The 72,089-nt window shown below is 43.4% G+C and overlaps 1 long non-coding RNA gene and 1 other non-coding gene across 2 annotated transcripts; both read left to right on the forward strand.

Annotated features, from left to right (window-relative positions):
- Positions 1–18,260: 18,260 nt before the first annotated feature.
- Positions 18,261–52,160, forward strand: LOC114811275. The gene is made up of 4 exons (XR_003758935.2): positions 18,261–18,469; positions 30,084–30,167; positions 31,276–31,280; positions 51,925–52,160. It is a non-coding gene; the product is annotated as an uncharacterized LOC114811275 (long non-coding RNA).
- Positions 52,161–58,860: 6,700 nt separating this feature from the next.
- On the forward strand, positions 58,861–58,998 carry LOC114811765. The gene has a single exon (XR_003759461.1). It is a non-coding gene; the product is annotated as a small nucleolar RNA SNORA7 (small nucleolar RNA).
- Positions 58,999–72,089: the final 13,091 nt, after the last annotated feature.

Here is a 72,089-nt window from a genome sequence, read left to right on the forward strand (position 1 = left end):
TAGTTAACCTCCATGGCCTCCATCATAAACTGGCTATCCTCCGTGCTATCCCCATGACTTCTGAGCCATCATTTCTATGTTGGGAACATATCTATCAAATCTGTAATACTGTACTCTCCCAAGCACTTAGTATCATGCTCTCTTTTCAGTAAGCACTCAGTAAATACAATTGATTGATTGATTCTACTCTTTCCATGTGGGCGATAATCATGTCTACCAACTCTAATGTATTCTCCCAGTTAAAGCAGCCTATCTTAGTGGAAAGAGCATAGGCCTGGGATTCGGAGGTTATGGGTTCTAATCCCGACTCCGCCACTTATCAGCTGTGTGATTTTGGGAAAGTCACTTGACTTTTCTGGGCCTCAGTTACCTCATCTGTAAAATGGGGATTAAGACTGTGAGCCCAACGTGGGACAACCTGATTAGTCTGTATCTACTCCAGCGCTTAGAACAGTGCTTGGCACATAGTAAGTGCTTAATAAATACCATCATTATTATTATTAATGATCTCAGACTCATCAAAATCCTTCCATAACCCTCTGCATTGGTACCACTCTGGGGCCACAGAGAGGCGAAAAGGAGCTGCAGCATTCATTCATTCATTCATTCATTCATTCATCTGTATTTATTGAGCACTTACTGTGTGCAGAGCACTGTACTAAGCACTTGGGAGAGTACAACAATAAACAGACACATTTCCTGCCCAAAACAAGCTTACAGTCTAGAGGGGGCAGAGATATACATTAATATAAAAATATAAATTCCAGATATGTACATAAATACTGTGGAGCTGAGAGAGAGGGAGAAAAAAAGGGAGAAAGTCAGGAGATGCCAAAGGGAGTGGAAGAAGAGGAAAAGAGGAGCTTAGTCAGGCAAGACCTTGGAGGAGATTTGCCTTTAATGAGGCTTTGAAAGTGGGGAGAGTAATTTTCTGTCAGATTTGAGGAAAGAGGGAGAGCCAGGCCAGAGGCCTGATTTGGGTGAGGGGTTGGTGGCTAAATAGATGAGATGGAGGCACAGTGAGAAGGTTAGTATTAGAGGAGCAAAGTGTGTGGGCTGGATTGTAGTAGGAGAGTAGCGAGGTGAGGTAGGAAGGAACAAGGTGATTGAGTGCTTTGAAGACAACAGTGAGGCATTTTTGTTTGATGCGGAGGTGGATGGGCAACCACTGGAGTTTGTTGAGGAGTGGGGAAACAGATCCTGAACATTTCTGTAAAAAATGCCCCAGGCTGCAGAGTGAGGTATGGCCTGGAGTGGGGAGAAACAGAAGGCTGGGAGGTCAGCAAAGGAGGCGGATGCAGTAGTCCATGTGGGATAGGATGACTGATTGTATTACATGGAAGCAGTTTGGATGAAGAGGAAAGGGTGGATTTTATTGATGTTGTGAAGGTGAGACCAATAGGATTTAGTGATGGACTGAATATGTGGGTTGAATGAGAAAGAGGAGTCAAGGATAACCCCGAGGTTACGGGCTTGTGAGACAAGAAGGATGATGGTGCTGTCGACGGTGATGGGAAAGTCAGGGCAGGACAGGGTGGGAAGATAAGGAATTCTGTCACATATTAAGCTTGAGGTGATGGGAGGACAGCCGAGTAGAGATGTCTTGGAAACAGGAGGAAATGGGAGACTGCAGAGAGGGAGAGACATCAGAACTAGAGATGTGGATTTGGTAATCATCCTCATAGAGGTGGTAGCTGAAGCCATGGGAGAGAATAAGCTCTCCAAGGGAGTGGGTGTAGATGGAGAATAGAGGAGACTCAGAACTGGACTTTGAGGGAACCTCACAGTTAGGGGGTGGGAGGCAGAGGGGGACCCCACTAAGGAGACTGAGAAAGAGAATGCAGTAGGCAAAAGAAACAGCAACTTCCGCTTTTCAGTTGACTCACTCGCACAGCTTGCAGTGGATCAGCTGGCAGATTGGGCTCTGGACTAATAATAATAATAATAATAAATAATAACCATAGTAAATGTTAATAATTATGGTATTTGTTAAGCCCTTACTATGTACTAGGCACTGTTCATTCATTCCATCTTATTTATTGAGCACTTACTGTGTGCAGAGCACTGTACTAAGAACTTGGAATGTACAATTCAGCAACAGATAGAGACAATCCCTGCCCAACAACGGGCTCACAGTCTAAAAGGGGGAGACAGAAAGAAAAACAACATAAATACCGGAGTAGAGGCAAGATAATTGGGTCGGACATGGTCCACGTCCCACATGGGGATAACAGTCTTAATCCTCATTTTACAGATGAGTGAACTGAGGCACAGAGAAGTTGAGTGACTTGCCCAAGATCACAGAGCAGACAAGTGGCAGTGCTGGGAGTAGAACGCAGGTCCTTCTGACTCCCAGGCCTGTGGTCTACCCACTAGACCACACTGGGTTGTGGCCTATATGTTGCCAACTCTGCTCTAGAGTCTGCCCTGATAGTTAAACCAGACTGGAACACAAGAATGAGAGTCAAAGACAGCAACTGCCAACACTGAAGAACACAGGACTTTCTTTTCTGAGTCCTGCCCCATCCCCTTGCAACTGATCTTTAACTATTATTTAAAAGTGTCTATAGCTAACAAACTGTCACTGAACAACTTGAGGGAAAAATCAATCAATCGGGGGTAATTATCAAGACTTACTGGGTGCAGAGCACTGTTTCTAGTAAGTGCTTGGGAAAGTACAATATAACAGCATTGGTTGACACATTTCTTGCCAACACTGAGCTTATAGCTTAGAGGGGGAGACAGACACTAATATAAATAAATCAATTACAGATACGTACATAAGTCCTGTAAGGATAACGAGACAATCTAACTGCAAATGGGAGTGCAGAAGGGAGAAGGAGTAGAGGAAATTAGGGCTTAATCAGGAAAGACATGATGGAAAAATGTGATTTTAATTACGCTTTGAAGATGGGGAGAGTGATTGCCGGATATGAAGGGGGAGGGAGGCAAGATGTAGGCAAGAGGTTGTTGGTGAGATAGACCAAATTGAGGTTCAGTGAGTAGATTGGCTTTAGAGGAGCGAAGTCAGCATGCTCTGTTGTAGTAGGAAATCACCAACCTAAGATAGGTGGAGCAAGGTGATTGAGTGCTTCAAAGTTAATGGTAGGAGTTTCTGTTTGATGTAGAGGTGGACAGCCAACCACTGGAAGTTCTTGAGAAGTGGACAGACATGGGCAGAGCATTTTTTTTAGAAAAATGAGCTGGGCAGCAGAGTGAAGTATAGTCTGGAGTGTGGAGAGACAGGAAGCAGGGAGGTCAGCATGGAGTCTGATTTATTACTCAAGGTAGGATAGGATAAATGCTTGGATTAACATGATAGCAATTTGGATAGAGAAGAGAGGGTGCATTTTAGCGAAGTTGTAAAGGTTGAACAGACAGGATTTGGTGACCGATTGAATATGTGGGTTGAATGAGAAAGATAAGTCAAGAATAATGTTAAGGCTATGGACTTGTGAGGCTGGAAAGGATGATGCTGTCTACAATGATGGGAAAGACAGTGGGAGGACAGGGTTTGGGTGGAAAGATGAGGAGTTCCGTTTTGGACATGCTAAGTGTGAGGCGCCGGGAGTATAGCCAAGTGGAGAAGAAGCGTTCAGGTTCTGCCTCTCAGAGTCTGGGGGAAGGCGATTATCCGACTGTGATAGATGGCTGGATCACACACCAATCTGGCCTGGTTGAAAACTGGCAAGGGAATTACAGGGGAGGAGAAGAAAAGAAAAGAAAAAACAACAACACAAAGAACTTCACATCCCAGAAAGCAAAGGCGCTGATTGGCTACATTTCCCAGCCACCACTGCAGTTTTCTGGAAGATGTTTGATTCTAAGTGCTGCCTCTCTACATCCTTAAATGAAAAGATTTTAGCCTTTCCTTGTTAATTTATCATCTAAAAATTAACATCAGAGCCACTCTTCAATTGAAATTGAGCCTGGTCCTTTTCATACCATTAAACGTGAATTCTGAGTTTTTCTTCCAAACACACCTTTGTTTTACCTTAGGCAAATGCCCCAGTGGGTCGAGATCACCCACCGGATGTGCCCATTTTAAGCCAGGCTGCTATGGGTTTGCCAACATCTAATCCCAGTGTCATCCTGGAGAGCCTCAGGACGGCACCAGGAAAAAGGCAGGATAAGCAGTAGCAGGAAAGGAGCAGCAGGTAACTTCCACTAAACCCAGAAGAAGACTGTAAATTGGGAGTGTTCCCTGGCCTATCAAAATTATTGTCTGAGGATACAATCTCACAGCCCCAACCTAAAAGCCTTTCAGTTTTTGGATGCCATACTGTGAAGAAAAGTCTATCAGTCAGTGAATCAATAATATTTATTGATTGGTTACTCTGTGCAGAGCGCTGTACTAAGCACTTGAAAGAATATATTGGAGTAAGTAGTACTAATGGAAAACTTAGAGCTTAGTACAGTGCTTTGCACATAGTAAGGGCTCAATAAGTACCACTAATTAGTTGATTGAAATAGCTTTGAATGAGCTAGATAGTGAGGGGATTTTATTCCAGTCCTGAAGAAAAGTATATTCAGCCATATTTCTTTAAAAATCACTGAAGAGTTGTCTTATGCAGTCTCAGCAATGACTGAAAGTCCGTCATTGGGCAAGGATTATCTCTATCTGTTGCTGAATTGTATATTTCAAGTGCTTAGTACAGTGCTCTGCACATAGTAAGCGCTCAATAAATACTATTGAATGAATTGAATGAATGAATACTAGGCATCAACCTTACATCAGCTGATATAGCTGATAAGCGACCTGCCTAATATCAGAAATTAGACCAAATTTTCTCTGCATTTATCAATGGAATGGTTCTGCATACGCTGAATGATCTTTTCTTTCCTAAAATCATATCTATCAACTCTATTATTCTTCCCCAGTGCTTAGTACAGGCTTCTGCACACAGTAAGAACTGAGGAAAAAAAAATACTGATTGATTGTTGTCTTCCTTTTCTATCTCCTATTCTCCACATCACCTTTTTTTGTTTGTTTTCATAGTATTGGTTGGGCACTTACTATTTGCGAGGCACTGTACTAAGCAATGAAGTAAGTGCAAGCTAATCATTTTGGACACAGTTCATGCCCTGCATGAGTTTCCAGTCTTAATCCCTATTTTACAGATGAGATGACTGAGGCACAGAGAACCTAAGTGACTTTCCCAAGGTCATACAGCAGAGAAGTGTCAGCACCCATGTCCTTTTGATTCCCCGGCCTGTGCTCTATCCACTAGGCCATGCTGCTTCTCAAAGACAGCAGAAACCTCTACCTAAAGGAAACACACTCAGGCTCACACAAAAATGTCCTTGAAAATTTATCAACATAGATGAATCAATCAGTGGTATCTATTGAGTGTTGAGTGTTTATTGGGGAAACTGAGGCACAGAAAATTTAAGTGACTTGCCCAAGATAACATAGCAAGTAAGTGGTAGAGTCAGGATTAAAACCCAGGTCTCGTAATCCCCAGTCCAGTGTTCTTTCTACTAGGTCACTGTTTTCAAACATGTTCATGACTCCCTTATCCTAACCGCCCCCCCGCCTTGACCCCACAGCTCCCTCCAGTTATCGCCCCATCTCCCTCCTACCATTTCTCTCCCAGATCCTTGAGTGAATATTCTAAACCTGCTGTCTCAAGTTCTTCTCCTCCAATTCTCTCCATCTAACTGCCCTCTCAAAGGTCACCAGTGACCTCCTTCTTGCCAAATCCAACAGCCTCTACTTTATCCTAATCCTCCTTGACCTTTCAACTGACTTCAACACTGTCAACCACCCCCTTCTCCTGGAATCTTTATCCATCCTGGGCTTCTCTGACACTGTCCTCTCCGGGCTCTCCTCCTATCTCCCTGGTGGTTCATTCTCAGGCTCTTTGGTGGACTCCTCCTTTGCCTCCCACGCCTTAACTAAAGGTCCTTCAAGGTTCAGTTTTGGGTCTTCTTTTATTCTCTTTCTACACCCACTGCCTTGGAGAACTCATTCGCTCCCATGGTTCAACTACCATCTCTATGTCAACTGCTTGCTGACCTTCCTGCATCCTGTCTCTCCCAACTCCAGTCTATACTTCACTCCGCTGCCCGGATCATTTTTCTAAAAAAAGGTTCAGTCCATGTTTCCCCACTTCTCAAGAACCTTCAGCAGTTGCCCGTCCATCTGCCCATCAAATAGAAACTCCTTACCGTTAGCTTTAAAGCACTCCAGCACCTTCCTCCCTCCTATCTCACCTCACTGTTCTACTATAACCTAGCCTGCCCACTTCACTTCTCTGGTGCCAACTTGCTCATTGTACCTCAGTCTCATATATCTCGCCACTTGTTGAAGCCTCTTGTTCACATCCTGCCTCCGGCCTGGAATGCTCTCCCTCTTCATATTCAACAGAACGTTACTCTCCCCACCTTCAAAGCCTTATTGAAGGCACATCTTTTCCAAGAGGCCTAAGCCCTCATTTCCTTTTCACCCACTCCCCTCTCCCATGGCCTTTATTCACAGTACTTGTGTACACAAACATAATTGATTTTAATGTCTGTTTTCCCCTCTAGAGGGTAATCTCCTTGTAGTCAGGGAACATGTCTACCAACTCTGTAATACTGTACTCTCCCAAACGCCTGTATAGTGCTCTGCACAGAGTATGCACTAAATAAATATCACTGATTGGCAGGAGGTGGAGAGACATTTAAAATACAATGGAGATAGGTAATTAAGCCTTCCTTAACACTCGGCTCAATTTATTTATTTCAACCACTCCGGTTTTAAATATTTTTGGTTTTGTCTCCCTACTAAGAGTGTAATCATCTTTCGGAACCAGAAATTGTCGCTTCATCACTGTGTACTTCCCAAGCCCCCATTATAGTGTTCCATATGAAGCAGACACTCAATAAATGTCACTAGTATCTCAGATCAGTCGTATTCAATGAGCACTTACTGTGTGGAGAGCATCGTACTAAGGCTTGGGACAGTACGATATAAGAGAATGAGCAAAGACAGGTCCCCTGAACACAAGGAGCTTACAGTTTAGAGGAGGACCTTACAGTCTAGAACACTATTCCCTCTCCAGACGTTAGACAGACCACAGCTCTCCCCACATTCAAAGGCCTCTTAAAACCTCACTTCTTCTTAGCTTGCCCAGATGAACCTTCTAGCACCCTGCACCGTATCATCCCTGAAGCCAATTCTAGCTCTTTCGAATTTATGTATATCCTCCTTAGCACTCATCTACTCATTCATTCATTCAGTTGTGAAAATTTTCACTTCTCTTTTTATCTCCCTCAGTGGAGTGTAAGCGTCTTGCAGGCGAGGAACGTGGCACGTCTCTCTTCACTCCCAAGTGCCTAGTACAGAGCTTTGCCCCAAGTGGATTTTCAACAAACAGGAGTAGCAGTGATATCATAGTGCGAGTAGTACTATTTACTGAGTACCCACCTGATGCAGCACACTATATTAAACACAGTGGAAGCACAGAATAAAGAAGTCATATTGTCTCTCCCCACAAGGAATTTACACTCTATTACAACCACCTTAAAGGTGGTTTCTCAATCCATATTTTATCTATCTGCTTGGTGCCAGACCATTTCTACAAGTGAATTTAGTTTGGAGGCCTGGGCCTTTACAGTTTTTTCTACTACTCAAGTTCTATGGTTTCAACAAGCAAATGAATAATTCTTACTTTTCAGATATTTCATTTTTCATTTGTAATACTCCTTGAATCTCATCATTTGTCACAATTTTACCTTCTTTGAAGTTTGAAATGATTATGAATCTTTGCTAATGTGAATCTCTGTCTTCTTACCCTAAAGTCATTAAATGTAAATTAAAGTCTTTGCCTCTATCTTTTCCATCTTTCTCTAAGATTGTATGGCAACTGAAGGGATCAGGAGACATTCATAATCATTGAAATAGAAAGGATTAAGTGGTTCCTGTGTGCAGGGCACTGTACTAATTGCTGGGAGGGACTGTGTCCAACCTGATTTGTGTCTATCCCCCCCAGAGCTTAGAACAGTGCTTGGCACAATAACAGAATTATTCTCCCCCTCTAGACTGTGAGCTCACTGTGGGCAGGGAATGTCACCGTTTATTGTTGTAGTGTACTTTCCCAAGTGCTTAGTACAGTGTTCTGCACACAGTATGTGCTTAATAAATACTACTGAATGAATGAATACACAGGTGGGAATTGGGCATGGCCCCTGTGAGTGCAACAATAAGTCAATGTAATAATAATGATAATAATATTTCTTAATCACTTACACTGTGTCAAGAACTGTTCTAAGCACTGGGGTACACACAGGATAATCAGATTGGATGCAGTCCCTGTCCCATATGGGGCTCACGGTCTAACTAGAAGGAAGAACAGTTATTGAATTCCATTTTACAGATGAGGAAACTGAGGCACAGAGAAGCTAAGTGACTTGCCCAAGGTCATACAGCAGGCAATTGATAGAGCCAGAAGTAGAACCCAGGCTAAGCCCCACTTTTCCTCATCTCCCACTCCCTTCTGCATCCCCCTGACTTACTCCCTTTGCTCTTCCCCCCTCCCAGCCCCATAGGACTTACGTATATACCTGTAATTTTATTTATTGTATTGATGTCTCTTTATGTGTAGTGATGTCTGTCTCCCCCTTTCTAGTCTGAGAGCTCACTGTGGGCAGGGATTGTCATTGTTTATTGTCGTATTGTACTTTCCGAAGAGCTAAGTACAGTGCCCTGCACACAGTAAGCATTCAATAAATATGATCAAATGAATTGAATAAATGAAAGAACCCAGGTCCGCTGACTCCCAGACCAGGGTTCTTTCCACTAGCTGCTTCTCAACTTCTTCTTATCCTTCCTCTTATTCAGATTGTTGGTTTTTGACCAAAGCACGTTTGGGATTCTTTTTCTTCTCTCCCTATACTGCCCTCCAGACTTTTATTCTACAGTTTCCTTTAAAGAGGCCACATTCACTATCTCTCCTCTTATCTTTCCTTATCTCTCCTTTATGTGATGATCTTAGGGCTCGGCTATGACATTCAAATATGAATGAAAAGTATCAAACTTGCATGTAGAAATACAAGTACATTTTTGAAAATAAAAAGTGCTATACAAATTGAAGGTATTGATTTTATAGAAATGGGCTTGTTTATTATTTTTTTTTAGAAGTACATATATTCTGAAGTGTATTCCATTACAGGACAATTAAAATTCATGTTCAAGTTAGGGATGGCTTTTAATTCCCATTTTTTAAATATATTCCTATGCAAATATATCTTTCTACAAAGAGCTAAGCAAAGCAAGGCATGTTGAATTTCTTTTTCTTTTAGACTGTCTGATTTCCTTTGCGCGCAGTTCATTTTCTTTAAGACCTCAAGCAATAGGACACAACAGGCAGGAGTCACATAACTAGATTATACTGGTGGCTCTTTCAGTTATTCAGAAGCTTTCTTCTCATTTCCTTTAACAACAAACATTTTGATTGCAGTTCACCTTACTATTAGAAACTTGAATGGAAAAATATTTCAAATAATCCTTTTATGTTAGGGATAAGAATGTTGGCTTTTTTGCTCTCAGTTCTATAAGTGATCCCGTGAGGTTTTGTCTACTTACAAAAAGAGCCCGATTAAAAAGGTCACGAAAATTGATGGAAACTGTCTATTGCAGCCAGTCACAAAAAAAAGGCCCTTAATCCTTAAAAACTCAGCACTTTACTGTGCACAAGGAATATTCACAACTTTCTAAATTCAATAATTCAAGACCTTGCAATTTAGCCTAGTAGACCTTTTCCTTTGAAGCCCAGTAACTGCCTTCTTAACTTCATTTTTAAATTTTTATTGAAAACATAAAAAGTTGGGCATTGCTTCAAAGCACAGTCTGTTTGCAGTTGAGATGCCTTTCTTGGTTTACACTGTGCTTACTTAACAATAACAGGCGGAGTGCAACTTGGGAAAAAAGCTCACTATTCTTAATGGAGTTTCAGGGTCTAATATTCCTATACTAAGATGAAACACATAAACCCCTGAAGCGTTCATCTCCACATTTCTTTCTGTTCCTTAAACCCTCTACTTTCAAAGTCATGCCCCAAAGGCAAATATTTTGGTAATGCCCAAATTGAAAAATCAACCACATCTAAGCTCTAGACTCTACATCAGAAGAGTTGTCGTTGGCAGAAACCTCAAATCTAGCCTTATGGCAAGGAGCATAACCTATTGGATAGAGCATGGGTCTAGGAGTCAGAAGGTCCTGGGTTCTAATCCTCACCCACATGGTGATTCAAGTGGCATTTCAGCTGGCTCAGCAAAAACAAGCACTAAAGCAGAGTGGTAGAGTACGGGCCTGGAGTCTGAAGGACCTGGGTTCTAATCCCAGGCCCCACCACCTGTCTGCTGTGTGACCTTGACTAAGTCACTTCACTTCTTTGGGCCTCAGTTACCTCAGCTGTAAAATGGTGTTGAAGACTGTGGTCATCACGTGGGACGGGGATTGTGTCCGACCCAAATTGCACTGAGTACAGTGCCTGGTACATAGTAAGCGCTTAACAAATATCACAATTTTCATTGTCATTATTTTGGAGGGTGCCATTGTTCTGGCTTGAATCCAGACGGGCCAGTTTTCAGCCGGTCCGTCCCATGTCTGGTATAACTAACCTTCCGGAGGGCTTTGCATCCAAGTCCTCTCTGCCTCAGCTCCTGCACCTGAGTCTTGTGACTCAGAAATGGCCTCTCTGCTCAGAGGTAGCTGATAGGATGTGGAGATTTACCCTACTGGAGCAAAGGCTACAAAACATGGAGGGAGCCAAGGGACTCTCTCATAAAGAAAAGAGAAGCAGTGTGGGCTAGTGGATAGAGCATGGGCTTGGGAGTCAGAAGGCCATGATCTAATCCCAGATCTGCCACTTGTCTGCTGTGTGACCCCGGGCAACTCACTTTACTTCTCTGTGTCTGTTATCTGTGAAATGGGGAGAAAGATTATGAGTCCCATGTGAGACTTGGACTTGTGTTCAACTTGATTAGCTTGTGTAATAATAATAACGATGGTATTTGTAAAGTGCTTACTATGTGCCAAGCACTGTTCTAAGCACTGGGGTAGATACAAAATAACCAGGTTATCCCACGTGGGGCTCACAGTCTTAATCCCCATTTTCCAGATGAGGTAACTGAGTCACAGAGAAGTGAAGTGACTTGCCCAAAGTCACACAGCTGATAAGTGGGAGAGCCAGGATTAGAACCTACGACTTCTGACTTCCAAACCGTTCTCTTTCCACTAAGCAACGCTGCTGGCCCAGTGTATCTACCCCCAGTGCTTAGAACAGAACCTGGCACACAGAAAGCGCTTAACAAATAGCATTGAAAAAAATGCTCGAGGTGTGAGCAGACCTCTGCAAATGTTCCATATGATATCATTACATCATGTTACCAGCTTGACATAACACACATACCATCACACGTGTCTGAGTATCGGCAAATACCATCCCTGGTCCCTCAGGTAGGAAGCTGACTGCTCCAGAAGCAGTGGGGCTTAGTGGTTTAGTCTGGGAGTCAGAAGGTCCTGGGTTCTAATCCTGGCTCTACCACATGTCTGCTGTGTGACCTGTGTGACTTCACCGAGCCCCAGTTACCTCATCTTTAAAAATGGGGATTAAGAGTGTGAGCCCCAGGTGGGACAGGGACTGTGACCAACCTGATTAACTTGTGTCTACTCAGTACTTAGAACAATGTCTGGCACATAGTAAGCACTTAACAAGTACCATAAGCATTATTACTATTAAACCGTCACAGGAACGAACAACCGAGAAAAGGTGTGACAGATCTCTGAAATATTTGCCCGCACAGACCACATCCCTTGGGAAGTGTTTATATAAAGTGAGTGTGAAAAGCACAATGGAAAGCAAAATTCTACTCTGTTCTATAATTATGCCTAAAGAGAAAAAAGTCATCTGGAGGGCTTCTTGGGGCTCGAAGCCAACTTGCTCACCAAAACTTTGTTTCCACTGCTCAACAAGGGATCCTATTTTTACCTCACAAAGAGAAGAATTAGTATCCGCCCTACCCTCTGTGCAGACAGTCTGTTTAGTTTGTTCCCAGGACTCAAATCCAGTACAGCCATAACACAGCTGTGTCCGCTGTAAAAGCATTCTGGGCACAAAGCTTTATTACCAGTATACCATGAGGTATGGCATTCTTTGACTTTGTATTCAGGATGCCTGTTCAAAGACATATTTGAATAAAAAATTGGCCTGTTTTTGTGGCTCCCTGATAATTTTGTGTTAACTCAATACACTTATGTTCTATCCATTTCACCTGTGCTGGTGAAGGAGAAATCTAGTTACCTTACGGGGTAATGTAGTCTCTGGAGTCATCCCCTTGATTCTATTTATCATCCCCTTGATTCTATTTATTGTTATTGTTCTTGTCTGTCCGCCTTCCCAGATTAGACTGTAAACCCGCCAAAGGGCAGGACTGTCTCTGTTACCCATTTGTACATTCCTAGCACTTAGTACAGTGCTCTGCACATAGTAAGTGCTCAATAAATACTATTGAATGAATGAATGAATAAATATTCTAGCTTCAGATACTATCCTTTCCTGCAGCCTGACTGGAAAGATGATCAGAGGATTTGGGGATTTGAACTTGACACTTGCCCATTGTGTAACCTTGGGCAAGTCACTTCACTCCTCTGGGTCTCAGTCCCTTCATCAGTAGAATGGGAGTTCAAACCCTATCCTCCCTCCTACTTAGACTGTGAACCCCATATGGGACTTGATTATCCTGTATCTACCCCAGTGCTTAACATATACAGTGCTTGACATATAGTAAGTGCTTAACAAATACCACAATTATTATTAATATGAATGTCACTTCTATTCATTTTAAAGCGCATCTGATAGGTATAATCAATGCAGAATCAAATCAGATAGGGAAAAATCCATTGAGGAGGGAACTTTTCTCTGAATTATAGTTTGGAACATTCCTCAGGGGACCATGGAGTCCAAATCCCTGTCATGGACATGGCAGCCTTCTTATTTTGGGGGTCTGGTCCAAGGAAAAGTTCTTCCTCTGTTGATTAAACTTTCAAGGTCAGAATTTCTTCCCCCAAACTGAAATCCCTCAGGTTGCTATTAAATCCCATTGTCATTTGCCTCGGTCACCTGAACTTGAAGACCATTTAGCCATGATCCTTCCCCTTGAACCACATAATACCAATTCCATTAACCCTTCCTCAAAGGTCTCATTTCCTAAGCCTCTATTCATTGGTGTAGCTCTTCTCTGAACCTCTTAATGCACCTCTTGAAGCACAGAGCCTAGATTCTGTCTACTCAGCTCAACTGAATAATTGCACAAGAAACTCTAGATGGATTTCTAACAGAAAATCCTGGTAGATGTGAATTCTAATAAGTGAGTCCTCAGCAGAGAGAGACAAGATCTAAGAACAAGGATGAAATAAAAATATTGGTAGAGTGGGAAAGTAGCCATAATCATCTCTCTGCCCTTTAACAATACTGGGGACTCTGGCCCACTAATTCCTGAAAGTTGCTAGCACATAGGCAGGGAATGTGTCAGTTAATTTCTCTTGAACTATACTATTTCTCTTGAACTGTTCTAAGATCCCAAGATCTTAGAACAGTGCTCTGCACATGATAAACACTCAAGAAATAGCACTGATTGATATGGACTACTTAATTTGCTTGGACATTGCAGGTTTTAGATAAAACAGAACTCATCTTCCCACCCAAAACCCATCCTTCCTTTGCGTTTCCCATCACTGTATCATCATCATCATCATCGTATTCAGTGGTACTTACTATGTGCACAGCATTAGACTAAGCACTCGGAAGGCTAATAATTGTGGTATTTGTTAAGTACTTATTGTGTGCCAGACACTGTACTAAGCGCTGGGGTGGAGACAAGCAGATGGGGTTGGACGCAGTCCCTGTCCCACGTGGGGCTCACAGTCTCAATCTCCATTTTACAGATGTGGTAACTGAAGCCCGGAGAAGTTAAGTGACTTGCCCAAGGTCACACTGCAGACAACTGGCAGTTAGAGCTCATGACCTTCTGACTCCCAGGCCTATGCTCTATCCACTATGCCATGCTGCTTCACCAAGTTGACAGGCACGCTCCCTGCCCACAGTGAGCTTGTAGTATGGAGGGGGAGACAGACATTAATGTAAAGAAATGATTTATAATATATAATTTAAAGCTATGTACTTAAGTGCTGTGGGGTCGACAATACAACTATGCTTCCGGTTTCCCAAACCTATTACCTTGGCATTATTCTCATCTCATCTCTGTCATTCACTGAACATATTCATTCTGTCATTAAATCCTGTCTTTTCAACCTTCATAACACAGCTAAAATCTGTGCTTTCTTCTCCATCCAAACCGCCACTATGCTGAACCAAGGACTTTTCTTATCCCTCCTTTACTGCAGCCTTCTCACTCACCTCCCTGCCTCCTTTCTTTCCCCAGTCTAGTCCATACTTCATTTTGCTGCCAGGATCTTTTTTTCTAAAAATACCTTCAGTCCACATCTCCCCACACCTCAAGATTCTCCAGGGGTTGCCCATCCACCTCTAATCAATCAGAAGCTCCTTACCTTAAGCTTTAAAACATCTGATGTGCTCAGCTCCTCCTACCTTACCTCACTGACTTCCTCACTGATCACACCTGGAGAATTTCCAGTACTCTACCTAAATCGGCTATGGGAGGGAGAGTCAAGCAGAGGCCTACCCATTTCATTCCTATCTTGGGCAGTGGCTAGTGAGTGGAGGGCAATTTGCTTCAAGTCAAAACTCACTTGTGCTGGGAAGCAGCTACATGGGAGAGAGTCGAGGGCAGAGACTCAAGTTTACTGTGCAGAAGGAGGCAATGATAAACCACCTCTGTATTTTTACCAAGAAAACTCTTTGGGTACACTACCAGAACAATTATAGATAGAGGTGGGGCGTTCTAGAAGAGATGTGTCCGTGGAGTCGCTATGGTTGGAGACGACTAGACAGCATAAGATCAGACAAAACCTCCAAGAGACTCTCCCTGATTAAGCCCTCTTTCTCTTTCTTCCCCTTCTTTCTGCGTCACCTTTACTCCCTTTCCTCCTCCCACATCCCCAACCCCACAGCACTTATTTACATATCCATCATTTATTTATTGATATTAATGTCTGTCACCCTCTCTAAACTGTAACCTCACTGTGGAAAGGGAATGTGCCTGTTATATTGTAACCTGCCAAATGCTTAGGAAGTGCTCTTCACACAATAAGTGCTCAATAAATGATTGATTGATTAAAAAAAAAGTAATCCAAATACCCATCTGGATTGTTTGAGAATGGTTATGGAGAATGGAAAATAGGATAATTAAATTAGTGAGTTAATTATGCTGGAGGGGGGCAAATCCTCTGAAATTAAGAAGTCTGTAAAAAATGCTCTTATGTTAAAGAGTACACATTTTCTGTCCTCTAGAACTTTTTAATCTAATAAGGAAACTAGAAAAACACAGAACCATGGTAAAGAGACAGTTTAAATAGTTGTAATAATAGTGATTTTTTTAAGCTCTGAATGGTGTAGATACAGGTGATCAGGACAGGCACAGTTTCTGTCCACACAGGACTCATAATCTAAGTGGGAGGGAGAAAAGGTACTGATTCCTCATTTAACAATGAGGGAACTGAATCATAAAGTTAGGTGACTTGACCAAGGTAACACAAAAGGCAAGCGGCAGAGCTGGTATTAAAACTCATGTCCTCTGGCTTCCAACTCGGTGCATTTTACGTTAGGCCATGCAGATGAAAGATTCATGACTTATGCTGGAAAATCTGTGTATTTAATGAGGGCATGCCTTTGGAAAAAAACTTGACATTTGAGAAGCATCAAGACCTAGTGGGTACAGCACAGGCCAGAGAGTCAGAAGGACGTGGGTTCTAATCCCAGATCTGTCACTTGCTGCTGTGTCACCTTGGGGAAGTCACTTCATTTTTCTGGGCCTCAGTTACCTCATCTGTAAAGTGGGGATTAATACCAGGAGCCCCATTTGGAACAAGGATTGGGTCCAACCTGATTAGCTTGTATCTACCCCAAGGCTTAGTGCAGTGTCTGGCACATAAGTGCTTAACAAATACCATGAAGAATGTGATCAATCAGTGGTATTTAATGATTGTGTACAGCACACTCTACTAAGGTCTTGGGAAAGTATAATGCAACAGAGTTGGTAAGCAAATTCCCGACCCACAAAGAGCTCTCAGTCTAAAGGATAGTAGATTTAGAAGGCTATCAGAAATAAAATCTTCTTCTCTACCAGACAGCATCACCATTCCGTCGGGCAGGCTGCCTCGATGCTGTTTTCCCCAGACATACACTGAAAAAATGTTCTTGGAAAATAGATGAGTCCCAAAACATTTGGCTTGTTAAAAGAATTTAACAAGGCCTTCCATTAATAATAATTATTATTATGTTTTTATTAAGAGCTTACTCTGTGCCAGGCACTGTTCTAAGTGCTGGAGTAGAAACTAGATAATTGGTTTGAAAGCAGTACTTGTCCCATATAGGGCTCTCAATAGGGGTCATGGTCTTAATCCCTAATAATAATGTTGGTTGGTATTTGTTAAGCACTTACTATGTGCAGAACACTGTTCTAAGTGCTGGGGTAGACAAAGGGGAATCAGGTTGTCCCACGTGGGGCTCACAGTCTTCATCCTCATTTTACAGATGAGGTAACTGAGGCACAGAGAAGTTAAGTGACTTGCCCACAGTCACACAGCTGACAGGTGGCAGAGTTGGGATTCGAACTCATGAGCTCTGACTCCAAAGCCCAGGCTCTTTCCACTGAGCCACGCTGCTTCTCAGAGCCACGCTGCTTCTCAGCTAATCATTCAGAGCACTGTACTAAGCACTTGGAATGTCCAATTCGGCAACTGATAGAGACAATCTCTGCCCAATGATGGGTTCACAGATAGATGAGGAAACTGTGGCCCAGAGAAGTGAAGTGACTTGCCCAAGGTCACACAGAAGACAAGTAGCAGAACCAGGTTTAGAACCCATGACCTTCTGACTCCCAGGCCCATGTTCTATCCACTAAGCCATACTGCTTCTCCATGGTCCTCAAAATAGTGTATAGCTGGAAATATTTGCCGTAGAGTCAAAGCCTGTATAACTTTGCCTTTTTATTGCAAATGAACGGCTCAGATTGTTGAGAAGCTGCTTTTACTTACAGATCTATCATTGGTTCCTTTTATTCTACCGAATTAGGCTGTGGCTTTTCGTCCATATCTCGTCCTTCCTTTCTGTAATCATCTTTACAGATTTGCACAGATATTGCTTTGACCTTGTAACATCATCTCCTGAGGTATAAATAACTTGGTTGTGAGGGTTTCCTGGTTGCCACAGATCACACAGTAACAGTTGGCAGGCAACAATGATTGTAAATTCAGACTGTGAAGAGGGTTATAAAATTACATTATTACAAGCAAAAAAAGGAAAAAAAAGACAACATGAAAGCAAAAATTCACCAAGGACTTTCCTCTTGTCTAGAAGTGTTTTTAGACTTGAACTCAGCTATTGCAAAACATTTGGCTTCATTATGGACCAAATTCTCTGTAATAATTCCTTTTTTTTTTTTTTACACTATGGAGGCATATTTTGGTTTCACTGTTGCACAAAAAAGATGTGAAAGAAGTCATTCATTTCATTTTCAGAGGTGCCCATGAATGCTGAACTCTCTCATCTTGCTGAGAAAACCCATCCCATTCTGGCTGACACTGTATTTGCAGAACTTTATCCCAGCTCAGTTTGAAACAGCTAGAAACTGGAAAATCAGAGTTTATAATGGAAAACACCAGTCCTAATTTATCTCTTGCACAACGATGTGATTGGGGCCTTGAGAATTCTGCTAAAATGACAATTTAAGAAATAATCGCCTGGTTTGAATAAGAAGGCAGGTCAGATTAGTTGATTCTCTGAAATGTGGTTGCTTAATCATATGATTATTTTCCTGTCCTAGACTGTAGTCTGCAGACTTGGGGGGCTGGAGGAAATGGGGCTTGTAAAGAGTCTGTTGAAAGTTGACAGTAAAATTCTTTTGCTATTAAAATATTATTTGCAAAATATGTGTTCTGATCACTTCCAGAATTGAAATATAGAAGGGTAGAAACAGTAATACAGCTTCCTCCTCTTAGGTTGGCCTGTAAACAGTGCACCAGCTGTACATATGTCTGGCAGCTGGGAGGTGGATCCGTGCCTGAAAGATGTTCTTTCAAGCACCGGTTTTCTCAGAAAGCTCAGTAAAAGTTACTACGACTTTGGAAGAGATAAAGGAGGTGGGGAAAGAATGTTCCTTCTAGTTGGGTTCCAGTGAATACAGATTTTAAAATCGCCCATCACGAACTGGGCGAATGACAGAGCCTGAGAGTTCAAAATGTCAGGTTTGGGGCTTAAAAGTCATTTGGGTCTTTTACATTTATTTTCATTTGGAATCCTGAACAGTGCTCCTTGTGGTGACCTGGTTTCTGTTGTTCCCTGAGGTGAGGAGAAACGGAGGGTGGGAAGCGGTGGGGTGTGTTTGGGGGCAAAGGGGAGGAAATGAGGGGAGGGAGGAGGCAGGCAAAGGTGTGGCTGAGTTTCCACATTTAAGGGGAGGAGAAGGATTTTGAGTTGCTTCTGGAAGATTTTCACTTCAGAACTGCCACCCCAGGGAAAATCCGTGGGAGAAATAACTTTAAAACTTTCGAAAACATTGTGGAAGGACTCAGCCCCACCCTCCTCCAAGACTGCTGTAGCTGCCGACGGCAGAATATAGATTACTGTTTCTTAGAGACCAATTTGGTCTGCCTATCTATTGAATTTTTGTGTCCACTGTGTGTAGAGCTCTGTACTGAGCAGCTGGTATGGTACAATAGAGTTAGTAGACATGATCCCCAGCCTCAAGAAGCTTACATTCATTTTCTCCTTTCTAAGTGCATTCGCTCCCCAAAAAATAACTGTGCAAGTTCTAATAATATTGGTAATTGTTAAGCGCTTACTATGTGCAGAGCACTGTTCTAAGCACTGGGGTAGATACAGGGTAATCAGGTTGTCCCACGTGAGATTCACAGTCTTCACCACCATTTTACAGATGAGGTAACTGAGGCACAGAGAAGTTAAGTGACTTGCCCACAGTCACACAGCTGACAAGTGGCAGAGCTGGGATTCGAACCCACGACCTCTGACTCCCAAGCCCGGGCTCTTTCCACTGAGCCATGCTGTTCTAGTCAGGAGAAGCATCGTGGCCCAGTGGGACTGGGATTAAGAAGGATCTGAGTTCTAATACCGGCTCTGCCACTCTTCTGATGTGTGACTTTGCCAAGTCTCTTCACTTCTCCGTGCTTCAATTTCCTCATCTCTAAAATGGGGATTAAGACTGTGAGCCCCACATGGGACTAGGACTGTGACCAACCTGATTAACTTGTATCTATCCCAGCGCTTAGTACAGTGCCTGGCACATAGTAAGGACTTAACTAATACCATTAAATAAAAAGAGACACTTGTCACGATGGGCTCAGCTGAGATACAATAATAATAATGTTGGTATTTGTTAAGCACTTACTATGTGCAGAGCACTGTTCTAAGCGCTGGGGTAGACACAGGGGAATCAGGTTGTCCCACGTGGGGCTCACAGTCTTCATCTCCATTTTACAGATGAGGTAACTGAGGCACAGAGAAGTGAAGTGACTTGCCCACAGTCACACAGCTGACAAGTGGCAGAGCTGGGATTCGAACCCATGACCTCTGACTCCAAAGCCCGTGTTCTTTCCACTGAGCCACGCTGCTTCTCTGTAACATATACATTGACTTCCATGCCCTTTTTTGAGTCTCTGGTTCAGTAGTTAAAGAAATTGGATAAATGGTCAGTGAAACTTCAAGGAGGTCTAGGTTAATGATGGTTTCGAATAGACCCCATAGGCAGGGCCCGCCTCAGATGCTGAAAGAGTCATGCAATTGTTGTAGGGTGGACTATTGGGGGATGGTGACTGAGGCTTGGCAGCTGTTCAAAATTCAACAGCACCCCCTTTTTGCTCTGCAAGTAGTCTCTGAGCCAACGAGGATCTGGGAAGGGAATTCAGTGACTCTGGAGCAAGGGGGAATGGGTCAGAGTTCCCTCTGGAGAAATGCTTTAAGTTTGGAGGCTCAAATGAACTTCCACATGATCGCATTCCACCACTGATACGGTGTATACATTCAGCGCAATGAATGGAAGCCATTTGGAATGGGAGTGGGTGGACAGTTTTTCCCTTCCTTGAAGTGGCCCAAAATAAATACGATTGAATGAATCAATCAGTCAAAATCCAACTCTGCCAACCAGGCAAAATTCCCCCTTCCTTTGTCTTTACCTCCCTCCCTTAAAAATAAATGATGGTATTTCTTAAGTGCTTACTATGTGCCAGGCATTGTACTAAGCACTGGGGTAGATACAAGCAAATCAAATTGACACAGTCCCCGTTCCATGTGGGGCTCACAGTCTCAATCCCCATTTTCCAGATGAGGTAACTGAGGCACAGAGAAGTGAAGTGACTTACCCAAGGTCACACAGCACACAAATGGTGGAGCCAGGATTAGAACCCACGACCTTCAGACTCCCAGGTCCATGCTCTATCCACTATGCAGTGCTGCTTCTCACTATGCCATGCCGCTACTCCCTTGAGGGCACACATACCTCTAGTTCACCTTACAAACTCTCGTCGTCAACACTGCTGGGTCTATTTTTAATGCAGAAGAGCAGTGAAGAAAAGCTAGTTGTGGGGGGTCATGGGGCCAGGGTGCTGCAGAGAAAACTCCAATAGGCACAGGAATCTCGCCCTGTAATTTAAGGCCTCCTTTGATTCAATGATCTTTTGACCTTCGGTTGTAAGGATCACAAGGTGATTCTCAATAAAAGACTGTGGCCAAACCGCCCACACACAACATATACCCTCTCTTGATTCCTATTTTCCGGACTGGCCCTCCCAGCCTCCAATCCATCCACATTGCAGAGTAATCCCTTAATACTGCCACCAAGTCAGAAAATCTATCACATGGGGTTTTCCTTTTATAGCATTCTTAATCCTTAAACGGATGAAAAGAATAAATTCTAAAAATGGATGAGTTTTTTCTACATATGGCATTCTTACCATCTCCCATTTCTCTGCTTTTTAGCATGAACATGTTTTCAAGTTTCTTTTGTCTACACTGGTTTCCAATTGTGGTTTTAGTAGCCAATTAATAGCATTTTGATTATTCCAGTATACCTCAGGTTTTGAACATCTCACGATAAGTTCAACCTGGTAATACATGCTATATCCTTTGCTGATAAGTAAATTATGTCTCTAATATGATATTATTATTATTAGTAGTAGTAGCAGTAGTAATACTATCATGGTGCTGGTTAAGCCCTTACGTGTCAAGCCTTATTCTGAGGTCTGGGGTAGAAACAGTTCCTCTCCCTCATAGTCTAAGTAGGAGGAAGTAGGATTTAATCTCTATTTTAGAGTTGTGGAAACTAAGGCACCAAAAGTGAAGTGACTTACCCAAGGTCATATAACAAACAGATGGCAGAGTCAGGATTAGAACCCAGGTCCTCTGACTCCCAGGCCCCTATTCTTTCCTCTAAGCCATACTGCTTCTCAATCACAGTGGCAATGTCCTCCCTGGTCCCAGCTTTTTTCTGTCTCAGACCCTGAACTCTCCCCTTCCATGTCCTCTCCTGTTCTAGAATCTTAAAAAACAAACAAACCCAAAACTAGTAGTGCATGCTATCATTGCCAGCCATGCATGCATCTCTCATTTAATCACTGCTATTTACTGAACAAGGAAATGGTGTGATGTTGTGAGATTCACAATCCCACCCCATCCCTGCCAGTTGAGAGGGATCATGTCAAGGCTATGTTAGGGATGGAACTTAACTATGGTAAATAAGTCATGGGAAAACACCCCACAATTCACTTAGTCTTGTCATAGCCCCATTTTCAAAGAACATAACCCAGATGGTTCCAGAAGACCTGTACACAGTTAACTGATTAATCAGGATTTTCCATGACCTTGCATGAAGCTACCTGCCATTTCAAGCCCTATACCCCCTCCTGGGGCTCTAATCTCATAGTTACCATAACTCACAGTTCATTAGCTTCACACAGGAAACTTAATTGTAGGCATTTAATGTCCACTGCTACAGTAACTTCACCATTTCAAATATTTCACTCCGTAATGAAAATGACTGGCTGATGCAGTAATAAATCTCAACGTGATCAAGTCAATCATATTCATTAAGTACTTAATAATAATAATAATAATGTTGGTATTTGTTAAGCGCTTACTATGTGCCGAGCACTGTTCTAAGCGCTGGGGTAGACACAAGGGAATCAGGTTGTCCCATGTGGGGCTCACAGTCTTAAGGGCTTAACCAGCCTTACTTCCCATGTGCAGAGCACTGTACTAAGCACTTGGGAAAATAAAATATAATAGAGTTGGTAGAAACATTCCCTTCCCTCAGTGAACTTACAGTCTAGAGATCAGAATAATAATAATAATGAATGATTATGATATTTGTTAAGTGCTTACTATGTGCCAAAGGTAAGCTCCGGGGTAGGTGCAAGGTAATCAAGTTGTACCATGTGGGGCTCACTGTCTTAATCCCCATTTTACAGATGAGGTAACTGAAACAGAGAAGTGAACTGACTTGCCAAAGGTCACACAGCAGGCAAGTGAGGATCTGGGATTAAAACTCACATCCTCGGACTCCCAAGCCCCTGCTCTTGCCAATAGCCCATGCTGCTTCTCTACCTACCTCCCATCCCTAAATTCATAGAACAATGAACTTGAAATATTTAACAGAACTGTGATTTTCCCTGTAAAATGACCAGTATAAAAACTAAGAAACTTTTTTTTTTAATGGTATTAGTAAAAATCCTCATTATGTGTCAATCACTATTCTAAGCAGCAGGGTAACCACAGTTCCTGTCCCATATGGAGCTTACAGTCTAAGTATGAAGGGGAGCAGGTATTGAACCTCCAACTTACAAATGAAGAAACTGAGGCATGAAAAAATGGAATGACTTGTCCAAGGTCACAGACCAGGAAGTAGCAGAGCTGGAATTAGAATGTAGGTCCTCTGACTCTAACGCCCATGATCTTTCCACTGAACTTTGCTGCTCTTCAGAAAAGAATCCTTCTGGTGAGGTCCCAACCTGGTATTTTATCGGGTGTGCCACTACCCTGGGAATCCAACCCTCCTTTCTTTGCCTAAAGTCCTTCCTTTTGCCGTCTGCCATTTTGCCGTCTGCCGTCTGCCAACTGTGAACTCTATTTTCTGGACTCAAACCCTGGCAGTTGGAAAGGGAAATCTGTCTTCAGTCTCCTTTGGAAATGTGTGTATAACACTGCAATATTTCCCAAACCTCACTAGCCGAGTCTCAGTGGAGAAATCAAACTTGAGCTTGAGGGGAAAAAAAAAAAATATAATAAAAGTTGCAGGACCCACATGTTTTTTAACTGTGAAAGCGGGAGGGATTCATCGTGTGACCACATCACAGTCTTCTTTCAAGGGGGTGGGAGGGTGGTTTAGAAAAGAATGATCTCTGTTGCAAGTGAACAAGAAGCGGCTCGAATCATTTTGGGTGAGATGTCTCAGAATTTTTTCCTGAAATGTTGCTCACTGGGTCATGGCTCCAGGTTGACCAGGAAGCCTATCTGACTAAATACTGCAGTTCATGGTGCTGATTCTCCCTCATCTATTACATTGCTAAGGATTTGCAATTTTATTATTATTATCATTATGACATTTGTTAAGCACTTATGTGCCTTAGTGGATAGAGCACGGGCCTGGGAATCAGCAGGACCTGGGTTCTAATTCTGCCTCCACCGCATGTCTGCAGTGTGCCTTTGGACAAGTAATTTCATATATCTGGGTTTGTTATCACTTCTGGAAAATGGGGACTAAGACTGTGAGCCCTAAGCGGGACAAGTACTGTGTCCATATACCTTGTATCTACACCTATGCCTAGTACAGTGTCTGGCACATAGTAAGTGCTTAACAAATACCACATTTATTATCATATTATTATTATTACGTGTCAAGCACTGTTCTAAGTGCTGGAAGAGATATAAAATAATCAGTCCCTGTCCGACATGGGGCGCTTAGTCTATGTAGTAGAGAAAGCATGTATAGAATTGGTAGCAGAATCCCGGACTATCTCTGCAACTTCCTTTTCACTTAGAGAGAGGAACAGAGTCGTCTCTTAGCAGTTTGCTCTCCGATATGGGGTGAACCATCACAAATTCTATTTATCCGCCTGGGTTCTTGAGGTGGTCCCAGACTCTCCTAGAATGGGAGCAAAATAGGAGGACCTGACTCGGGGAGGAGGGGTTCAATTTTGATGATGAGGTAATGTCAAGTTTCCTAATATGGGAAAATCTGCCTCTTCAAAAACGTTGTCTTTGCATGAAAGACTCCCTTCTGACATTAGATTGGCACTTAGGATTTGCTTTTCCCCATACGGATTCAGGCCCGAACCCGATTTTTCCATTCTAAAGAAACTTTTCCAAAAATATGCCTTCCCCCGCGCAGACTGGACCACTGTCACCGTGCCATTTCCACATCAAAGACGATGCAGACTTAGGGCATTTAACACTAAGCCTCTTGTGAGTGTAACATAAACACTTTGTTTAAAGATGATTACTTCATCGGAACAGCTTTCGAAACACTCACAATATATAGCAGCAAAGCTCGGTTCCCAAAGAATTTCCAGCATTGAAGCCCCGGAGTTCAGAAGAGAATGCTAAACATTTTTGGTTATTTTCTGAACAACTGGGTCACTGGGTCAGGTCTATACACAAATGCTTCCTAAGGCAGCACACTTGTCAATGATGTCAATGAGAAGCAGTATGGCTCAGTGGAAAGAGCACGGGCTTTTGGAGTCAGAGGTCATGGGTTCGAATCCCGGCTCCACCACCTGTCAGCTGTGTGACTTTGGGCAAGTCATTTAACTTCTCGGTGTCTCAGTTACCTCATCTGTAAAATGGGGATTAAGACTGTGAGCCCCACGTGGGACAACCTGATTCCTCTGTGTCTACCCCAGCCCTTAGAACAGAGCTTGGGACATAGTAAGCGCTTAACAAATACCAACATTACTCTTAATGATGAAATGATAGCCAGAAAAATAGAAAATAGGATCAGTAAGGCCAGCATTTCCTTAGGGAGACCGTCAAACAGTCAAACCTCCGTGCAGTAGTTGATTGCAGCCCAAACCAAAGGTTTTCAGAGCTGTAGTGTTGTCCACCAACCCCTAGAGTGGAAACTCATTATGGACAAGGATTGTGTCTACCAATTGTGTTGTGTTGTAATAATAATGATAGTATTTGTTAAGGGCTTACTATGTACCAAGCACTGTTCTAAGAGCTGGGGTAGATACAAGGTAATCAGGTTGTCCCTCGTGGGGCTCACAGTCTTAATCCCTATTTTACAGATGAGGAAAATGAGGCCCAGAAAAGCTAAGTGACTTGTCCAAAGTCACACAGCTGGTAAGTGGCAGTGTTGTACTCTCCCATGTATGTTGGTATTTGTTAAGCGCTTACTATGTGCAGAGCACTGTTCTAAGCACTGGGGTAGATACAGGGTAATCAGGTTGTCCCACATGAGGCTCACAGTCTTAATCCCCATTTTACAGATGAGGTAACTGAGGCACAGAGAAGTCAAGTGACTTGCCCAGTCACACAGCTGACAAATGGCAGGGCTGGGATTTGAACCCATGATCTGACTCCCAAGTTCGTGCTCTTTCCACTGAGCCACTCTGCTTCCCACGTACATAGCACAGTGCTCCGCATGCAGTAAGTATATGGTCTAGTGGATAGAGCTCGGGCCTGGAAGTCAGAAAGATCTAGGTTCTAGTCCCAGCTCTGCCACTTGTCCACTGTGTGACCTTGGAGAAGTCACTTCACTTCTCTGGACCTCAGTTCCCTCATCTGTAAAAAAAAAATGGGGAATAAGACTATGAGCCCCAAGTGGGACACAGACTGTGTCCAACCCAGTGACCTGGTATCTACCCCATTGCTTAGAACAGTGCAGCGAGTCATCTACACTCACTACCTCGAATTCCTCAACTCCAACTCTCTCCTGGATCCCCTCCAATCTGGATTTTGTCCCCTCCACTCCACCGAAACCGCCCTCTCAAAGGTCACCAATGACCTCCTTCTTGCCATATCCAATGGCTTCTACTCTATCCTAATCCTCCTCGACCTCTCAGCTGCCTTTGACACTGTCAACCATCCCCTTCTCCTCCACACCTTTTCTCACCTTGGCTTCGCAGACTCCGTCCTCTCCTGGTTCTCCTCTTATCTTTCTGGCCGTTCATTCTCGGTCTGCTTAGCAGGCTCCTCCTCCCCCTCCCATCCCCTAACTGTAGGGGGTCCCCAAGGGTCAGTTCTCGGCCCTCTTCTGTTCTCCATCTACACTCACTCCCTCGGTGAACTCATCCGCTCCCACGGCTTCAACTATCATCTCTACGCAGATGACACCCAGATCTACATCTCCTCCCCTGTTCTCTCCCCCTCCCTCCAGGCTCATATCTCCTCCTGCCTTCAGGACATCTCCTGGATGTCTGCCTGCCACCAAAAACTCAATATGTCCAAGTCTGAGCACCTTATCTTCCCTCCCAAACCTTGTCTTCTCCCTGACTTTCCCATCACTGTGGAGGGCACTACCTACCACCCTTTCTGTCTCACGAGCCCGCAACCTTGGTGTCATCCTCGACTCCGCTCTCCCCCTCACCCCACACATCCAATCCATCACCATAACCTGCCGGTCAACCTATTGTGTTGACCTTCACAACATCGCCAAGATCCACCCCTTCCTCTCCACCCAAACTGTTACCTTGCTGGTATAATCTCTCATCATATCCCGATTGGACTACTGCATCGGCCTCCTTTCTGATCTCCCATCCTCCTGTCTCTCCCTGCTTCAGTCTATACTTCATTCCGGGAAAGCGCTCTGGCATGTCCCTCCCCTTCCCCAAAATCTCCAGAGGTTGCCTATCAACCTTCACATGAAGCAAAAACTCCTATTGGCCTCAAGCTCTCCATAATAATAATAATAATAGTGGTATTTGTTAAGCACTTACTATGTACCAAGCACTGTTCTTAGCACTGGGTTAGATGCAAGGTAATCAGGTTGTCCCACGTGGGGCTCACAGTCTTAATCCCCATTTTACAGATGAGGGAACTGAGGCACAGAGAAGTTAAGTGACTTGCCCAAGATCACACAGCACACAAGTGGGGGAACTGAGATTACAACCCACGACCTCTGACTCCCAAGCCCGGGCTCTTTCCACCAAGCCATCCTCCATCACCTTGCACCCTCCTACCTCACCTCCCTTCTCTCCCCCTACAGCCCAGCCCGCACTTTCCACTCCTCTGCCGCCAACCTCCTCAGTGTCCCTCGCTCCCGCTGTCGACCGCTGACCCATGTCCTACCTCTGGCCTGGAACGCCCTCCCCCCTCACATCCGCCAAACTAACTCTCTTCCTCTCTTCAAAGCCCCACTGAGAGGTCACCTCCTCCAGGAGGCCTCCCCATACTGAGCCCTCCCTTTCCCTCTGCTCCTCTTCCCCTCCTTATTGTCCTTACTCCCTCCCCATGCTCTACCCCTTCCCCTCCCCACAGCACCTGTATATATTTGATCATATTTATTGGTCTATTTATTTTATATTAATGATGTGCATTTAGCTATGGTTCTATTTATCTATTTTGATGGTAGTGATGCTTATCTACGGTCACGCCTATCCTGCCGTCGACCCCTGGCCCACGTCCTCCCGCTGTCCTGGAATGCCCTCCCTTCTCACCTCCGCCAAACTCTCTTCCCCTCTTCAAAGCCCTACTGAGAGCTCATCTCCACCATTAGGCCTTCCAACATTAAGCCCCCCCCTTTCCCTCTGCTCTCCCTTCCCTTCCCTCGGCACTGTGCTCATTTTTTTTTGTGTGTGTATTATTTTATTAATTATATTATATTTATTAATATATTTTATTAATGAGGAAGCACCGTGGCTCAGTGGAAAGAGCACGGGCTTGGGAGTCAGAGGTCATGAGTTTGAATCCCGGCTCTGCCACTTGTCAGCTGTGTGACTGTGGGCAAGTCAATTAATTTCTCTGTGCCTCAGTTACCTCATCTGTAAAATGGGGATTAACTGCGAGCCTCACGTGGGACAACCCGATTACTGTATCTCCCGCAGCGCTTAAAACAGTGCTCGGCACATAGTAAGCGCTTAACAAATACCAACATTATTACCTCCTTGATTCTATTTATCTTGATGATGTCTTGTTTTTGTTTTGTTCTGTTTTGCTTTGCTGTCTCCCCCGCTTAGACTGTGAGCCCGTCATTGGGCAGGGATCGTCTCTGTTGTCGAATTGTACATTCCAAGCTCTTAGTACAGTGCTCTGCACATAGTAAGTGCTCAATAAACACTAATAAATGAAATGAAAATGAAACATCCTCTCCACATTTTAGAGGGCTCCTACAGGTTCCTTCTGTCAGGGAACTCGTTTGACTCTATGTGGTTGGTCATTTATGATTATTTCATCTTTCCTTCTATGTCTTCCCAACTTTGTTCACATTATTATTAGATGGTGAGCTCCTGGCGGGCCAGGGACCCCATCTCACTCTGGCTTGTGTACTTTTTCCAGTTGCTTTGTACAGGGCCCTGAATACAGTAAGCATTGAATGAATAGTGTTACCACTACACCCCATAGGGAAGAGGCATAACTGTAGACTTTGCATTTTAAACTCCCAAGGGAAGGGTTTAAATTCTATGTTACCAGGGAAACACTTCCATGAAAACTCGCGACAGATTTCCCCTATTACATGCTACATATCAGTAGAAGTGGAGAAACGGTAGTGGCCTAATGGAAAGAGTCTAGGCCTGGGAATCAGAGGACCCACATTCAATAACCAGCTCAGCCACTCGATGATGATGATGGTATTTATTAAGTGCTTACTATGTGCCAAACACTGTTCTAAGCGCTGGGGTAGATACAAAGTAATTAAATTGTCCCATGTGGGGCTCAAAGTCTTAATCCTCATTTTACAGATGTGGGAACTGAGGTACAGCTGATAAGTGGAGGAGCTGGGGTTAGAACTCTCGACCTCTCTCAAGCCCATGCTCTTTCCACTAAATCATGCTGTGTGACCTTGGGGAAGTCACTTAACTTCCCTGTGCCTCAGTTAACTCATCTGTAAATTGGGGATTCAACTACTATTCTTCTTCCTACTAAAACTGTGAGCCCTCTGTGAGACAGGGACTATGACTAGACCAGTGCTTAGTACACTGCTTAGCACATAGTAAGCACTTAAATACCACAATTATTATTACTGTAACACCGCTATCATTACGTAGCTGGCCTTCTACCTAGAGAAGCAGCATGCCTGAGTGAAAAGAGGATGGGTCTGAAAGTCAGAGAACCTGAGTTCTAATCCCTGCTCCACCCCTTAACTGCTGTGCACTTTGAGCAAGTCACTTACTTTCTTTGTACCTCAGTTTCACCTTCTGTAAAATGGGTAAGAATTACCTATTCTCCCTTCCCCTAAGACTGTGAGCCCCATGTGAGGCAGGGCCTGTGTCTGACCTGATTATCTTGAACCTACCCCAGTGCTTAGTACAGTGCTTGGCACATAGCAGCATGCAATAAAAATCATAATTCATATTATCATTTGAGATGCCTGCAATGCAGTTTCTTTTTGCCTGACCTATCTTGTACCTTTCCCAGAGCTTTGAACAGTGTTTGACACTAAGGAAACACTAATAGCAAAATGATCATTTTTACTATTATTAGACACTTCTGAAAGTTTTAATGTAACCTTACTCATCTTACAAAATGATGGTGGATTTGTTGTGGAGGAAGCTCTGTGTACAGTTTGGGTCAGGTTCTCAAGGTCTAGAAAAGATTCCTGAGCAGAAAATCCAAGAATGGGGGAGGAGGGAAGGAGGGCAAATTATTCTAGGAGTAAGTGTTGCTCATCTCAATAAGTAGGCTCCAAGAATTATTGTCCAACCAGAACTTCATGAAACTTTAATCATCCAAAGCGTCCTTGGATGTAAGATGCCAAAATAGATGAAGTAATTTATTGTTTCTCCATTATAGAGTGACACTTGGGGATTAAAAATATTGCATCAGTTTTCAAAAAGTTGACGAACTGCTAAGTGATTGAAGAAGACTCTAACAGAGGTAGGATGGGGGTGAAGGGTCGGTCGCGAGATCGATGAGATTGAGGTACAGTGAGTAGGTTGGCATTAGAGGAGTGAAACGTGAGGGCTGCGTGGAGTTCAAAGGTGCATATAGATGTTTAGAAGGAGTTAGCCAGCTAAAAGATTCTTTTGGAAGAAAAGAAGGCTACCGTTCAACATAAATCGGACAAATTCATCCCAAAATGAAAAACCACTACCATAGTGAGGAGAATGACCTTCTGCTGCCATAACCTCCTGCAAAGACTCAATCCTATTACAACTCCTCAGTCATTCGATGTCGGGCGATGAATTCCTCTAATAAAAATTAAACAGTTTAGTTATGTTCATCTTTCGAGCATAAAAGTCATAAAGACATTTTATATTGCAATTCCAAAAGTTCTGAAAGGGATGCTAATTTATAACATGCAAGCGAAGAGGCCCACTCTATGCGGGGTGGATGGCTCACAGTTCTCTGAGTCACTTTCCCAGGCTCGCCCCTCCCAGATCTCTCACCAGACCTGTTATTTTCCAATCAATTGATCACATTTATTGAACGATTATTGTCTGTAGAGCACTACGGTAAATGTTAGGAAGAGTACAATATAACAGAGTTGGTAGATATGTTCCCTGCCAACACTGAGCATACAGTCCAGAGGGGGAGACAGACATTAAGTAAATATATTAAGGGTATGTATATAAGTGCTGGGGGGCTAAGGGTGGGGTGAATAAAGGGTGCAATTTCAAATGCAAGGGATTGGGGGAGGAGGAAATGAGGGCTTAGTCGGGGGCCACCTCTTGGAGAGAGATGATTTCAATAAGACTTTGAAGGTGGGGAGAGGAATCGTCTGTCAGAAAAGAAGAGGAAGGGAGTTCCAGGCCAGAGGCGGAACGTGGGTGAGGGGTCAGTGGTGACATAGAAGAGATCGAGGTTCAGAGAGTAGGTTGGCATTGGAGGAATGGTAATAATAATTATGGTACTTGTTAAGCACTTACTATGTGCCAAGCACTTGTTCTAAGCCCTGGGGTAGATGCAAATTAATCAGGTCGGACGCAGTCCCTGTCCCCCATGGGGCTCATACCCTTAAACCCCTTTTTTTTTTTTTTTACAGATGAGGTAAGTGAAGAACTGAGAAGTGAAGCCAGTTGCCCAAGGTCACACAGCAGACATGTGGTGGAGCCGGGATTAGAACCCAGGTCCTTCTGACTTCCAGGTCCGTGCCCTATCCACTACGCCACGTTGCTCCTCCTAAGCCAGGGAGGAGTGGAGTGTGTGGACCGGGTTGAAGTAGGAAATCAGAGAGGTTAGATAGGAGGGGGCAAGGTGACTGAGTGCTTTAAAGACCAGAAGAGGACTAATAGAGGTTGGGGCCCTGGACTAGTCTTTCTAGCAAGGGCTCCCCTATTCAGTGACGTCATTAGAGTACAACCAGCCACAGCGGCTTCTGAGATGGATTTACGTACAGCACCTGAGTGCATATCTGTAATTTTATTTAGTTATATTAATGTGTGTCTCCCCGGCTTGACAATAAGCTTATTGTGGGTAGGGAATATGTCTGTTACATTCTTATACTGTCCTCTCCCAAGTGCTTAGTACAGTAGTTGCACACAGTAAGTGCTCAATAAATACGATTGGATGATTGACAGAGAGGAACTGTGAGAGGCTTTGGTCAACTGGCCAGGAAGTCTCTTGTCTGTGGGAGAGGAAGAGGAGAAAAGAGAAAGGAAGGAGGGAGTGGCATTTCCCAACTTTTGCTTAATCGGATTTATTGAGCACTTACTGTGTGCAGAGCAGTGTACTAAGTGCTTGGGAAAGTACAAAACAACAATAGACAGTGACATTCCCTGCCCACAATGAGCTTACAGTCTAGAGTGGCGGAGACAGGCAGCAATACAAATAAATGCAATTACAGATATGTACATAAATGCCTTGGGACTGGGAGGGGGAAGAGCAAAGGGATAAATAAAAATACAGATATGTACATAAGTGCTTTGGGGATGGGAGGGGTGAGGAGGGGTTGCCTCCCTTAAGTAAATATACATATGGACAAGAAAACACACACACAAGCATCACCTCTACACCTCTTAAACACCACAGATACCTTCCCCCTATTCGATACACTGTCAGCTTAATGACTTGTGCCAACGAAGGAATCAGCAGGATTCCTCCATCTCCCCCCAAATCTTGCCCTCTTCTTCCTCCTGCACTCAAAACGAACAGTTGCCACCTATGCTTGGAAGACTATCGGGAAAATGTGTCCCAGGATCCATCCACATTTTCAAAGACAATTAGTACGTCTGTCTAATCATTTACTCGGGTCCGTATTCCCTGGATTACTTTAAAGTCGGCATGTTTTGGGTTGATACAACTGATGCAGGGCTCGGCCGGACTTGTAGGTCAGAATTTGCCTCAGTAATTCTGTCCCATTTAGTCAAGAACAAGTCTGGCCCCTCCCACGGTACACAGGATTTTGAGGCCCAAGAATGTCATTACTGAGGACTCTGAGACTTAAGCTCCATTTGGGCAGGGAGTAAGTCTACTATCTCTATTTATACTGTACTCTCCCAAACACTTAGTATAGTGCTCTGAAAACAGTAAACGCTCGGATATCACTGATAGAAAGATCGATTGAAGGTTGCAACCCTCGATAATTTCGTGGGGAGGGGCCAGTCTTATTGGTCGCAGGTATTTATCAAGGGCTTATTATGTGCAGAATACTCTACTAAGAACTTGGGGGAGTTCACTAAGGTAGAGTTGACAGACATGAAACCTGTCCTCCAGGAGTTTACAGTCTAGTGATCATCGCTTTCTGTCTATTGCCTTCCAGTCCTCTAGACTGCAAGCTCACTGTGGACAGGGAACGTCTACCAACTTCATTGTATTGTCCTCTCCCAAGCGCTTGTGATATGGACCTGAACAAATAATTAGACAAATGGCAGGGTCTTGTCCTCTTTGAAAATGTGGATGGATCCTGGGGCACGTTTTCCCAATAGCACTCAATAAATACCACTGATAGACTGATGGATCGATTCGAGCGACGGTGGGCCCAGTGGGTTCGCTCTCTTGTGGTCGTCTCACAAATTAGACCTGGCTGTGTCCCCTCCCCGCACCCCCCGGCTGGTGGGTATGTCCTGTATCCTCTGCTGCTGCCTCGGAAAGGCCGCCTACCAAACTAGACGTTAATGAGCCATCTGGAAGATGAGTTTTGTTTTTCTGCTTAAAAGCCAATGTAACGAAACTCTTTTTGGAGAGCTTACGTGGCCGCTGGCAGAGATCAGCAAAAGCAAGGGAAGCAAGGGGGGCAATGGCTCGGGGCTCTGCAGTGGGGATGATGAGGGTGGCGGGGGAGGAACTAGAGGGCAACGTGTCTGTCCCCTCCAGTCGCTGTCAGCTTCCTGGGACTGTAATTCCCAGAAACAGTTGGAACATGTCCGACTGCTCAGATCTTCAGGGTGGGTAGAGGACATGAAAAGAAAGTGCCACAAAGGCACAAAAGACCACGTGAGTCCCCACCCAGGTCCCCAGCATCCTTGCTTCATCTCCTCTTGCTAGTTTGCGTGCCGACAACTCAGCTACACCATTTTTATTATTATTAGTAGTAGTAATGGTATTTGTGCTGACTATGTGTCAAGCACTATTCTAAGTACTGGGGTGGATACCAGCTAATGAGGTTATACACTGTCCCTGTCCCTTATGGGGCTCACTGTCTTAATCCCCATTTTACAGCTGAGGGAACTGAGGCACAGAGAAATGAAGTGACCTGCCCAAGGTCACCCAGCAGACAGGCGGCAGAGCCGGCATTAGAATCCATGACCTTCTGACTCCCAAGCCCCGTGCTCTACCCGCTAAACCATGCTGCTTCTATTTCTAGGCTTACACAGTAGCAGGGTATGGCCCTGTATGATTTGGGGCCACCAGCAGAGCGAGAGAGAGTGAGTGAGTGAGAGAGAATGTGTATGTTTGTGTCTGTGTGAGATCTAGGGAGAACTCTCTTTCCCAGCCCAAAGAAACATGGAGGGATTCAAAATCATCTTCCTTCAATTTATGACAAGAAGTAGCATGACCTAGTGGAAAGAGCATGGCCTGATAGTCAGAGGGCCAGGATTCTAATTTTGACTCTGTCAATTGACTGCTGTGTGACCCTGAAAGTCACTTAACATCTCTGTGCCTGTTTCCCCAACTGTAGATGGGTATTAAATCCTACTCCCTATTTAGATTGTAAGCCTCATGTGAGACAGGGTCAGGGACTGTGTACAACCAGAGTAATTTATATCTACCCTAGTGGTTAGAACAATCCTTGACACATAGTAATCATTTAACAAATATAATAATAATAATTATTATTATTTATGGTATTTGTTAAGTGCTTACGATGTGCCGAGCACTGTTCTAAGCGTTGGGGTGGATTCAAGGTAATCAGGTCGTCCCACGTGGGGCTCGCAATTTTAATCCCCATTTTACAGATGAGGTAACTGAAGCACAGAGAAGTTAAGTGGCTTGCGCAAGGTCATACAGCAGACAAGTGGCAGAGCCGGGCTTAGAACCCGAGTCCTCTGACTCCCAAGTCCGTGCTCTTTCCACTAAGTCACACTGCTTCCTAACAACAATATTAATTGTTCCTAATAGCAATAATAAATAATAATGATCTGCTCTGGGCCAGAGGGGATTTATCTTCCTGCTTATTAAGCAAGGTACAAAACTTTCACTTTTTTTCCCTTTTGGCTGATGTTCCATTAGCATTATTTTCTTGACCATATTAATGACTCCTCTAAACTTAACTCAATGTGAAGTCTTAAGTAGCATTCACCCTGTAATATGTTAATGATCTTCATTCATTCATTCATTAGTATTTATCGAGCGCTTACTATGTGCAGAGCACTGTACTAAGCGCTTGGAATGTACAATTCGGTAAGAGATAGAGACCATCCCTGCCCAATGATGGGCTCATGGTCTAAACGGGGGGAGAGAGAGAGTAAAGCAGAAGAACAACACAAAAACAAGACATCATCATCAAGATAAATAGAATCAAGGAGATATACATCTCATTAACAAAACAAATAAGGTAATAAATAATAAATACAAATGAGCATAGTGCTGAGGGGAGGGGAAGGGGGAAGAGCAGAGGCTTTGGGTATGCAATTGCAATCATGGTGTGCTGTGCAACCAAGCCACTGAAACTCCAACATCACTCTGGTCAGCACTATAGAAAGAGGCAAAAAAACCCAAAACCCAAAACCAAAACATCACTTTCATTTTCTTGTCTCTGGAGAGTCAGCTTTTTCCAACTTTACGAATGGTGCAAATCTGATTCTGAGCAGAAAGAGGTAACAGGATCTATTTTGAGTCACTTTTTGGCTCTCATGCACCAACAATCGGGATTCCATTATCTGGGTTCATTATCATTAAATAAAAGCTGGTCCCCAAAGCCAGAGAAATAGACCTGACTGGTCGTCTAGATTAAAACCAGAATTCTTTAACAGAAAATGTGATATACAAAACCAAGTTATTACCTCAGTACTTAAAATCATCCATCCCATTTGGCCAGTGTGAAAGGAAATTCAACGTATGGGAAATGTGGGAGATCGATAAAGCTGTAAGATTGTCAAATTTTCAAATGGTTTACAAAACTCAAAAGGTCTTGGTATCACATCAAGGCAGCCTTGGTCTCATGCTTACAAATGGGCATCCATTAGGAGATTTTGAATGTTTTGGAAGGAAACAAATCTCAGTATTTTTATAGATGAAGCTTTACAGGTTGTTTTGGAGTAAATTAAGAACATGTGCCTTCTCTGTCCTGGGGGACAGAAAAACCTGTCCAGTTCATGACAGAACATCTGGGCGATTTGGTTAGCGACACTTGCAGTAGCCTGGGTATTTACACTGAGAGGAGAAACAAAAACATTTTACTCAAACTGTATTTAGACCTATTTTTTTCCACAGATAATAATAGCAGCAACTGAGTTGGAAAAACTAATATTTAAGACACCCATCCCTTTGAGGGAATTTTGATAATTTGCCCAAAATAAACAGTTTCCATTGTATTGTTACTCAGTATCAATCCCAGATTGTCTCAGAATAACACTAATCAGTAAAAAAACAAAAACAAAAGACACATATAGATGTAGACGTGTATATAGCTCTTATATATATATATATATATATAGTTGCTATATACATACATATATATATAATATTCATCATTTGGGGAAAAAAAATCAGAAACAGGATTTCTTTCAGTGAACAAAATACCACTAACCCAGTAAAATATAAAGTCCTGCACAGATTTACTCCAAATAAACTAGAAAAATGGAATCTAATAGCAAAATCCAGACTGAGGCCGAGCAAAAAGAGTAATCTTTAAACACAATATCCCCCAGACACTTTGGAACTATCTTCATCATTTTATTACCATTATTATTAGATTTCATTCTCCTCTAGTTAAAGTCCCAGACATGAAAACAATCTCTGTGACCAAATTATGAGCTCACGAGTACCTGCAAATGAAGATAAAACTGCTAGCAAATAGGCATTCATTCAATAGTATTTATTGAGTGCTTACTATATGTAGAGCACTGTGGCGCAGTGAGAAGCAGCGTGGCGCAGTGGAAAGAGCACGGGCTTTGGAGTCAGGGCTCATGAGTTCAAATCCCAGCTCTGCCACTTGTCAGCTGTGTGACTGTGGGCAAGTCACTTAACTTCTCTGTGCCTCAGTTCCCTCATCTGTAAAATGGGGATTAAGACTGTGAGCCCCACGTGGGACAACCTGATTCCCCTGTGTTTACCCCAGCGCTTAGAACAGTGCTCGGCACATAGTAAGCGCTTAACAAATACCAACATTATTATTATTATTATTAAGCGCTTGGAATGCACAAATCTGCAACAGATACAGTCCCTGCCCATTGACGGGCTTACAAGCCTAAATCATTTCTCAGAAATAAGATGAATGTGGGAATCGTGGACTAAAATGGAAAGGTACCCAAGCTAATTTGCAAGTGTCACAATGCACAGACAGGCAGAGCTGAAGAAAAGGGACTCTTTGTCGAGATATCGGAAAAGGGATATCAGGTCTATCAGGAGACAGAGAGGAATGGTGTTCATGAGAGAGACCCCATCCATCCCTCCAAAGTAAACCCCAAAAAATCACAAGGCTCAAAGATCAATATCCCCCTACCTGGCATACCCTTGTGTGCATATTTCTACTTAATCACAAACGTTCTTTTCTTCCTCTCCCACTCCAAATCTGAGGTGTGCATTTCTGTCAATCCACCTTGCTGCAGGTGGTGTGTTTTTTAGCAAAGAAAACACTGGAGTTTTCACCCTCAGTTCTTTCACAGGGACAGCGGTAGAATCAGTGATTCCAGAGATAACAGAAAGGCTTTTGGCTTAGCAAATGGACACTCAAGAAGAGAGCGGGACTCGTCTAGGGCCCTGGAATGGAACCAAGATGGAATCCAGGTGTCCAGATTCCCAGTCTAGCTCTCACTCTATTACTGGCAAGCAGCATAATAAGGAATCAGCCTCTAAAGGGCACAAGGGATTTTTCTTTTTCAAATCAGATTGGATCTGCCATTCAACAAGCCTATCCATGGCACGGATTCGTCATAGAATATTAGGTTTGGCTGTGCCAATATTTTGTTGGCTCAATTTCCATGAGAAACTGGTACATTTTTTTATTTATGGGGAAATTAGTCAAGTTTTGGTTTTTGTAACATGAACTCATCCATGCCAATTAAATTCAGAACTATCTATTCTTTTAATTTGGAAAAATCTGAATGACTGGTCAGGAGGTAAGACCTTCTCACTATAATTCTATGAGAAATAAGAACGACATAACTCTTAATGACACAACTCATTGAAATTCTTCAGTTTTACATTTCTAAGCACAGTTCCTTTTCTCCACCACCCCTCCCCCTCTCCCCCCACCACAACCCCGGCATGGTCAGCTTGGAAGGCAAGGGGAATATTTGGCATGAAATAAATGCAGAGTAGAGAATGTTGTTTTTCAGTCCCATTCCAAAATAAAGAATTTGACCATGGGGCAGTATCAGGATGTGCTGACTAAACTCAGAGCCGTTAATTAGAAACTGTGAGAGGGCAACACATCCAGGTTTCCTGTAGTGGCTGGAAGCCTGCGGCAAAATCCATGAAATAATCCCCTTTGTTGGGGGGTTAAAAGGCGGGAAGGGCACTGCAGGAAGGAACCCTGCTCTATATCAGACACTACAAACTAGTTCAGATTGCGTTTATAAACTACCATTTCAGTGACATGATGCAAAACTCTCTTATCCCCTTCTTTAATGCTCAAAATAATTTACACAAAAATGAGGCATCATCCTCTTGTCCAGAAAGAATGGAGACAACGAAAAATAAAACCTGCATACAAAGAACTAAAGGCCACTGAAAGAGCTATGTAGAAGATCTGAAAGATGCACAGGATGTTTCTTACTTGAACAAGCCTCATGTTTTGTTTTTATTTCAACCTCTCTACTCAGTTACCTTTTTAAGTAGTGAAAATGACTTTATCTTTTGCAGGGTACTTTGACCTGTTCCATAGTTTTCTCTTTAAGGCCTTCGTTCTGTGGGTTCATGGAGTGGGAAGGGAGAGGTGCACGAGACAGAATTATCCCCCCCTAAAAGAAATCTCTATCATCCAGTTTGAACTGGCTTGGTTTGAAAGGTTTCGTTTTGGGGTTGTCTTAAATTTTTTAAAGGATCGCGAGTTAGAATCACAAGGAGAGTCATTTGTGGTTTCTGAGGAACTCCCCGTAGGCTTTTGTTACATCAATTTGGAGGGCTGTGATCGCAGCAGCTCCGGAGAATGAAATGTGGGAGAATCAGACAGGGTTGATTCCTGTTTCCAGCTTTTTTTGCGACTTGGCCTGGTTATTTTGTGAAAGCCACTTAACCGTCTGTTTCCCCACCAATCAAACCTAGTTAACGGTAGCTGTCATCACTCCATCACAGTGAAGTCATAAAGAAAAATGGAAAGGAGATCCTTAGCTATTCGAGTTAGGTCAAGTAAAAGGTCCTCAAGAATCATGAGAACATTATACGGGCCAGTTTCAGTAGGTAAGTGAGTGAGGCAGCTGTCAGTGTGATAACCGCAAAGCGGAGGTTAAAAATTGGAAAGGGCTCAGTCTCCCTCCACCCAAGTCAGAAGTGGTGCCCCTATGAACAGGGACTTGAGAGGTTGTCATGAGGTGGGAGGAGGTCAGGACCCTCCCTGGAGAAAAATCTCTCTAGGTAATGGTAATCGTGGCATTTGTTAAGCACGTATTATGTGCCAGACACTGTACTAAGAGCTGGGGTGGATACAGGCAGTACTGTATACTGGATATCACACCCGAATAGGTGGTGACAGCTTCCATCACTGTCTTTAAAACACATTTAAAATGGGATTTCAGGGCTTCGCCAAAGTAATCTGCCAGTGTCTGTTGATTTGCTTGCTTAAGTGCTTAGTACAATGCTCTGCACACAGTAAGTGCTCATTTTATTTATTAATGATATGTATATTTCTGGGAAGCAGCGTGGCGCAGTGGAAAGAGCACGGGCTTTGGAGTCAGGGCTCATGAGTTCAAATCCCAGCTCTGCCACTTGTCAACTGTGTGACTGTGGGCAAGTCACTTCACTTCTCTGTGCCTCAGTTCCCTCATCTGTAAAATGGGGATGAAGACTGTGAGCCCCACGTGGGACAACCTGATCCCCCTGTGTCTACCCCAGCGCTTAGAATAGTGCTCTGCACATAGTAAGCGCTTAACAAATACCATTATTATTATTATTATATCTAGAATTATATTTATTTATATTGATGCTACTGATGCCTGTCTGTTTTTGTTGTCTGTCTCCCCTCTTCTAGTCTGTGAGCCCTTTGCTGGGTAGGGATTGTCTTTATTTGTTGCTGAATTGTACTTTCCGAGCGCTTAGTACAGTGAGCAGAGTAAGTGCTCAGTAAAAATGACTGACTGAATGAATGAAAATGATTGAATGAATATGCTGTCTGCTGATCAAGTAGTGCGCCCTATTAAAGAGCAGGGGGCCAGAAGTCAGGACAGCAGAATTCTAGTCCCAGATCTACCACTCACCTACTGGGTGCTTGGGAAAGTTTCTTTATTGACCTTTACCTCAGTTTCCTCTAGCCTGTAAACTCACTGTGGATAAGGATTGTGTCTATTAACTCTGAGAAGCACTATGGTCTAGTGTTAGAGCATGGGCCTGGAAGTCAGAGGACCCTGACTCTGCCACTTGCCTGTTGTATGACCTTGGGCAAGCCACTTTACCTTCGTGGGACTCAGTTTCCTCGCCTATAAAAATGGAGATAAACCCCCCACCAAAAAACCTTATTCTCCCTCCTACTTATATTTCACAGTTTAAATAGGGATAGGTACTATATCCGATTTGATTGCATGCTATCTACCTCTGTGCTTAGTACAATGTTTGGCACATAGTAAGAGATGCAGCATGTCCTAGTGGATAAAGTATGGGACCGGGACTCAGAAAGACCGCGGTTCTATTCCCGGCTCTACTGTTTTATCTGCTATGTGACCTTGGTCAAGTCAGTTAAATTATCTGGGCCTCGGTTACCTCATCTGTAAAATGGGGGTTAAGACTGTGAGCTCTATGTGGGATGAGGACTGTGTCCAATCTGATTAACCTGAACCTATAAACTTTAACGTTTAGAACAATGCCTGGGACATAGTAAGCACTTAACAAAAAAACCCCCAAAAAACAGTGCTTACCAATTAACACTATATTATTTTCTTCTTATCATTATTATTATTATTACAACCAAAGTGCAAAGTGTGGGGCAGTTAGAAAAAAATACATTAAAATTAATTTTCAGGAATCTCCCCCTGGGCTGGCAGGCCTGATGTGAGCACGATGCCCTTCTTTGTTGTAAGCTCACTGACTTGATTCCTGGGGACAGAGCCCTAGATTCACCAGGATCCCCCGAGGGATGCTTTATATGCTGGTGCACGGGCACCATGGAATGTTTCCACTCCAGTCGCCTGTTTAAGATCACATTTTAAAGTCTGTCATTGTCCGACAAGCCTGACAAATCAGGATTGGCTGGGAACTCTGGAATTGGGAGCCTTTCTGTTTACTGGAACTGGCTCAGCTGCACGTTTCCATGGGGCCACAGGTATTTCCCAGGCTCAGACCCTCCTATGAAACTTTACCTTCTAGCGATGCATGTCAAATCTCAGGACTGTAGGAATGAAAGATTAGGTCATCCGGTCCTTGTCTCTATGCTTCAAGAATGTTCCTAAATTCTGTTTACCGGGGCTTTATCCAGCTTTCATTACAATTTGTCTTGTTTTAAATGCCCTAAATGACGGTACTGGAAATGAATCACCAGGTTTAGATCAGCACACACTCTGCTGTTAGAGGAACTCTAATTTGCCCGGTATTGTTGTAGTTTGTTTTTTTTTTTTTTTTGCGGGGGAGGGAGGGATGGGTACTTGCTCCAGCTCTAAGACTGCCTCAAACATTTTTTGACTTCTGAAATCTCCACCAACCTCCTCCCTGGTTATGGAACTGAGGCAGAAAAACATGTTTCGGACTGTTGCTTCGTGTGGTCACGGTGTGCCACTCAGCGCCTGTGACGGCCCCTCCCTTCCCAGGGGTAAACCATGAGGCTTACTCACTATTTCTAGCAATCAAGCACTCAGGAGTTGATGTCATGGGGATGGGATGTTGGGGGGGAATACCTCCCCCCCCCCACATCTAATCACAGAGTGGTCTTCCTGCCATTTCCTTAGTATAGTTAACCTGGGGTGGTTATGAGCCGAACTGTCTGCAGTATAGACCGGAAAAAGTCCACAGTCCCCAGAATAATCATTTTGAGTGTCCTTTAGAACTTCAAAAAAAGAAAAAAAAAAACACCCAAAAGGTTGACATGGTGGGGAGAATCAACAATTCGTATCTATGCAGAGCACTGTACTAAGCACTTGGGAGAGTACCTTAAAGTAGAGATGGGAGAAGAGAAGACAGGTTAGGAAGGGGTGTGGAAGATGGAAGAGAAAGAGGGACAAAAGCTCTTAGAGATCCACAGCCTCTTCTTTTCCACCAGTGATTAGAAAAAAAGTCATGAAATCAGGTCTTGTTTTCAGGAATGAAACTGAAGGACAATTCTGCCATCCTTCCCTCTTCTCACTCTCTCTCGTTGGTATCTCGGCCCTGAAATAGCTCCTTCTTTTTTCAGGAAGACTTCAACCCATGCCAATTATCTCTCTAAACCACCAATAAACCCCATTGGCTGGAAAACCCCAGCTAGACTTAGGTCAGAAGGGAAAATATGTCCTGGCAAAGGGAAATCTGGGGTTAGGAAGGACAAAGGGAGCTTTCCTCTGACTCGGCTCCGGAGCCTCTTGCCGTTCCAAAGACTAGGGCATTTGGTTTCGATTGTGGTTTCTCCTGGAGATTGACATCTCTCTGAACATGCAAGCCTGTTTGTTGCTAGGCTGGCCTGGCTTTGAGGTCTTCCTAAATAAGGGAAGTTCAGAATGTCCCAGACATCTCAGGTGGAATTCGACCCAAAGATCCCCAAAACCTTAGCCTGAAAGAACAAAATTTGGTTTTCTCTCAGCAAAGATTTGGTGAAGAGGCTAATCTTAAAACTACTTCTGTAGACCTCTTCGAATTCCTGGCTCGGGTCCCCCACAAAGTGTGGCCTCTTAAACTACAGAATATCAACTAGCTGTCGGGCTTCAGGAAAACAGCATTGCTTTAGTTCGTTTATTTGCTCTCTCATAAGCTCCTTAGCCAGGGGCGATTTTTCTGTGATTGACATAAAGGAGAAACAAAGGGATAATCGGAGATGCTTCCTCTCCTTAACTGCAGATGAGCTACCTCCAGTGTGCAAATCGCAGTGTTCAAAGAACAGGTAAAGCAAGCCTTCAGGCTTCATTTTAGACTCCATTGTTAATTAATGACACCCTGACAATTTTTGTGGTACGGGAATTTTTTTTTTAATCTTCCGATGCTGCTGTTAAAACCTGATTGACAGCCCAATGATTTATTTGAGCATTTTAAGATTCTTCTGCACATAGATTTACAAGAAACCCCAGCAACAACATTTTAGTGAACTTCTGGAATGATACTGGACTCCTTCATGGGTAAACAAGTCCTCTATTTTGGCAGATGGCATGAAAGATTTCGGTTCAGGAAGCAAAAAGACAGCAAGAATAGCAAGGGAACCAAGATTCTGCAACCCAGACAGTACACAATTCTGCGAGTGAGCTAGGATGCACTGGACATTTCGGATTTGGGATTTTAGATCATCTGGGAACCTTCCCTAAGAAGAAAATTTTATTTCGTTCATAGATGCTTCACAAATGGAAATCTGTGCACTAAGATAAGCGCCTGGTTGTTTCAAGCATTCCAGCAACTGATTTACCATTTGCTCACCCACTTAAACAAGGCTTGCATTTTTCCGTTAGATGCTTTCCATGAGAACCAAACAGCAAAATGAGTAAATAGCAGCTTACCTTATTTTGGAGCAGTTGATATCAAATTTTCCTCAAGTATAAGAGGCTTTGTCGTTCTGGCCGTTCCATGAATTTGGTAAACACTAAAAATGTAAAACAGAAATATGTTTATTATTCAAAGCCCTTCATAGTAACACAAAAAATAACTTGATGAAAATTAGAATGCATGTCTGAACATGAGAATGCGTTTGAAGCTTGAGGCTTATACGCTTGTTCTACTTAGTTTTGAAACTGTCTTTCTTCCTTGAAACAAACTCCCACTCCTTTTCTCCACCACTTGCCAACTCCTCTAATTTAAAGCAACTGTGATCCTTCCCATAAAACCCTCATTTCAAAGAGCTTAATATACACTCGTTAGGAATGAGCAAGGGTGAGGCTCTCCTGAAACGGCAGACTGAAACAATCTGACTCAAGGATCTCAGGTATCTGAACTTTTTTCAGACCTGTTTTCTCTGTTGCTTAGCTTGGAGTATTGCTTCAAGATGCCGTCACTTTTTTAAAAAAACAAAACAAAACAAAAAAAAATCACCCACTTGGCAGGGGGAAATGTCAGGGGGTTAAATATAGACCGTACTCTGATTTCGACCGTACTCACGGGGCACACTCTCAGCCCCGCTAGTCAAAGTTACTGCTAGGGCACTGACTACAAGTATTTTTTTTTTATATTTATAGTATTTAAGTACTTACTACATGCCTGGAACTGTACTAAGCACTGCGGTAGAGACAAGCTAATAGGTTAGACCCATTCCATATCCCACATAGGGCTCACGGTCTTAATCCCCACTTTACGGTTGAGGCGACTGAGATCCACAAAAGTTAAGTGACATGCCCAAGGTCACACAGCAGACAAGTGGTATAGCCAGTAGTAGAACCCAGGTTCTTTGGATCGCAGGCCTATGGTCTTGATTAGGACACACTGGTTCCTATTGAGTTTGGTTTGCTTTGAGGCTGGCAAGGTGTGGAGCCTATTTTTACTCTGTTCTCAGATAGGGTGGTCTTAGAAAGTTGTGAGAACAAGCTACACACCAGGCACCGCCTTTCTTTAGATTCAGTCTTAGAATGGAAGGATGGCTCTCTACAGAGATACGGCCTCCAGGGTGATGTGGCACGCTGCCAAGAGTGATGCTTTGGAATGAAACAGTGCCAGAGAAAACCTCCTACCCCACTGGACCACTGGACCAAGGCTACAGCACTCTTTAAAGATCCCGGGTAATTGAAAGTTCTGTACAAAGACAGTACAAACATCCAAGCTCTTTGAGAAGTCCTGCTGAGATGTCTGAAAATATTCAATCCAGAGTATTTACCCTGTGGGTGTTAACGGAGTCAAACCTGGGACCCAGACAGATGTTAGCTACTTGCTAAGAGGAAAAATTAAGGCGTGGATGAGCAGTTGAAGCATCAGGAATTCAAGGTCGCATTCCGGAGAGGAAGTTAATAAAGATCAAAACCTGGAGCTTGATGCCGTATGGAAAAATGGCAGTTTGGCATTGCAGACTCTGTTTTCTGGAGAATTTACTTTATTTGTCACTAGGAATGTTAGAATTAGTGGGCCCCCTCCTGTCCCTTGTTTCTAGCTTGAAATATTTAGAGATTGGAAGCAGGTGTTTTCTGGGAGGAAACCAAGTCTTGGGGTTAAGCTTAATAATAATAGCAATAATTATTGGGGTTGGAGTTAAGCATAATAATAATAACAATAATTATGGTATTTGATAAGCACTTACTATGTGCCAGGCACTAAGCACTGGGGTTGATTCAAGCAAATTGAGTTGGACAGATTCCCTGTCCCACGTGGGGCTCACAGTCTCAAATCCCCATTTTACAGATACGGTAGTGACTTATCCAAGGCCATGCAGTCCATAAATTCTAATCCCAGCTCTGCCACTCGTCTGTTGTGTGACCTTGGATATGTCACTTCACTTCTCTATGCCTCAGCTACCTCATCTGTAAAATGAGGATTGAGACTGTGAGCCCCATGTGAGACTGGGACTGCGTCCAACCCAATTTGCCTGTATCCACCCCAGCGTTTAGTCCAGGGCCTAAGCACTAAACACTTTCCATAGTTATTCTTATTAGTATTTCATGGATGGCAAAACACTTGGGTGCTCTCAACTTTGAGAGGCAGGGGACTTGATGAGATGAACTCTCAAAGGACCTTCTAGCTCAGGAAGCTGGTGATTAACATCTTTTCAACTCTCATGTGGTGGGAAGGACTAATGGAACCAATACAACAATGAAACCATTGTCTCCCCTCTAGATTTAGCACTTGCTTGACAGGTGCTTGACAGGAAGTTGGCCACTAGTATCTTTTTAACTCATATGTGGTGGGTAGGGCAAATGAAGTCATTAAGATAATGAAACCAGTGTTTCCCCCTCTAGATTTAGCACTTAGAATGGTGCTTGACACATAGTAAGTGTTTACCAAATCAGATAATTATCAAATTAAATAATTAGACTCTAAACTCCTGTGGGCATGTAATATGTCTCCTAAGCACTTAGTACAGTGTGCTGCATATAATAAATGCTCAATAAATAGTACTCTTTGGTTATTTTATTTCATGATATTTGATAAGCACTTACTGTGTGCCAGGCACTGTATTAAGCACTGGGGTAAATACAAGATAATCAGGTTGGACATAGTCTCTGTGCAGATGGGTGCACAGTCTTCATTTCCATTTTACAGATGAGATACCTGAGGCACAGAGAATTTAAGTGACTTGCCCAAGGTCACGCAGCAGACAAATGGCAGGATTGGAATTCGAATCCAGGTCCTTTGACTTCCAGGCCTAGGCTCTTTCCACTATGTCATGCTGTTCCTCCTTTCTCACCAAATTCTAAACTTTTTGAGGGTAGAGATTGAACCTTCTACATTATTACATGCTCCCAAGTGACTAGTCTAATGCTCCAGACACAGAAGGAGCTCATAAACGCTTTGTGTCTTATAAACAACCAGAACACTTTTAGGCTCTGGCTTAACTGCACTGGGCTACTGAACGGAGGTTCACACAATACTGGCCTGAATTGTCTGGGTACTAAAACTCAGGAGCACAGTCTGGTCAATGGGTTAAGAGAGTCATAGATTAAGGGGTCATGTACCCTTTAAACGGAAGTCACTGCAGTTGACCTTTCGAACTTTAGCTGCAATGCGAGTAGTCTGATTTTTTAAATTTTTATTTATTTTATGGTATTTGTTAAGCACTTACTATGTGCCAGGCTCCGTTCCAACCTCTGGGGTGGATACGAGTTAGTCGGATTGGACACCGTCCTTGTACCACATGGGGTTCACATTCTTAACCCCCATTCTACAGATGAGGGAACTGATGTCCAGAGAAATCAAGTGACTTACCCAAGGTCACACAGACGTGAGGAAGCAGGGATTAGAACCCAAAACCTTCTGACTCCCAGGCCCCTAGCCTACCCACTAGTCCACGCTGCTTCTTCTCAAGAGTCCCTAGTTCATACTAAGCAGGACCTTCCTGGACCGGGAAAGCCTCGGTGACATGTAGTAAAGTCAAATCATACCTTTGATCACCAAGGTTACTGTGAAAAGTTCTTTTACTTAGTTTTACCAGCATGCAACGGAGTGACATAATAATAATAATAATAAGCACTTACTATGTGCCAAGTACCGTTCTAAACTCCAGGATAGATATTAGGTAATCAGGTTGCCCCATGTGGGGCTCACAGTCTTAATCCTCCTTTACAGAGGAGGTAAATGAGGCACAGAGAATTTAAGCTACTTGTCTAGAGTCACACAGCTGACAGGTGCCATTGAATAAATGAATGAACAAAGTGGTGGAACCACAATTAGAACCCACAACCTCTGACTCCAATCCTGGACTTTTTCTGCTAAACCACGCTGCTTCTCCCACACTCACTCATTCCACTGTAGTAAGGGTCCAGTACTAATCTGCTGGTCAAAGGAACCCGTTCTGTCAATGCTTCTCCTTTCTGCTTCCAAGTGCTGCTCTCCTGCTGTTTCTGCTGCTCTCTTCTTAATAATAACTATGGTATTTGTTAAGCACTTACTATGTGCCAAGCACTGTTCTAAGCTCTGGGGTAGATAAAAGGTAATTAGGGTGCCTCACGTGGGGCTCACAGTTTTAATCCCCATTGTCCAGAAGAGGTAACTGAGGCACAGAGAAGTGGCTTGCCCCAGGTCACACAGCAGACAAGCAAAAGAGGCAGGATTAGAACTCACATCCTCAGATTCCCAAGCCTGTGCTCTTTCCACTTAGCCACGCTGTGCTTGCTTCTCTGGACTACTTCTTCTTCTTTGTGGGTCTCTGTGCTGCTTCCAGGCAGACCCCCTGCTCACCTCTTTGCAATTCAAAGCAACCACTTTTTATCTACCTTGGACGTGGCGGATGGGGCTCTACTTTGCAGTCACTGATTGGTCCAGGCCCGTTAACAGGTACAACAGGGAGAAAGGTCCCACCTCTCTCCATGCTCCGCTCCCCCACTCCCCCCCCCAGGCCAGCAATCACCTGCCTCAGGTAGAGCCCATCAGCACCTCTGCCAGTCTTTTCCTTGTTAATGTCCTTGTTGGGTAGGAATTGTCTCTATCTGTTGCCAAATTGTACTTTCCAAGCACTTAGTACAGTGCTCTCTGCACACAGGAAGCGCTCAATAAAGCATGGTTTAGTGGCAAGAGCTTGGGGCTTGGTCACGGGTTCTAATCCCAGCTCCGCCACCTGTCAGCTGTGTGACTTTGGGCAAGTCACTTAACTTCTCGGTGCCCGAGTTCCCTCATCTGAGGTCAACCTGATTACCTTGCATTTATCCCAGCGCTTACAACCGTGCTCGGCACATAGTAAGCACTTAGCGAATGCCAACGTTATTATTATTATTATAATCCCAGCTCCGCCACTCATCAGCTGTGGGACTTTGGGCAAGTCACTTAACTTCTCGGTGCCTCAGTTCCCTCATCTGTAAAATGGGGATTAAGACTGTGAGCCTTACGTGGGACAACCTGATTACCTTGCATTTACCCCAACGCTCACAACAGTGCTTGGCACATAGTAAGCGCTTAACAAATACCAACATTATTCTTATTATTATTACTGTGATCCCGGCTCCGCCACTCGTCAGTTGTGCGACTTTGGACAAGTCACTTAACTTCTCTGTGCCTCAGTTCCCTCATCTGTAAAATGGGGATAATAATAATAATAATAATGTTGGTATTTGTTAAGCGCTTACTATATGCAGAGCACTGTTCTAAGTGCTGGGGTAGACACAGGGGAATCAGGTTGTCCCACGTGGGGCTCACAGTCTTAATCCCCATTTTACAGATGAGGGAACTGAGGCACAGAGAAGTGAAGTGACTTGCCCACAGTCACACAGCTGACAAGTGGCAGAGCTGGGATTCGAACTCATGACCTCTGACTCCAAAGCCCGTGCTCTTTCCACTGAGCCATGCTGCTTCTCTAAGATTAAGAGATTAAGAGGGGATTAAGACTGTGAGCCTCACATGGGACAACCTGATTACCTTGTATCTACCCCAGCGCTTAGAACAGTGCATGGCACTTGACAAATACCATCATTATTATTATTAATAAATATGATTGAATGAATGAATGAGATCACAAAGAGTCATTAATAAGGCAGCTCGTTGTGGACTCACCACACTTCTTTGTTCTGGCTTTATTTCCCACTGAGCACTCAGCGGGAGAGGAAGTCAAAATGAAGAGGAAAGCTTAAATATGGACTTCCAAGAGGAGAAGGAAGGTAGCCAAGCCCAGCCGTGGTACAACTCTACCCCTCAGTCATGACCTTGAACTCAGATTAATATTGGCAATTCCTCCTGCATCTAGTGAATTCAAAGTGAAGTTGGAATCTGTTATTAAATTAGTCTTCCTAACGAAGAGCAGCCACCATGAGTGAAATGGCCGAGAGTGGCATCTGGTAACCGACTGTGCCGTTTAATCGAAAAAATTTCATCAAAAAATCCAAACAGATGAAACAGGACAGGTGGCTTTGTTTAACTTCTGCAACTGGTAATTCTTGATCAATTCTGCCTCCTCCCAGCTTACCCTCTTTGCTTATTGTGACCGTCCCTGAAGAAATTGCCCTTGTAGGTGAGGAAGATTAATTTGTGCCCCACCTTCCACGCTCCTCGAAAACATTTGGATTCCACACTTAGCAGAGAGTTGGCCATGAAAGTGCATTCTGCAGGGAGCTAGAGTGTATGTGGCCAGGACACGCCTGTTGCTCTGCTGAAACTCACCCGAACACCCCTTGACCACCACACCCCAATCTGGGGCACCCTCTTTCCCCACCGACACACCCCATTCTCCTCAAACTCAGCTCCAGAGACAGAGGCTGAATTCTAGTCAGATTCTGCAGGGCAGAAAAGACAAAGTATGACCTTGCCGACTGACCTAGAGCCAGTCACTTGCCTCAGTTGCCCCATCTCGAAACGGGGATCACGATAATAACGTAGCTGCCCCTAACCTACTTCAGCTTCATGGGGGTGAACTCATAAGAATAATAATACTTGTGGTATTTTTTAAAAATGGTATTTGTTAAACATGTAATAGTTCCAGGCTCTGTACTAAGTGCTGGGGTAGATACAAGATAATCAGGTTGTACACAGTCCATATCCAACATGGGCCTCACAGTCTTAATCCCCATTTTATAGATGAGGTAACTGAGGCTCAGTGAATTGACCTATCCAAGGTCACACAGCAGACAAGTGGCAGAGCCAGGATTAGAACCCAGTTCAGATCAGGCATAGTCTCTGACATACACGAGGCTCATGGTTGAAGGTGGAGGAAGAACAGATATTTGCTCCCCATTTTACACACAAGGTAACTGAGGCACAGAGAAGTGAAGTGACTTACCCAAGGTCACTCAGCAGGCAGATGCCAGAGTAGGGACTAGAAGGCAGGTTTCCCGACTCCCAGTTCTCCGCTCTTTCCAATAGACCATGCTGTAATGAACACTTTTAGGACATGAACTGCTATAAATAACAATACGAGCACAGAGGAACCACAAAGTCTGCATTGATTTCTAAGCGGAGAACACCATGAGTTTACCCAAGAGGAACTGTTCATCTTGCTAAGTACTGCCCTTAGAGAAAATGAGTTTGATGGACTAACTCACCCCGACCTCTGGACTGTAAACTTGTTGTGGGCAGAGAATGTGTCTGTTTATTGTTAATAATAATAATAATAATAATTGTGGTATTTGTTAAGCACTCACTATGTGCCAAGTACTGTAATAAGCGCTGGGGTAGATGCAGCATATTAGGTTGGACACAGTCCCTGTCCCACGTGGGGCGCACAGTCTTCATCCCCATTTTACAGATGAGGTAACTGAGGCCCAGAGAAGTGAAATGACTGGCCCAAGGTCACACGGCAGACAAGTGGCTGAGGCGGGATCAGAACCCATGACCTCTGACTCCTAAGCCCGGGGTCATTCCACTAAGCCACGCTGCTCTTCTATTTGTTAAGCACTCACTATGTGCCAAGTACTGTTCTAAGCTCTAGGGGAGATACAAGGTTATGAGGTCGTCCCACATGGGGCTCACAGTCTTAATCCCCATTGTACAGATGAGGTAACTGAGACACAGAGAAGTGAAGTGACTTGCCCAACATCACTTAGCTGACAAGTGGCAGAGGCGGGATTAGAACCCATGACCTCTGACTCCCAAGCTTGTGCTCTTTCCACTAAATCACGCTGCTTCTCAACTACTGTAATAAACTCTTGTTATAGTGTCCTCTCCCGACCACTTAATACATTGCTCTGCACACGGTAAGTGCTCCAAATATAATAATAATAATGTTGGTATTTGTTAAGCGCTTACTATGTGCAGAGCACTGTTCTAAGCGCTGGGGTAGAGACAGGGTAATCAGATTGTCCCACGTGGGGCTCACAGTTAATCCCCATTTTACAGATGAGGTAACTGAGGCCCAGAGAAGTGAAGTGACTTGCCCACAGTCACCCAGCTGACAAGGGGCAGAGTCGGGATTCAAACCCATGACCTCTGACTCCCAAGCCTGGGCTCTTTCCGCTGAGCCACGCTGATATATGATTGACTGACTGACTGATCTCCTCCGTGTCCCCTCCCTTTCTTCAGGGGATTCATCTTCACACGGAGTGGGCAAAGCACAGATCCACAGGTGTGAGGTCCTCAAAAGCGCTAACAAAAAACCTCTCCGCAGGCTCTAATGGAGCAGATGCACAAGTGCAAGTTAGGATGAACTCATTGTAGATTTCTGACCATCTTCCCACCCTTGGTAATCACAGTTTTAATCCTCTCATTTGGTGTACAGCTGTGGGCTGATGGTGATGGATTTAATTCCTGTCTCTGGACGAAAGGTTCTGAGATTCAGCAGGCTTCAATCAATGCCGTCCCTCCGATGTGATTATTTTCACCCCAAGTGGCCGAGCTGGGAATCAAACTGCAATCTGTTTTATGTGACGAGAATCTGTAAGCAATTGCTCTGCTGGCAGGAAGAAATGGAGCTTTCTGATTTAAAAAATAAAATAAAATAACGGTGATGATGAAGATGATGATATTTTTCTCCTCTTTGAAGTTGGTGTCCAGGGCTTTCTTTTCTGGTCTTTAATGGCTTTCGGGGAAATCCCAAGACGCAGACCAAGGGGCTGATATCGTGTTACTGCTCTGGAAATATAGACTAAGCTGGTCACCCGAAAGAACATGTGCTAGACAAGTAAGTGAAGACGATCAGGAGAGACTGAATGGATTGTAGGCTCCTTGTGGGAAGGGATTTCATCTACTAACTCTGTTATATTCTACTTTCCCAAGCTATTGATTCAGTGCTTTGCCCACGGTACGCCAACAGAAAAACCACTGATTGATTGATTGAGAGAACAGATGACATTAATATTTTAAATACAGGAGAGAGTCCATCCAGCCTCCCTGTAAGGAATCAATCGATTAATCATATTTATTGAGTGTTTACCGTGTAGAGCAGCGTGGCTCAGTAGAAGGAGCACAGGCTTGGGAGTCAGAGGTCATGGGTTCTAATCTTGACTCCACCACCTGTCAGCTCTGTGACTTTGGGCAAAGCACTTAACTTCTCAGTGCCTCAGTTACCTCATCTGTAAAATGGGGATTGAGACTGTGAGCCCTGGGTGGGATAACTTGATTACCCTGTATCTCCTCCAGCACTCAGAACAGTGCTCGGCACATAGTAAGCACTTAACAAATACCAACATTATTATTATTATAGGGCACCCTTTTTCTCTGCTCCTCCTTCCCTCCCCATCGACCTGACTCCCTTCCTCTGCTCTACACCCCTCCCCACCCCACAGCACTTGTGCATATATGTACATATTTATTATTCTATTCATTTTACTAATGATGTGCTTATATGTATAATTCTATTTATATAGATGCTATTGATGCCTCTTTACTTGTTTTAATGTCTGTCTCCCCCTTTCTAGACTGTGAGCCCACTGTTGGGCAGGGATTGTACTTTCCAAGCACTTTATACAGTGCTCTGCACACTGTAAGGGCTCAAAAAATATGATTGAATGAATGAATGAATGATTGAATACTAAGCACGTGGGAGAATACAATCTAGTAGACTTTGAGCCTGTCGGGCAGGAATTGTCTCTATTTGTTGCGGAATTGTACTTCCTAAGTGCTTAGTACAGTGCTCTGCACACAGAAAGCACTCAAAAATTTTTGGTGATTATTTGTAGCAATTGCTACTGGTAGTGATGTATATGGTAATTTGTAGCAAATACCACCATTATCATTATTAAGCATTTTCTCTGTGCCAAGCACTCTGTTAAGCATTGGAGTAGATACGGATCAGATCAAGTCCAATCCTTGCCCTACATGAGACTCACAGTCTAAGGGGGAGGGGCAAGAGGTATTTCATCCCCGTTTTACAGCTGAGGAAAATGAAGCACAAAGAAGTTAAGTGATTTGCTCAAAGTTCTTCAGCAGGCAAGTGGCAGAGGTGGGATTAGAATCCATTTCTATGGACTCAAAGCTTCACACTCTTTCCACTAGGAGAAAAATAGTTCAAGAAAAAACAACATAGAAGCATTAAGCCTAAGAATTGGGAAGAAAAAAACCAAAAAAACCCAGCCACTATAGGTGAATCCATGTCCCTGAAGAAGAGTTGTCCATCTTTTTACAGAAATAATAAGCCTACTCTTAAAAAAAAAATGGCAAAAGATTCCCTCAAATTACAGGCCATTTGAAAGCTTCTTTGGCATGGAATAATAATAATAATGGTATTTGTGAAGCGTTTACTATGCCTATCAACCTCTGCACGAAACAATAACTCCTTACTCTGGACTTCAAGGCTGTCCATCACCTTGCCCCCTCCTACCTTACCTCCCTTCTCTCTTTCTACTGCTCACCCCGCATGCTCTGCTCCTCTACCGCCCATCTCCTCACCGTCCCCGTTCACGCCTATCCCACCGTTGACCCCCGGCCCACATCCTACCACTGTCCTGGAATGCCCTCCCTCCTCACCTCCGCCAAACTCTCTTCCCCTCTTCAAAGCCCTTCTGAGAGCTCACCTCCTCCAAGAGGCCTTCCCAGACTGAACTTCCCTTTTTCCCCCTGCTCCCACTCCACACTCTGCTCCCCCCCTTCCCCCCTTCGCCTCCCCTCAGCTAAGCCCACTTTCCCTCTGCTCTTCCCCCTCTCCCTTCCCCCTCCCCACAGCACTGTACTCATTTGCTCATTTGTCTATATTTTTATTACCCTATTAATTTGGTTAATGAGGTGTACATCCCCTTGATTCTATTTATCGCGATTAGGTTGTCTTGTTTTTGTCCATCAGTCTGCCCCGATTAGACTGTAATTCCATCATTGGGCAGGGATTGTCTCTATCCTTTGCCGAATTGTACATTCCAAGCGCTTAGTACAGTGATCTGCACATAGTAAGTGCTCAATAAATACTATTGAATGAATGTGCCAAGCAATGTTCTAAGCACTGGGGTAGATACAAGGTAATCAGATTGTCCCATATGGGGCTTAATCCCCATTTTACAGGTGAGGTAACTGAGGAAAAGAAAAATTAAGTGGCTCACGCGAAGTCACATAGTTGACAAATAGCAGAGCCAGGATTACAGCCCACGACCTGTGACTCCTATGGAATTGTTAACATCAGTGGTCGAGGCTGAGATGCATTAGGACAAACTGACCTTGGGCCTAGTCCTCCTTCATGGAACTACAATAGAATCCCTTACTTTTCCCGCTCCTTCCAATCCTTGGAAAAGGAAACACAAGAAGGAGATCCAGGAACAGTGAGTCTTCAACCCAGCTCGGCCATTGACCTCATGGGTGCCTTTGGCCAACAAAATCCAAGTCTCCGTTTTGCGGTTTTGGAAAGGAATAAAGTCTCTGACCACCCACCCAAGGGCAGTGAGGAGAAATGAGAAGTCTGAGACGTCTTTTCCTAATGAAGTGTTGTACAAGGGCTAAGACAAAGCCAATTATCCTAACGAAGCGTGACCAAGATTCGTTCAGACAAGCTGGCCGGTGGGTTTTCTCCCAATTTTCTTCATAGAGTCTTGTCTGAATAATGAAGTCTTGAAAAAGGAGGTCCGTATACTCTGGAGAAACACTCTGAATATGACTCCTTGCATTCAAAGTATTTACTAGGTGTTTCTAGAGAGCAGGTGCCAAAAGAAAACAGTCAGAACCCAGTAGGAAGCCAAACATGCCCCAGGTCTCATACTAATAATAATAATGGTAATAATAACATTTGTTTAGTCTTTGTTATATGCCAGGTACTCTAGTGAGCGCTGAGGTAGATAAAAGATAAGCAGGTCAGACACAATTCCTCTCCCACATAGGGGTCACAGTCTAAGTGGGAGGGAGAACAGGTCAGTCGATTGTGGTCTAATGGACAGAACATGGACATGAGAGTCAGGAGGACCTGGGTTCTCACCTCCGCTCTGCCCTGTGTCTATGTCTGTGAGGAAACTGAAGCACAAAGAAGTTAAATGACTTGCTCAAAGTTACTCAGCAGGCAAGTGGCAGAGGTGGGATTAGAATCCATTTCTATGGACTCAAAGCCTCCTGTCTCACCCCACTCAGGTCCATACTTCATTCTGCTGCCCAGATGATTTTTCTACAAAAACATTCAGGAAACGTCTACCCACTCCTCAGAAAACTCCAGTGATTGCCCATCTACCTCCTCATCAAACAAGAACTCCTCACTCAGAATGGGTTTGGGTGGCTCTACTATATCTGCTATATCAATATACTTTTAGTTGAGTGCCGTCTGGCAGACAGATTACAATTCTTTGGAGGGGCAGTGGTGTCATTGAGTTGCACTGCCTTGCTGGGAAACATCCCCCATCTCCTAGGAGTAGCGCAAACCATCATTCTCCATCTGAGGAGAAAGTAAGTCCCTGTAGGAAATGCGGCTGCCGCCCCTTAAATGGATGCAGACCTCATCGATTCTGGCTCAGCTCTGCTTCCCCTTTTAAGCAGGCATTCGTTCCTCCCTCGGCTCTCTGTGCGCCTCGGCTGGAAGCCAGGGACAATTTGGGTTTGTTTGTGTGAGGAGGCTTTAGGAGGCTATTCAGGGATTCAGGAATTTCTCTTTCAACAGCAAGAGGCACATCTTGGTGTTAGCTCCAAGGTAACTAACTTCTCGAAGGACAGCAGGAGCTCTCCGGCCAACGAGGATAGGAGAAGGAGTGTTTGTCCAGTAAAAATGAATCCAAGGCTTTTGCTTGATATGAAGACAGTTTTGATTTCCCCAAATATTACTATCCTCTTTGCTCTGACAGAGGTGGTGTTACTAACGTTCCAGGCCTGGACTACCCATAGGAGAATGTCTGCAGGTGTTCAGTGGTCTCTAGAGTAATCCATATTTTTAGTGCTTTCTGATAATATTAATAATAATATTCATTTAGCATTTATTATGTTCAAACACTGTCCTGAGCACTAGACTGGATGCAGGATAATCAGGTCAGACACATTTCCTGTTTCCCACAGGGCTCGAGGTCAGTCAGTCATTAATATTTATTGAGCGCTTACTATGTTCGGAGCACTGTGCTAAGTGCTTGGGAGATTACAATTTAACAATAAACGGACATAGTCCCTGCCTGCAACGAGTTTACTGTCTGGAGGAGGAGAAAGATATTAATATAAATGAATAAATTACATATATAGATATACACCTACTGTGGGTCTGGGAGGGGGAATGAATAAAGGGAGTAAGTCAGGTTGACACAGAAGGGAGTGGGAGAAGAGGAAAATAGGGCTTATTCAGGGAAGGCCCCCTGGAAGAGATGTATGGTCAATAAGGCTTTGAAGGTAGGGAGAATAATTGCCTAAGGGGGAGGGAGATCAAGTATTTAATTCACACCTTGCAATGCAGAAATTGAGGTACAGAGAAGTTAAGTGATTTTCATAAGTTCAAACAGCTGGTAAGTGGCCCAGCTAAGGTGACAACCCAGGTCTCTTGAACCCCAGGCCCATACTCACTTCACTAGACCAATTCTGGTCATATGGCAAACACCTAATCCCGAGATCTGGCATCCTGGAACTCTGCCCTGCTAAGGACATTTTGTATGTGATGGACAGTAATAATAATTGGTTAAGTGCTTACTATGTGCCAACCACTGTACTATGCAATAGGGCAGATAACAACAATAATTATAATTGTGGTATTTGTCCATGTACCAGGCATTGTACTAAGCACTGGGGTGGATGCATATAAATTGGGTTGGACACAGTACCTGACCTATGTGGCCCTCACAGTTTCAATCCCCATTTTACAAGTGAGGTAACTGAGGCCCAGAGAAGTGAAATGACTTGCCCAAGGTCATCCAGCAGAAAAGTGGCAGAGCCAGGATTAGAACCCATTACCTTCTGACTCCCGGGCCCTTGCTCTTTGCACTATGCTCTTTGCACTATGCTATGCTGTGCCTACTTAATTAGATCAGACACCATCCCTATCCCATATGGGGTTCACATTTTAAGTAGGAGGAAAAACAGGTACTGAATCTCCATTTTATAGATGAGAAAACTGAGGCACTGAGAACTTAAGTGACTTGCCCAAGATCACACAGCAGGCAGGTGGCAGAGCAGGGATTGGAACCCAGGTCTTCCAGGCCAGTGCTTCTTCCCTAGGCCACACTGCTTCTCAAAGCCATTGAGGAAGAACTAGCATTTTCTCCTCCAGGTAAATTTTCCATAATCGGCAGATGAAAGTTTTGACTTTTCAACCTGAGAAGAGCTTAAAGTCAGTCAGAAATACTTCTGAAGATGGTCCATGTGTCAACGTCAGTCACACTGGTCTAGGGAGGGAGATTCTCCTTGGGCAATCATTTCTTCCAGGTTTACCACGTGCTTCCATTTGCAGTCCCACGACCGTCCTACCTGGAAGGGTTCATATGGCACTCGGGGGGGTGGGGGAGAGGGGCACTCTTCAAGGCCCCTGTTGTGAGGATGGCTCTTATTCCTGATGGACGAGGAAGGTATCAAGCCCTTTAGTTCCCCCCAAGTTGCCCTCTCACCTCGTGCTGCTGCTCTGGGGACACTTGTGAAGCCACCTCCAGAATCCAGCTGATCTGGCAGTGGGTTGGAGAGCTCCAGATGCCCATGAAATAACTGTAATTAGGAGGACAACTGGTCTTAATGGGTAGAGGACATGAAAAAGCCATTTCATGGCCCAAGTTTCTGACCATGATCTGGATCTAGCATTTCCGGTTCTTCTGGAACAAACAGCAACCAAAAGAACACTTGTTAGCACTCGCATTTCATTACTTTGACAAGGAAGTGGCTAATATCTTGACCATTAAGTAACTATCACTAAATCAATCAATCAATGATATTGATTGAGTGCTTAATGATGATAATAATAATAATTCTTGTTACGTGCTACTTGCCAAACATTATTCTAAGTTCTGGGGTAGATACAAGTTAATCAGGATGGACACAGTCCCACATGGGACTCACACACTTATCCCCATTTTACAAATGAGGTAATTGAGTCACAGAGAAGTTAAGTGACTCGCTCAAGATCACACAACAGACTTATGGCAGAGCCAGGATTAGAACCCAGGTCCTTCTGACTTCCAGGCCCATGCTCTCTCCAATCGTGCAGAGTACTGGACTAACTGCTTGGGAGAGCACAATGCAACAGAATTTGCAGACACATCAGTGGCATTCACTGAGGAGATGACTGTGTACAGAGCACTTGGAAAAGTGCAATATAATAGAGTTGGTAGTTATTAACCCTGCCTCAAAGAACTTTCCCCTCTCAGGGTCACACCTGGAGAGTTTCCAGTACTCTACCAGACTCAGCTACAGGAGGGAAAGCCAAGCAGAGGCCTAACCATTCCATTCCTAGCTTGGCCAGTGGCTAGCGAGCGGAAAGCAGTCTGTTACAGGTGAAAACTCACCCATGCTAGGCAGCAGTGGCATAGAAGAAAGTCAAGAGTGAAGACTCAAGTTTACTGCATGTAAACTACTTCCATATTTTTACCAAGAAGACTCTATGGATACACTACCGGAATGATTGCAGATGGAGAGTGGGGTGTTCTGGGAGAGATGTGTCCGTGGTGTCCCTATGATTCGGAAACGACTCGACGGCCTAAGACAAGACCAAGGAACTTATACTCCAGATTGGGAAACAGATATTAAAATAAAGAATAGATAGGGGAAATAGAGTATAAGGATATATATATAGGTGCTGAGAGGCTGGGGTATCAAAGGGCTTAAGGGGTACACAGTCAAGTGTATAGGTGATGCAGATGCTCCCATGACTTCAGCTACCACCTCTGTGCAGTCGATTCCCAAATCTGCAACTCCAGCCCTGATCTCTCTCCCTCTCTGCAGTCTCGCATTTCCTCCTGCCTTCAAGACATCTCTACTTGGATATCCCGCCGTCACCTCCAGTTTAACAAGGACAAAACAGAACTCCTTATCTTCACACCAAAAACCTATCTGCTCCCTTTCTCATCACTGTAGATGGCACCGCCATCCTTCCCGTCTCGCAAGCCCATAGCCTCGGCATCATCTTTGACTCCTCTCTCATTCCACCCACATATTCAATCTCTTATTAAATCCTGTCAGTTTAACCTCCACATTGCTAAAATTCTCCCGTTCCTCTCCATTCAAACTGATTCCACATTAAACCAAGCACTTATCTCATCCCACCTTGCTTCCTGTATCAGCTTCCTTGCTGACCTCCCAGCTTCTTGTTTTTCCCCATTCCAGACTATACTTCACTCTGCTGCCCAGATCATTTTTCGAGAAAAAAGTTCAGTCCAAGTTTCTCCACTCCTCAAGGGCCTCCGGTGCTGTCCATTCACATATGCATCATAAAGAAACTCCTTACCATCAAATTAAAAGCCCTCAATCACCTTGTCCTCATCTATAATAAGAATAATAATAGCATTTGTTTAGAGCTTACTACATGCCAAGCACTGTTCTAAGCACTTGAGTACATACAAGGTAATTAGGTTATCCCATGTCAGGCTCCCAGTCTTCATCCCCATTTTACAGGTGAGGTAACTGAGGCACAGAGAAGTTAAGTGACTTGCCTAAAGTCAAACAGTTGACAAGTGGCAGAGCTGGGATTAGAACCCATGACTTCTAACATACAAGCCCGTGCTGTTGCCACTAAGCCACGCTGCTTCTCCTCTCACTTGCTACTCTCCTAACTACAACCCAGCACCCACAGATCGCTCCCCTAATGCTAACCTTCTCACTGTACCTCAGTCTCTTCTATCACCACCGACCTCTTGCCCATGCCTTGCCTCTGGCCTGGAGCACCCTCCCTTTTCATATCCGACAGACGATTACTTCCCCGACCTTCAAATCCTTACTGAAGGTACATCTCCTCTAAGACGCCTTCCCTAAGCCCTCATTTCCTCTTCTTCCACTCCCTTCTGCATTGCCCTGACTTTCTCTCTTTATTCACCCCTCATCCCAATCCCACAGTACTTATATACTTAGGTGTAATTTCATTTATTTATATAAAATGTCTGCCTCCCCCTCTAGACCGTAAGCTTGTTGTGGGCAGGGAATGTGTCTGTTACATTTTTGTGTTGTATTCTCCAAGGGCTTCGTACAGAGCCCTGAACACAGTAAGTGTTCGATAAATACGACTGATTGATTGCAGAGGTGAGAGCAGATAAGGTAAGCTGAATCAGGGAAGGCCTCCTGGAGGAGATGTGATTTTAAATGGGGATCCATCAGTTTTCTTTATTTTTAGTACCTGTCATAGATTTTGCCTAAGGCAAGTTCATGAGGTAAGCGCTCAATTTATACAAAACATTTTTTTGTTCAATTTTGGTCCTGGGGTGCTATTAGAATTGTCCACCATGTGACCTTGGGCAAGTCATTTAACTTCTCTGTGCCTCAATTACCACATCTACAAAGGGGTATTAAAACTGTGAGCTCCATGTGGGGCAGTGACTGTATCCAACTCAATTTGCTCCTACCCACCCCAGAGCTTAGTACAGTGTCTGGCACATAGTAAGTAATAATAATAATAATATTGGTATTTGTTAAGCGCTTACTATGTGCAGAGCACTGTTCTAAGCACTGGGGTAGATACAGGGTAATCAGTTTAACAAATACCACATAATTATCATTAATATTTTTATTGTTATTATTTTCAGAAAATATATATTTTCCCCAAGCCCCCATCCTTGCAGGTCCCCTTTAGAGAACTCATCATATTAATCTCTGATAGATCATACATAGTAAGAGATTATGATTTTTCTGAGTAAGATTCAAAACGCCGCAGCAGGCATTCAGCAAGTATTATCATTATCATACATAAACATGCACCCAATTTTATAATTGGATATCAGAAAGACAGAGAGATAAATGGCTAGCATAAGCTCACTTAAGACAGAGCAGAAAGAGAATACACATCAGTGTCACCTTCACCTGAGCACAGCACCTGTTTTCAAACTGTTAACCTCTCCTCTGCGATTTAGGGATTAAAAATAATCTTCCTAGCAGACGATGAGATCCTCTCAGTTTTTTCATCCTTAGCTAGCCTCTCCAAAATTCCTGATATACATGAACATTACCAACTTCATTTTACAAATTCTTATTACTATGGCATTAATTAAATGCTGACCATGTGTACCTACTGGGGAACCGATGCAAAGTTATCAGGTCGGACAGAGTCCCTACCCACCACGGGGCTCACCATCTGTCTAATCCCCATTTTACAGATGAGAAAACGGAGGCCTAGAGGAATTATGTGACTCGCTGAAGATCATGGTCCAGAAGATCCAGGTGTAAAACCCATCTATTCTGACTTCTAAATTGGCCAGGTGACCGCCTGCTTACCATGATAGGAGATTGTCAAAAATCACAATAAACTAAGAGTTCCTGACTCACAAACTTTACTCACATTTTTTCTCTATGACATCACACCTTCTAAGTGTTATTCACCCCCTCCTCAGCCTCAGAGTACTTATGTGCAAATCCATAATGTATGGGAACATGTCTACCAACTCGGTTGAATTGAACTCTTCCAAATGTTTGGTACAGTGCTCTGTATTTGATAATCATTCAATAAATACAACCGGTCGATTGAGTAAAAAAAAATGCCCATCAACTTCACAGAACACATAATTGATATTCCTCTCAAACATAAAGTTAGATTTAGAGAAGCAACACACAGGTTCATTTCCTGTGCCCATAATTTTATAAACCTTTTTCTCTTTTACCTTTCACCTCATTGCCCTCTTAGATTTTGCATTTACTTTTAAACAGATTTCAGGCTTTCTGCTAATTCGAGTTCCTCAAAGAACATGGGAATATTGATCTTTCCAACTTCTTCTCCGCATTTTGCTTTCCAACTAAAAAAAAGAAAGAATGATTTCTAGCCTGGGTTGTTTAGGGGATTTTAGCTTTCAGTGGAGTTCAAGGGTTAGGTGTTACTTGTTCAGAGAGAAAAAGTAAAACAATCTTGCAGATTTTCTAATTCACAGGAGGAAGAGAAATGTCACTGGCTGGATAGAATTACTATAAAGTTGTAGTAATGGTTTATAATAAACACTTAATAAAAGTAATTTATGTAAAGCACTCTATAGTCCAAAGTGTGTAATTAAACCAAGCTGGATTTGCAAAAAGACTTCCCTCTTTATTTTAGTCTGCATTCTACTGTCAAGCTTGTTGTGCACAAAATAAGGAAAATGGAGGTCAGTTAGATTCTCAAATCTGTTTAAACGAAAAACGACTGCTAATTTTCTGTAAGTAGGGTAAGCTTTAATTGAAAGTTTAAGTGACTTTGGGAAGATAAACGACTATTATTCACTATCAGTATTTATTCAAATTATATGCTCTTATTTTTAAAATATCTTGTTCCTATATTTAGGCATAGAAGTATGGATAAGACTATCTCCAAAATAAACGCATAGGTATTGCATTTGTTTATAAGATGACATTATTTTTGGGGGGGGTTATTTTCTTCTTTTTCATTTATATGATGCCCTTACCTTAGCATCTTTCAATACTTTTGTCCAAATTTCTTTAGATTGCTCAGATTTACAAATTTACCTTCCATTCCACTAATTTATAATAGTTCCCTGTATTTTATGCAGCACTTTGGTCCAAGGATTTCCAGGCATTTTATGGTCTCATTAAATTTCATAGTGGCTGGGATTTGACAGAACAAAAATCATTTTGCTCTCCCACTCTCTCTTGCCCTCCCCACCAGAGAGCACGTGAATAGAATTGAGCTGCATAATCCTGGTGCCTCACGCATAGTAATATGCAGCATTATTCAAAGGTAACACTGCCTCCTCCTTACTACTCTCTCCTACTTTGTTTACAATTGGAAACTCTGGACAAAGACTATAAGCTCCTCTCTGGATGGTAAATTCCTCACTAGTTTGTTTTTCTTTTTTTTAATGGTATCTGTTAAGTGTTTACTATGCGCCCAGCACTGTTTTAAGCCCTTTTGTAGATGCAAGTTAATCAGGTTGGACACAGTCCCTAACCCCCATGGGGTTCACACTCTTGATTCCCATTTCACAGATGAGGTCACTGAGGCCTAGAGAAGTGAAGTGACTTGCCCAAGGTCATACAGCAGTCATGTGGTGGAGTTGGAATTAGAATCCATGTCCGTCTGACTCCTGGGCCTGTGTTCTATCCACTAAGCCACACGGCTTCTAAGACTGTAAGTTCCTGTCTAGACTGTAAACTCTTCTCTGGACTGTAGCTTTCTCTCTGCACTGAAAACTCCACTCTCTAAACTGTTAATTCCTCTCTTGACTCTAACAACCTCTCTAGACTATAAACTTTCTAGATTGTCACCACTTCCCAAGAAGCAGCATGGTTTAGTGGAAAGGGCACAAGGCCTGGGAGTCAGAGGACGTGGCTTCTAATCCCAGCTCAGCCACTAGTCTGCTGTGTGACCTTGGGCATGTCACTTAACTTCTCTGTGCCTCAGTTACCTCATTTGTAAAATGGTGATTAGGACATGGGATAACCTGATAATAATAATAATAATAATAATAATGTTGGTATTTGTTAAGTGCTTACTATGCGCAGAGCACTGTTCTAAGTGCTGGGGTAGATACAGGTTAATCAGGTTGTCCCACGTGAGGCTCACAGTCTTCATCCCCATTTTACAGATGAGGTAACTGAGGAACCGAGAAGTTAAGTGACTTGCCCAAAGTCACACAGCTGAGGAGTGGCGGAGCTGGGATTAGAACCCATGACCTCTGACTCCTAAACCCATGCTCTTTCCTCTGAGCCATGCTGTTTATATGTCATAGTGGATAGACCACGGACCTGGGAGTCAGAAGGTCATGGGTTCTAATCCCAGATCTGCCACTTGTCTGCTGTGTGACCCTGGGCAAGGCACTTCCCTTCTCTGGGCCTCACGTTCCCTCATCTCTAAACTGGGGGTCGAGACTGTGAATCCTACGTGGGACAGGGACTGTGTCCAACTCAATTTGTGTGCATCCACCTCAGAGCTTAGTACAGTGCCTGGCACATAATGATTATTTAACAAATACCATCATTATTATGATTATTATTATTTGTCAAAAGACATTTTAAATTTAGACTCAGCCAGTCTTTTTTCTTTTCTTTTTTTTTTAATCTGAAGGTGGGAGAGTCCTTCCTAATGGGGATGTCTGGCCACCTATGCTCACATCCTTAGATTAGTCATTTCCCCCAAGCCCGTTCTGTACTTCTCCACATCTGTCCAACTTTTACATTCTAAATCACTTGAGGCTAGTGCTTGTATCTTTGTAAATCCCAGAGCTTATTTTCAGGGTGATAGAAATGTGAAATTTGGATCAAGCTTCAGTATTGTCAGAGCAGAGGCAGCTGAATGCAGGTGACTTTAACCAGTATCATGTTGATAGTTATTTCTTTGGCTGTTGGATGTCCAAAAGGGTTTTATCTTCCAAAGAAGGAGGCCAAATATATTTTTGAATAAGCATTTGGGGAATAATAAATACAAGTCCTCCCAATTACAGTCCAGGTCAGTTTAGTCACCCTTTATAGCCTCATTATTCTCTCTGTGACAGAGATGAATTCTCGGTATTGTAATGTTTTGTTTATTCTAAGCCTGGATACATCAAGCTAGTTAATTGTTTTGACCTCTCACATACCTACATTTCACTGCTGAGCTAAGTGACAATTTCTCTTCTGGTTTAAAAAGGAAGGTTCGGAATGGAGACCATTACAAGAAAAACATGTCAAGATGGGGATTGTATTTAAATTCTACATTGCTATGCAACTAAAACCTGGAGAATATACAGTGAAGCACTGGGGACCTCTTATTCCCTAATTGCCACATGCGGTGAACAAATGAGAAGATTTTCAGGTTACAGTTTGAAAACGTTTGAATGTTATTAGATCATTCATTTGAGATTTATCCTGTAGAAATAAAGGTTAATGCAGATATTCTTCTTCCACCAGGCACCTGGAAGTATACCTGAAGAGCCTCTCACTGACCTAAAATACCAGGCAATTTTCCATTCCCCATGTTATGTAGTTGAAAGCTACTTATTCCTGTACCTAACTATATGTAGAACAATTGTGGAAGACACTTTATTCGAGATTCTGAATCTAGATCTAGGTTTTAAGATTCACAAATCCCGTTCAACACTTTAGCTAACATGGGTGATTGTCTTGGGAGATGTGGTGAGCTTCATCAGGGAGCGAAACTACCAACTCTGCTGTATTGTACTCTCCCAACCGCACAGTACATACAGTAAGCATTCAATAAATTCCATCGATTGATTGTATCATTTCCCCACAGGGGTCTTTGTAATATGCTCTGAATAGCCCTAATTCATTCAGTCGTATTTATTGAGTGCTTACTGTGAGCAGAACACTGTACTAAGCGCTTCGGAAGGTACAATACAACAATAGATGGACACATTCCCTGCCCACATCGAGCTTATACCTCACTGGCCTCCTAGGTAATTTATTTAATGTTGAATTGCTCTTTTTTATCCCTCTACTCTTTAAAACTCCAAAGACTTCAGGTCGAAACTGATACATCTATTGCTCTTCTGAGTCTAGAAGTTCATCTCAAATATTTACTACTTTGTTATTGATAAAAAGCTATAAGCCTAGACTCTACTGATGTATATTTTTATCCTAGCAAAGACTTTCTGTTAAATAAAAATGTCTGAAGAGTTAGGGCTGAGCCATGAGAACAAGGAAGGAAAGGCAGAAGGGGAGGAGAGAGGAAAAAGGTGAGTTTCATCCCAGCCCCTTTCATTTCCTTTTCCTGTCTCCATTTTCTCTTCACTTTCCCCTTCCGTTTGTCCTTTTGCAATTTCTCCTCCTGACTCCCTTTCAATAATCATCCCCTACTTTCTCGCTTCTCTTTTTTTCTCACTTTTTCCCTCTCCTCCCCCTCTGTTCATTTCCCTTTTCCTCTCCCTCACTCCCCTCCTTCCCCCATCTCTCTTTCCTCTTCCCCTTCTTTCTGTCTCTGTCTCTGTCCATCTCTCTGTGTCTCTATCTTCTTCTGCCCTCATCCCCTTTATGTCCCACCAAGCCTAAGATGACCAGATTTCTGTTCACCTTATAATAATAATAATTGTGGTATTTGTTAAGCACTTACTATGTGTCAGGAACTGTACAAAGTGCTGGGGTGGATTCAAGCTAATCGGATTGGACAAAAACCCTGTCTCACATGAGGCTCACATTCTTAATCCCCATTTTACAGATGAGGTAGCTGAGGCACGGAGAAGTGAAATGACTTGCCCAAGGCCACACAGAAGACAAATGGCAGAGCCGGAATTAGAACCTGTGACCTTCTGCCTTTCAGGCCCAAGCTCTATCCACTCCACCATGCTGCTTCCTCATTTGCCCTTGACCACAAATCACAGAGAAGTGGTGAAAATTGGCATGTTAAAAAGATTTGTGGATTTATAATGACTTCATCTAGATTCCAGTTTTAAAAAGCTGGCTTCCCGTGCTAGTTGGTTTAATAATAATTGTGATAATTGTGTGCCAAGCACTGTACTAGGAGCTGAGATAGATACACAATAAACTGGCTGGGCAGAGCCCCTGTCATGCAAAGGGCTGACAGTTTAGGGCTGACATTATTTGGTTTAAATCCATTCACTAATTTGAAATGGAAGGATAACTATTATTGAATTGTTTTAGCTACATTATTGTGTGTCTTGGTATAGAGAAGCAGTGTGGCTCAGTGGAAAGATCCCGAGGTTGGAAGTCAGAGGTCATGAGTTCAAATGCCGGCTCTGCCACTTGTCAGCTGTGTGACTGTGGGCAAGTCACAACTTCTCTGTGCCTCAGTTCCCTCATCTGTAAAATGGGGATTAACTGTGAGCCTCACGTGGGACAACCTGATTACCCTGTATCTACCCCAGCGCTTAGAACAGCGCTTAGAGAAGCAGCGTGGCTCAGTGGAAAGAGCACGGGCTTCGGAGTCAGGGCTCATGAGTTCGAATCCCAGCTCTGCCACTTGTCGGCTGTGTGACTGTGGGCAAGTCACTTACCTTCTCTGTGCCTCAGTTCCCTCATCTGTAAAATGGGGATTAAGACTGTGAGCCCCACGTGGGACAACCTGATTCCCCTATGTCTACCCCAGCGCTTAGAACAGTGCTCGGCACATAGTAAGCGCTTAACAAATACCAACATTATTATTATTATTAACAGTGCTCGGCACATAGTAAGCACTTAACAACTACCAACATTATTATTATTATTTTTAATCACAAAAACCCAGATGGTGCATCCTCTAATTACATGTCTATTGTCTCATAAGCTGCATACACATTCTGAGTTTATCAAAAGGAGAAGAGAGCAGACTGTGAAAATTATCTAAGAATTTCATGATTCTTCCCTTCTGGAAAAATCTTAACCAGAGTTCATCCAGGCAGAATCCTGAGGAACATCTAGAGCCAATTATAATTATTATTATGGTACTTGTTAAGAGCTTCGTAGGTGCCAAACATTGTTCTAAGCACTGGGGCAGATACAGGTTAATCAGGTTGGACACACCCCACCCCCATTTGACTCACACTCGTAGTCCCCATTTATTACAGATGAAGTAACTGAGGCACAGACAAGGTAAGCGACTTGCCCAAGGTCACACAGCAGACAAGTGGAGGAGCCAGGATTAGACCCGTGATCTTCTGATTCCCAGGCCCATGCTCTATCCATCATACCATGCAAGGTAATCCAGGAGCAATTCTTAACGTCAAATGCCAATTCTAGACCAGAAACAATGACGCTCTAGATTGCAGTCAGACTACCAGCAACAAACCCGTGTTCTTCGTATCACATCCTCAAAAAGCAGAGCAACAGATAGCTAGATGCCAGCAGGTTACCCCGCTTCAAGCTGAACTGAAATGGGGTAACCACAAATAGTGACAGAAGATAAACCTGAAAGACAATGCAGCAAAACATCCAACTTTGAGCCATAAGGGTGAACAGGTAGGAACTGGCAGCAGAAGTGAGCTGCAATCTGAAATGTTGGGTGTCTCAGAGCAAGGGCTTCATGTAGATCGTGATGCTGTGAGGAAGAAAAAGAAAGAAAAAAACCAGCACCAGGCCTGGAGAGTGACAAGTGCAACATGGCAACACTTGTTACATTGTCTTGATGAGAAAAGTTGCCAATCAAACTGGGTCTTCCCACTAATACTTGCTCACATCTATTAAACAAAAAATCACTATCAATAGCATGATGATCCATCAGTCAATGATATTAATCTAGTGCTTTGTGTGCAGAGCACTGCATAAAGCATTTGGGAGAATACAATATAACAGAGTTGGCAGACATGTTCCCTGCCCACGAAGGACTGGAGAATTGGCATGTGTGTGTGCGTGTGTGTGTGTCTGTGTGTTTTATAAGGTCCTTGTGGTCCGAAAATATCCCTTGGATTTCCTTAAGTGCTTGGTTCAGTTCAATCCTCAAATAGGCACTCAACAAATACTATTATTGATTGTGCCCTCGACCCCATCCCATCTTTTCAAAACATTTGCCTCCTCTCTTCTTCCCTCTGGAACCATAATTTTCAACTGCTCACTTTCCAGTGTTTTTTTTTTCCCTTCTGCTTTTCAAATGTGACCACACATCCCCTAACCCTGTGCCCCACGCAACAACCGCTTATCGCCTTATCTCCCTCTTACCATTTCCTTCTAAACTCACTGAGAGAGTTGTCTACAGCTGCTACCTCCAATTCCTCTCCTCCATTTCTCTTCCTGGCCCCCTGCAATCTGGCTTCTACCCTCTTTGCTCCACAGAAACTGCCCTCTCCTCCTTTTTGCCAAATCTAGTGACGCCTAGTCTATTCTAATACTCCTTGATCTTGCAGCTGCCTTTGACACTGTGGACCAACCCCTTCTCCTTGTCTTCACTGTCACTGTCCTCTCCTGGTTCTCCTCCTATCTCTTTGGGTGCTCCTTCTCAATCTTTCACAGGGTCCTCCTCTGCCTGCCACCCTCTACTTGAGGGGATCCTTCAAGGTTAAGTTCTGGGTCACCTTCTACATTCACCCACTCTCTTGGAGAACTCATTCACTCCCATGGCTTTAACTATCATCTCTATGCAGATAATTCCCGAATCCACATCTCCAAACCTGACCTCCCTTCTTCTCTGCAGTCTCATTTCCCCCTGCCTTCAGGACATCTCTACTTGGATGTCTTGTCAACACCTCAAACTTATGTTCAAAACAAAACTCCACATCCTCCCACCCAAACCCTGTCATCCTCCTGATTTTTCTACCACTGTAGACAGCACTAGTACCATCCCTGTCCCACAAGCCTGTAATCTAGGCATAATCATCTCTCTCAGTTGACCCACACATTCAATCTATCACCAAATCCTGTCAGTTCTACCTTAATTTATTTATTTATAATGAGGCTACTGATGCCTGTTTACTTGTTTTGATATCTGTCTCCTCCCTTCTAGATTGTGAGCCCATTGTAGGCAGCGATTGTCTTTATTTGTTGCTGAATTGTACTTCCCAAGCACTTAGTAGAGTGCTCTGCACACAGTAATCACTCAATAAATATGAACAAATGAATGAACAACATTGCTAAAATCCCTTTCCTCTACATCTAAACTGCTACTTCACTGATCATAACCCACCTTGACGAGTGCATCAGCCTCCTGTTGGCCTCCCTGCCTCCTATCTCTCCTCACTTCAGTCCTTACTACATTCTGCTGCTCAGATCATTTTTATGAAAAAAAAATCCACATCTCCTCACTCCTCAATCACCTCCACATCAAACAGAAACTCCTCACAATCAGCTTTAATAGAGTCAATCAACAATTCACCTCCTACTTTAACTTGCTGATCTCCTACAACCCCTTCCACACACTTCACTCCTCTAACACCAACCTACCCTCTCTACCTCAATCTCATCTATCTCACCACTGATCTCTAGTCCAGATTCTGCCACTAGATTGGAACTCCCTCCTCCTTCATACCCCGCATTGTCCCGCTTCCCCACCTTCACATCTTCTCCAAGAGACCTTCCCTGACTAAACTCTCATATCTCCCTTCTCCCCTCCCCTCTGCATCACCTATGCATTAAGATTTGAGTTCCTTCAGCTCTTGATATTCACCCCACCCTCAGTTCTACAGTACTTACACACACTGCCTGTTCACTTGTTTTGACGTCTGTCTCGCCCCTTCTAGACTGTGAACCCATTGTAGGCAGGGATTGTCTCTATTTGCTGCCCATCTGTACTTTCCAAGTGCTTAGTACAGTGCCCTGCACACAGTAAGTGCTTAATAAATACAATTGATTGAATGAATGAATGGATTTCCTCTATCATTAATTTATTTTAATGCTTGCCTTGTGGACAGGGATCTTGTTTACCAGATCCCAAGCATTTAGTGCAGTGCTCTGCATTCAGTAAGCCCTCAATAAATGCCACTGATTGATTGATTATTATTCTCACCTATTATTACCTATTTAGACTGTGAGTCCCACGTGGGACAGGGACTGTGCTCGACCTAATTAACTTGAATCTACCCCAGGACTTAGAATAATGCTTGATGCATAGTAAGCACTTAATTTATACCATAATTAATTAAAGTAGCTTATCCTTCAGAATGGAATCATTTTCAGTGAAATTTCCACATCCAGAATTGCTTAACCGAAGTACCCTTCAGTACGGAGTAAACCTCTCTTGAGTTATGCAGATCTACATAGCAATATTAGTATTAGTTATGGTGACCATCTATAGTGCTGAAAATTACCTAGAAAACATTTCTCACGGCTTGTCCATTCTCCTATTTGAGATCCCTCACAGAAAGGAATTCCTCAGCTCTGAGTGGTACCCTCTTCTCATTAAAAACAGTATAAAATAAATTACGATAGCAATGTGGATTACATAAATACTACCCCCAAAGCAATCCATCATGACACCCACCCTGGCAAGGGAGTTTTCTGGGCCTCAATTCCAGATGAATCAAGTCATGCGATGCTTAGTTATCTGCTTTGCCAAAGGGTTCCGGAGGTAGATAACCATCATGTGACAATTCATCTGGGACTTGCCAACATTGTATCACCCTCTTCGTTCCATTTCCAGTTTGGAGATTAGATTCCTAAATCGGTTACATGCACACACACCCCAGAGGTGATGAAATGTGCCGTGCTGTTGTGCCTCTGGTTGGCACAGGGCCCACAAAAACACAAGCTCGCAGGGGCTTACACTGCACCACAACCCACTCCTGAGGGCTGCACAGAGCGTGATGCTCATCGCGTTCCTATCCCAAACCTGCTGGAAACATTTGAGTCTAATTCCGATCCAAATCCGTTCGTCATTCCCAGAGACAAAGAGCCACTTTTTCCATTAGCATCATCAACCAGCCACTGGTCACACATCTTTGGACAGTCACACCACTCTCCATTTTGTTGTTGCACAACTTCTTGGATGCCAGAGATATTGAGTTAATAATCCTTCCATCCGCTTAGCTAAAATCATCTTTTCCCAGTGCTCTAAGCCACAGATTTAAATGTTTGTTTGTTTTTTCGCTTCATTTCTTGGTATAAATT

Source organism: Ornithorhynchus anatinus, chromosome 4 (assembly GCF_004115215.2).
Source record: "Ornithorhynchus anatinus isolate Pmale09 chromosome 4, mOrnAna1.pri.v4, whole genome shotgun sequence".
Classification (NCBI taxonomy): Eukaryota; Metazoa; Chordata; class Mammalia; order Monotremata; family Ornithorhynchidae; genus Ornithorhynchus; species Ornithorhynchus anatinus.